Source organism: Chenopodium quinoa, unplaced genomic scaffold (genome assembly GCF_001683475.1).
Source record: "Chenopodium quinoa cultivar QQ74 unplaced genomic scaffold, ASM168347v1, whole genome shotgun sequence".
In the NCBI taxonomy this organism is placed as follows: domain Eukaryota; kingdom Viridiplantae; phylum Streptophyta; class Magnoliopsida; order Caryophyllales; family Amaranthaceae; genus Chenopodium; species Chenopodium quinoa.
The window spans coordinates 1928654-2000742 of record NW_018744790.1 but is presented as its reverse complement, the minus strand read 5'-3'; the positions used below and the strand labels follow the sequence as shown (position 1 = coordinate 2000742).

At 37.5% G+C, this 72089-nt stretch overlaps 6 protein-coding genes across 6 annotated transcripts; 3 read left to right on the top strand and 3 right to left on the bottom strand.

Annotated features, from left to right (window-relative positions):
• The first annotated feature begins 19922 nt into the window (after positions 1-19922).
• On the top strand, positions 19923-21274 carry LOC110703949. Its single transcript, XM_021881753.1, has 2 exons — positions 19923-20519; positions 20608-21274. Exons 1-2 carry the CDS (start codon positions 19961-19963, stop codon positions 20754-20756), a joined length of 708 nt encoding a protein of 235 aa, XP_021737445.1. The 5' UTR covers positions 19923-19960; the 3' UTR covers positions 20757-21274.
• Positions 21275-21319: 45 nt separating this feature from the next.
• LOC110703948 (protein MAIN-LIKE 1-like) lies at positions 21320-23340 on the bottom strand. Its single transcript, XM_021881750.1, has 3 exons — positions 22173-23340; positions 21667-22092; positions 21320-21583 (listed from the first exon to the last, which is right to left on the bottom strand). The coding sequence occupies exons 1-3, from the start codon at positions 22923-22925 to the stop codon at positions 21443-21445; spliced, it is 1320 nt and encodes a 439-aa protein (XP_021737442.1). The 5' UTR covers positions 22926-23340; the 3' UTR covers positions 21320-21442.
• Positions 23341-33069: 9729 nt separating this feature from the next.
• LOC110703874 lies at positions 33070-33870 on the bottom strand. The gene has a single exon (XM_021881653.1). It carries the CDS (start codon positions 33868-33870, stop codon positions 33070-33072), a length of 801 nt encoding a protein of 266 aa, XP_021737345.1.
• A 28-nt stretch (positions 33871-33898) lies between these two features.
• LOC110703873 lies at positions 33899-34669 on the bottom strand. The gene has a single exon (XM_021881652.1). It carries the CDS (start codon positions 34667-34669, stop codon positions 33899-33901), a length of 771 nt encoding a protein of 256 aa, XP_021737344.1.
• A 3487-nt stretch (positions 34670-38156) lies between these two features.
• LOC110703947 (glutamate-1-semialdehyde 2,1-aminomutase, chloroplastic-like) lies at positions 38157-42606 on the top strand. The gene is made up of 3 exons (XM_021881749.1): positions 38157-38567; positions 40857-41030; positions 41249-42606. The coding sequence occupies exons 1-3, from the start codon at positions 38376-38378 to the stop codon at positions 42314-42316; spliced, it is 1434 nt and encodes a 477-aa protein (XP_021737441.1). The 5' UTR covers positions 38157-38375; the 3' UTR covers positions 42317-42606.
• Positions 42607-53208: 10602 nt separating this feature from the next.
• On the top strand, positions 53209-56519 carry LOC110703872. Its single transcript, XM_021881651.1, has 3 exons — positions 53209-53522; positions 55470-55479; positions 56100-56519. The coding sequence occupies exons 1-3, from the start codon at positions 53209-53211 to the stop codon at positions 56517-56519; spliced, it is 744 nt and encodes a 247-aa protein (XP_021737343.1).
• Positions 56520-72089: the final 15570 nt, after the last annotated feature.

Sequence of the window (72089 nt, the reverse complement as noted above, 5' to 3'; positions counted from 1 at the left end):
GCCTTGAATTTTGGGATGTCGTTGGCATTGAACTTATGCGGAAGAAGATCTTTGTCCACCGAGACCCCTTGTGATGTAAGCTCTTGAAACTTGTAATCGCTAGACAACTTGCTTAGGCTCTCTTGCATGAGGTCCATCTGTTGTTGCTTCACGGGATCATCAACCTTGAGGGAGAGTAGCTTCAGTGTTTCAGTCATGGTAACCAATTGGTTCCTAAGCTCATTGACTTCTTCTTGAGTTGCCATTATCTTCTTAGCCTTCCTCTTTTGACGAATCGGTTTATCAAAAAGCGAGACTTGAATAAAGAGGTTGTCCTTGATTAATCGCCCTTCTCTCCTCGACCAAGTACTGTGGGAAAGGAATTTGGGGATACTCATTATTACTTATTAACTCAAACTTTATTCAACATGCAATGGATGGAGGAAGTGAAGAAATAGAATGTGAAGAAGATTTAGACGGAGGGATATGAAGAATTAGGAGTAGAATGTACCCCCTCAACTCAAATGACGGAAGAGACAGACTCATGCATGAACCTAAGACATGGCCATGGTGATGTATACTCAAAGTGTGTGCTAAGACTAGTGAGTGTAGATGGTGCGTTAAGACTCGTGTCATGACCATGTGGCTAGACTATGTGACCAAGACTCGATTAATGACTCGACAAGGTGTTATTGACAGCGAAAATTAACCGAATTAATTAGCAAACTGGTTAATTAGACATTAGGTGACGACTCGACAAATAATCCGAACTGTCGGCCAATCGACAAGACTGGCGTCACAATATGGTGATGGGCGCCAGACTTTTTAGTAAATGTCTGGCGCTACACACCATATAGTGGCGCTACAGCTCAGATTTTGCCACCAATATTGGAGCTTCGGTCAGGGACTGTTTTCGGTATTATTAGTCAACTGGGGTATGCCTAAAGTCGTACTAGGTCAATTCCGATTAAAAAGAAACTTTATTGACTCAAATTAATTAATTAATTAATTAATTAATTAGGAAAAGTTCTTTAAGTCATTAATTTCAGTCTCAACACATATCAACAAACGGTTAAGAGAAACATGGAATATATATGCACAACAAATAATGCACAATTAGTCAAGTAGGCACAATATGATGCAATGAGTTCGCAACCTAACCATGGCTCTAGTTCTCTAAAGTTCGGGATATGGTTTAGTCAAATAGGGTCCATGGTTAATTGTCCAGATGCACCGCGTAGAAGCCTAACCGTGAAGGGTTAACGCGTGTGGATAGGACACCGCGAGTTTTTAGAAAAAAACTCACTTCCATGGTTTGGTGAATTCAGCCTCTCAGATGTACCCTTTGTTGCCAGGAGCGTTCAATCGGGTAGATAGAGCATGAATTCCCAGAGGGTTATGTCTATATGTAGAACACATATGGGTTTCAGAAAAGTGAGAAAAAAGTCGATCAGGAAGTAGGATCGAGCAAACAATATGAAAAACTGGTCGAAATTAGAACGCATATTTCTGGCTCGGTATTGGGGGGAAATTGGCGCCAGCAAACAGAGACTGGCGCCAACTTTTAACTGTAGCGCCTGGCGCCAATATTGGCGTCTGGCGCTACGGCAAAAAGTGTGGCGCCAAGCTCTGGCCCCTGACGCTACTTCCCACATGCCTCAGCAGCTTTCTGTGCTCAATAAAATCATCCAGTTTCGCGCGGTGTTATTTCAGTCCTAGTTGTGAAATACATTTCTCAAATTTCCTACGTGTAAAATCCTATGTTTTTGACTCATTACGGATGGTATTTCCAATGAGAACCTTTTTATGCATATGACAATAATGTTAATCAAAATTAAGCACATGAAATACTTAGAACTTTTTGAGTCTCATCCACTCATTCTAAATCATTGCCGAAACAAATTCAGGAATTAAAATAGAAATCCTCCCCAGCGGAGTCGCCAAAAACTGTAGGGAATATTTTCAAGCCTTAAAAAATCCCACTAGCTTGAACCCCACTGTGATCATACACTAAAGTACGGTGGCGTCCAAAAGGGAAGAAGATAGAGCAAAAGAGTTGCCAACAAGTTTTTAAGGAACTTGTAAACCGTTCATAGGATGGTTACACCCCTTAAAGATCCAAGAGATCGTCAACTCCATAAGGTCATGAACCAAATAAGGGTTCGGGGATGAAGGTACAAATCCAACCTAAAAGAGATTGAACCTGCCCTAATAATAGGCCTCTACTTTATTTTGCTCGTATTCATGTGCGCTTTCTGATTAACATGCGATCAATAGGTTTAACCCTAAACCTGTTTAATCTATGTTGGTTGAATTTAATGCACAAATAAACTATTATTGGCGATCACTTGAATTATAATCACAATTAACCTAACAAGATTATTAATTATCTTATCAAGCGTGATTGCAAATACCAATTCCCTTTAACCAGCAATAAAAGGTGATCAAGCAATAACAATATATAATAATATGCATATCAAGCAACATAATAAATAATCAACATCAATCATAATCATAAATGTTAGAAAGAACATAGGAAGCATCATACTTTTAATCATGCTTAATATTAAATCCACCCTAGACATGATACTAGGAATCATCAAAATAACAATTTAAGCATGATATCTACATCATGAAATCAATTAAACCATTAATGTACTTACTTGGATGCCTCGTACCTCTTTCTAATTACAAAATACACACGTTAGTAACTTCAAGGAAAATAATAATCAAAACAATTAAATTAAATAATTGAAAGAGAGATTTGGGACCAAACCCTCAGAAATTAAAACCTTTCACGTCTAGGGCGAAGGCAACTTCGAATATGGCTAGGTGTTTCTAAATCTTGCGAATGCGGAATTTTGTATAAAAAACAAAGTATTTAAGAAAAGAAAGAATGAATGTCAATGAAAATTGATGAAAAGAGATGAATGAAAAGGATTATTTGACTGTAGATGAATGCTAATTGGTGAATGATGAAGATAGTTGATGAAGACTTAAGAATAAAGAGAATTGGTGAATGATAGATGTAGATGATGAATGAAAACGGAGTTTTTGATACGATATTTATAGAGAAAATCATCCTAAAAAGATAATTTATCAAAACAGAGCCTGAAGATCGAAAACCAACCTTGGCGCCAGCCCTGGCTCATTGGCGCCAGGACCAGTGGCTAGCGCCTGACGCCAATCCTGATTCCAGGCGCCAAGGCCTGGGGTTGGACGCCAAATTGAATTTCAACGCGTTTTCGAAATTCTGATAAAATTGCCGTACTGGAAGATAAAATAATATAATTTCAGTCGAAAAATGCTATTTGATCTTGATTAAAACTCTGAAGAATCCTAATTGAATTAAGAATGATAAGACCTTCTAGAATGTTCTAGAAGACCAAAACCATTCCTAATTTCATTAGGAGCGATAAATTATATTAGGCCCTCCCCTAGATCATTGGGCCGTACTTAAAGCTCAAACCAGGCCCAGTTTAGTAAATTGGCCATAAATTCCTCAATATTCATCGGAATTGGGCTTATAATATATCATTGGAAATGTCTTTGCAAGCCCCATCCAACTACACCACTATTGGACTCATATCATGGACCAACCAAACTGGATTGGCTGTTTTCTTAAAATAAAGTTTTCAAAAACAGAGAGAAGAGAAAAGAAAAGAAATAAAAACTTTCCGCAACACTAGATTTTCCACACTTTCGTTTCATTTGATTATGATTCGACGTGAAAGGTACTCATCACTGGGTTTGGTTTTGGGGAGACACAAATGGGTGTCTACACCTACTATATCAGATCACTTGTCAAGTGTCAAGCCCTGATTGGTCCAAAAAAAATTTCAAAAACAAAACTAAAAAACAAACAAATCAGAAAACACTATCAATCTCCCCTCCCCCAGCGTCCCACCGTCCCCTCCCCCAGCGTCCCACCCTCCCCTCCACCACCACTGCCCAGTCCGCCGCCGACCGCCGTTATTCCCACGTCAGTTGCAGATTTCCCATGCCTTTTTCCCCATCCCCAAAATACCCTCCACCCCCTCCCCCCCTCGCAACCACCAGTCCACCACAAAAAACCCGTTTTCCACTCCCGAAAACTCCTCCTCCGCCTCAAAACCCTAGCATCTAGGGCTTTCGATGGATCTGATTGGAGTTTTTGGGGAGATGAGGGAGGTGGTTTTAAAGGTTTTCGAGAGTTGGGGAAGGGGTTTTTTTGGGGGTTTCGAGTGGTGGTGGTGGGTTGACGGTAAAGGAGATTATGAGAATTGAGGGGAAATTTCAGGGTGGTGGTTCAAGGGGGAAGGACAGTTGGGGTTTCCTAGGAGTAGGGGCAACTGGACGGCGAGATGAGGGTTGTGGGTTGTGGATGGCGGGAGGAGGGTTGTGGGATTGTGGTGGCTGGGGTTTCGGTGGGTAATGGGGGACGGTTTCTGACTTTTTTTCATTGCTTTCACTTTTTTTTATTTTTTTGGCTAATTAGCTCTCGACACTTGGCACATTTTTTTTAAAAAAAAAGAAAAAAAAAAATAACCATTTCAACAGATACCGGTAATTGGAACTAAAGAAAAAAGAAGACCCCCTAAAGTTCGGATTATTCCAGTATAATCCAAAGTTGGAATTATTCTACAAAAATTGATGAAAGTTGGGATTATTTTTTCTAATTTTTCCTATCTTATATAATGTGTTGTTAAATATGAAGTGTAAAAATTCCAGTAGGTGTTGATATTATTCTTTAAAAATAATTTGTAATTAAGTTATTTTATCTGCTAAAAATTAGGAGTTAATGGATATTAGATTGTTAGTGGCTTAGTTGCATATTCATCTCCTCAAATAAAGTAGATTTTTAGGAGTATTAGAAATCAGTTTATTTGGTGGAATAAATCATGGCCCATGTTTATCCACTAAGTACTAGCATTATCTATTTTTTAGTTTAAGTTTGTTATTGTAGGGCTTATATAAGAGGCATCTATGTATTTCATGATTGAATGAAGTATCAGTATTATTTTCTATTAAAAAAAAGTATCAATATTAAATTATTTTCAATGTTTATTTATGTTCTCTTTTACTTCTTATTCCAACAGTAGGATGATTGAAAGTTATATAATTTTGATTTTGGAGGGTCTTTAAGGAGGTTGTGTCCATCGTAGGAGATCCTTCTCCTATATGCCCATGACCAATTAAAAGACTAGGACTTTACACCTTTTAGGGTGTGTTAGGATTTGAATTCCTGCCTGTTTGGGAGACCTTGAATTAGAGTTGATTCTATCCTTGCCTTTTTTGTAAGAATCTAGTAAGGAGTCGCCAATGAATTTCAGGAAAACTCATAAACCTCGTACATGGCTTTCTCCCAAGTAGAGTTCAAGGGATATTTAGCATGAATCATAAGTTTACCCCATGCCCAAATTGGTCTACTTATACAACAAATGAGTTCGGGAGTGAGGGTACTCAAATAACGTTTCTTTTAGGGAGGAATCACTATTCTAGCCCTAGTGCGGCATCTATTAGCTCTTCCTTTTTCACAATTTCATCACCAAACAATATATGCAACGTGGTACCTAAAACTAAGTTAGTTGATTTAATCTACAAGCATTAATCACAAAAAGATTACATTGCAACGAATACCGTTATTCTTACTTAATTCAAATTCGTGAAAAGAACAAGAAGTAAACAATATTTGCCTTGACTTAGGTTATAAAACAATCAATTAATTATTCAAAGTCTATTCTTGATTAACGTAAGAATGCTATGTGAATTAAATTAATTAAAAGTTTGTTTAAAGTGGTCAAACAACACTAAGGGCCTGTTCACTTCAGCTTAGTTCCGGTTTAGTTCAGTTTAGCTCCAATCACTTTAGTTCAGTTTAGTTCAATTTAGCTCCAATCGGTTCAGTTTAGCTCCAATCACTTTAGTTCAGTTTAGTTCAGTTCAGCTCCAATCAGTTCAGTTCAGTTCAGCTCAAATCCTAATTTCTTTTTCTCATAAAATATTCATTTCAGCTTAGTGTAGTTCAATTCAGTTTAATTCAGTTCAACTCTAATCAATTCAATTTAGTTAAGTTCAACTCCAATCAGTACAATTCAGTTCATTTTAGCTCAGTTCAGTAATTGTGAACATGCCCTAATTAATCAATTAAAGTTATTTAATCAATTAAAGTTATTTAAACAATAAAAGAAAAGTGACTTATCTAAGTGCTTAGGAAACTAACCGTTCTTCTTTTATGATAAATCTTCGTCTAATGCACTTATGGACTTTCTTTCTTCTTCGTACCTCCAAGGGCTTCAATAGATGGATTAGGGTTGAAGAGTATTTATGAATAAAGGAGAAAAGTAGTATGATAGTAAGAAAACTTGAGAGATTAGAGTTTTAAGAATGCAAGGGTTTTGAATTTTGATTTTTCCGTCCTCTCTATGGTTGAACAAAGACCCCTATTTATAAGCGTAGGAATCTAGATTCAAGGTTTTAGAGCCGCGGCGTTAGGTGGAACGCGCAACTCTCGGATTCGCGCTCAGTGCGATTTGCCTTATACAAAAACGCGATTTTAAAACTTCTATAACTTTTTATTGCAAAGTCGGATTAAGGCGTGTGAGATATCATTGAAAATCTTTGGCTATCTACTTTCCAATCAATGTCGCTAGAATTAGGTTAAAATCTGTTATGGATAAAAAGATATGGTTGTTGGAGTGCAAGAGTGTAGGGCCCAGTTTAGTATTTTGATGATAACTTCTTCGTTTTAACACGAAATAGGATCCATTGGATTCAATCATTGCATTAAACGTATTTGGCTCCATTGTTAATCAAGTTTAAATATGTATGAGCACGTTTAGTATTTTGTCTAATTTCCTTCACTCATAAAATATTCAATTCAATTAAGCTCCAATTATTTCAATTCAGCTCAATAAATCAGGACAGACCCTAATCACGGAGAAATGTAATAATGTTCCCCTAGGTTCATGTTTTCACAGTTTCATAATAAATTTGTGCTATATTGTATAATAAATTTTTCTGTAACTCGGTATGAGACATGCCTACTACCAGGTTTGTTCAATCAATTATTCAATTAGGATTATATAATTAATAAAGAAATTTTTATAGTTTCTCATTTTTATAATAGGATTAAAGGTAGGAGAGGGAGTGTTGTCATTCACTTTTCTATGGTTGATGAAGGAGTATGGTATCTAAAAATCATGGATTCATTTTACCGTAATTGATGGACTTGATATCAACGAGCAATTTGTTCTAACTCCGGTGATTAACGATGACAAGCTATTGATATTAACCAAATATTTTAAGAATTTCTCTTTATTGATGTTTATGATCAAAAGAGTGCCTTTGTTGAAGGGGTGGACGAAAAAATAAAGAATAAGTATGGCATTAGATAACTTTGTGTACTTTGTTAATTAGATCTATCTTTTCCTATTTTTTCTCATACTAAAATTATATCTTTAAAAAAAAGTGTATCTTTTTTATAAAAATAAATAAATAAATAAATAAAATATATGAAGTATATCCTTAGTTGGTTGTTAATATTGAATAGCTAGTGGAGTATTTCCTAATCCTTATAAATTGCTTCTTATATATACCCATCAAAATTACCATAAAACCTCTATTACAAACTAATCAAACACCATATTTTTAGTTTTACAAAGTTTTTCATCCATCAAAGCCAAACACCTAAGAAAAATCAATAGCATAAGCATGGTGGCACGGCAGGGACGCCTAGTTCGAATTTCAAGCAAGAGAAGAAAGATATTAAGAAAATTCTATAGTATAATCATGGTGGCACGAGGAAAGACATCAAAAAAATCACAAATATCACTAAACACAAAGTTACAACAAATGCCTGGCCTACTAAATTCTTGTAAATATTGCTAGTAAACTTCCCATTACCAAAATTTTACAATGTCGTCAAGCTTTGTCACTCAATAACAATAAACTTGACAATATTTTTTTTTACCCTATTTTTCCTAGTTTAGTTCAATCCCACATCAACAATAATTATAATTATTCATCCAAAAATACCACTTTCGTAGCTTATAATGGTGTAGACTATTATTCTTGTACCTTGATCGACTATAGTACTCCTGATCACGTAGTAACCGAGTTTTGTTTTTTCGATAACTCGGATTCTCTACGTCTAGATGATACTAGAACCACCATATTTAGAAAGGTTGTGTTTGTACTGATTTACTTGTTGATCAGTCATAATAATTCTAATCGGTTTACATATTCGCCTTCATTGTGGTTGATGAATCCAATGACGAGGCGTTGTTTGGTCCTTCATGAGTTGCCACTTGCACGAGAGGGGCAGGACATTGAATATGGGTTGGGTTATGGCTCCAAGACTGGACAATTAAAAGTGGTTAGGTTGTACCATCGACATAGACATGATAAAATTACAGCGGAAGTCATGATAGTTAGGGATGAAGGTGATTGTGTTTAGGAGGTTGTAAATAAGGAATGGTCTATTGGAGTAAAGTCGATACGAACCAAGGTTGTTGTATTGAATGGTGTGTTACATTGGCTAGCGTATGATAATTTGATACTAAAGTTTGATATCGACCAACAGAAGTTCGAGTTTATTCCTTCGCCTTACTAAAATTAAACAAGACCCGAAGAGGGTGATTGTTTCCCATCTAGGCATATTGGATGGGTTGCTTTGCGTCGGTTCAACTAACGACGACAAAGGTTTGGAGCTATGGGTGATGAAGGAGTATGGAATTGAAAGTCATGGACTCGTTTTACAGTCATCGATGGACTCGATATCAATGAGCAATTCATTCTAACTCCGGAAATTAAAGATGGGAAAATGATATTATTGACGACATTGTCGCGTAATCAAGGTACTAAGGATTTTTCTAAGGATTTCTTTGTTGATATTTATGATCAAAAGCTAAGAAATAGGGTCAAAAGGATGCCTTTATGTGAGGGGGTGGATGAAAAAGTAACAGCTGCAAGGATGACGGTAGATTATTTTGTGCCTAGTTTCCTCTGAAAGATCTTCAGATTAGAGTTATGCAATTTCAATTTTAATTGGTAATTTTAATCTTTCGTTTAACCAAATTGGTATTCAACCTTGTACAAATTATAATTTTCACTTATCTTTTTCTTGGTTATGTTATGTTAATAAGAAATTTTTTCAATAAATGGATTACTTTTTAATGACTATAATAAAATTGTGGTTGTTATAACTAAGTTCTTAAATGGACCTAGTTCACACTAATTTATTGTGGACCATTAGCTATCTTAAGAAAATAAAAATACTATGTTAAAATTACCATTACTATGTTCCAAAAGTCAGTTCAGCATGTATATAAATCTTAGGTCCACAATAATATTATTATGGACCAGGTCCACACAAAAATTTCTGCTATTTTCAATCTTAACCCTTTAAATATTATAGATCTATAATCCGTACATGTAGTTTTTTGACATAAAAATATAACTAAAAAAAATTGTACTGCGTTTATTTATTTCTTTTTATTTTTTTGGCAAAGGATACAAACTGACTATATTAATACTAAAGCAAATAAAATTAACAGCCGCTTTTCTAGCTATTTGGTGCGCTTATTGAACGCGCTGACGATCCGCCTTATGTATACTACACTGAAATGTTGAGCCAAGTTGCTTAATCTTACGAATAAGCCAAAGGTAAGCTATGTTACCCAGCCCATCCCTCCTGAGAATGGTAACAAGATTAATGAATCAGCGAAGACCGTAAGAGAATGAAAGCCACGATCAAAAGCTCATTGTAACCCATACATGCAAGACAATGCCTCTGCGTGAAAAGTCGAAGTACACACCCCAAAGTTACTTCCACCAATGATCCGATCATCCAACGAGTCTTCATTATCCAAGCACCAACCCATCCCTGCTTGTTAAGAGTCTTTGAATCAAGACCCATCGATTTGAATAGAAAGTAAAGCACTCCCATGGGTACCTAGTCCAAGGTGAGCTGTGTAGAACCCAGGCGGAGGAGAAGCAGCAGCATCACCCCTCACAACATTAGGGGGGATAAATAGGCGTCGGAGTTAACAAATATTGAATGTACTGCATTTAAGTTCTTACTAAAACATTGTTTTGTCACCATTTATGGTTTCTCTGCCTCTAATCTAAGAGAGATCTGCTTCACATCTCCATCAAATATGCATAGAGTCATATAAGTGTAGACACCTACTTTTGGCCTCTTGTCCCGAAAGGAAGTGCGATGATGTTATAAAAATTTGTTCTTCATACTAGATCAAAGTTGAAGTGTTTATGGACTATGAAAAGAATTATGAAGTAAGTTGAAACCCATATTTGAGACCAAGTTATCTTAGATCCTTGTCCGATTACTAATTAGTCCTAAAACATGTTCATACATGTTTAAACTTGATTAATAACGGACTCAAATGCGTCAAATGCAATGATTGGATCCAATAGAACCTACATTGTTGAAAAACGAGCCAAACAGATAAGCCAACCATCAAATTCACATGCAAGGCCTATACAAATGGATAGCCATTTCAAAGAGCTTTCCAACGGTATATTATAAGCCCAATTCCAAGCAAAAACGAAGAAGTTAGGATCAAAACACTAAATCGGGCCCTAAAACCGACACCCTTGCAGTCCAACGGCCATAAATTTTGATCCATAACATATTTTAACCTAATTCCAACGGCATTGAAAAGTAGAAATTCAGAGATTTCCAAGATATCTCACACTTCTTAATCCAACTTTGCAATCAAAAGTTATGGAAGTTTTACAACGCGTTTTTGTATAAGGCAAACCGCAAACCAGCGCAACTCAATCAGTTGGATATTCAGAGATTTCCGACTCATTGAGATGCGCACGGCACCCAGCGCGATTCAGAGAGTGTAGCGCGCCACTTGACGGCGCGGCTCTAAAACTCTAAACCTAGATCCCTATGCCTATAAATAGGGGTTTTCGTTCAGCATTATGATCTGAGGACCGGAAAAAATCAGAATTTAAACCCTATTATTCTCAAAACCCTAATATCTCAACTTCTCTTACTATCATACTACTTTTTCTTCTCTCTTCCCAAATACTTTCAACCCTAATTGAATCCATTGAAGTCCTTGGAGGTACAAAGAAGAAAGAAAGTCCATAAACACATTAAACGGAGATTTAACATAAAAAAAAAAAAAAGAACGATTAGTTTCCTGAGCACTTCCTTTCGGGATAAGAGGCCAAAAGTAGGTGTCTACAATAAGCATACAAATTGATTAGGTAATTAAGAATTAACAAAGGGAAATTGCATTTTCCCCCACCCAATTTTAACATTCATCATCATCCTACCTTTAAAATATATCACCCAAATTCCATCTTCCGATTAAGTATGTGTGAGGATTTGTGATGTATTTTCATAAAAAACAACAATCGCAAATAAAGGAAATGATGGAGCAAAGCAAGGTACAGAGTAATCAATCTATATCTATCTATCTATCTATCTATCTATCTATCTATCTATCTATCTATATATCTATATAACTAATACTAAAGTAGCAACCGCTAATGTCATGTTTTTTCAAAGTCTCATGAAAAAATTTTCTGCACAAATGCTATTTTTGTCTTTTTTTTTTTGAAACAAAATGGTAATAAATTTTAAATAGGTTATAGCTGTTATTAAGGTAATGAATTTAAAATAGATACCTAATTTTATTTTTTTAGCAAAATGTTATCAGTGCCTTATATAGATAATTTGTCCATCAAAATATACGGAGACACATCACAAGGACAATAGTTCTCCTAAACTTGTTCTACATCAAAAGGAATTAAAAGGGCAAGATTATGAGCAACAATATTACCTTTCCGCTTAATGTGGCACCAAAAAACAGAATTAAAAGAGCTACAAGAAAATAAAATATCATTCAAGATGGCATCCAAGTCGGTGAAGAAGATCGAGCCTTTGCCTAGACGGTTTATAAGCACTTGATTATCCGATTTAATGATGATGTTTGTCAGCCCGAAACGCTTAGCTAGCTTGACTGCCAGCTCTATCGCCTTCCCTTTTGCTACTATAGGAGGCCAGTAGGCTTTGGTGCGACGATTGGCTGCGAAAATGACATCTCCACTCGAGTCTCTTGCTACAACGCCAAGGCCTACCCATCCCTCATCTCTCACAAAATCGTCACAGTTAAGTTTGGTAACACCCACAGGGGGGGGGGGGGGGGTTTCCAAACTCAAGGGCTCTTGCTAGCAGGCTTCCTAGTTCCACCATAAATTTTGCTTGCATAGGAGATACAATCGGCAGCAAGTCGATGAACTCGGTCAATAATAACACCTCGGTCAATAATAGCAGGATGGTAAGTATCCTTCCCATTAAAAATCATGTCATTCCTTCTACACCAAATATACCATAACAAAATGGCCCCCCTACATGTCTTTTTCGAGTCCAGTTACCCCAAGATTCGATCAAACCAAGAAAAGACATACCTGAAGGCCACAAAGACATTTCAACGCAGTTACACTCAACCCATAGATCACGCACGGAAGGACAATCGAACAAGGCATGAGTTGTTGTTTCGGGGCAGCCTGAACACCAAGGGCAGCCCATCTCCACAGTCATGTGATGGTAGCTCTTATGTTGATATTAGGTTGTTGGAGTCTTTATAGGAGTTGTTAGCATAGTTGAGGTCAAATAAAGTGAACTTATGAACATTCTAAACTCAAAAAAATATGAATTTATTTTTTACAAAAATCCAAAGATAAATTACTGTGAAACCCGTGCATCACACGGGTGCTATCCTAGTATATAATATAATAACAACCGCTGATGTCATCATTGCCTACGTGTTAATTTTTTATTTAATTTTTTCCCTCCAAAATGCAAGGATGATGTCATTTTTTTTTCCTTTTTAAGCTACCCTATATAACATAGCTTTGAAAATATATTCCATTTGAATTTTTAAAATTTAAATTTTAGGTTTTCTACACATATTATGCTATTTAGTTATTTATGAGTTGCTAAAAATAGTTAATAATATAATTTAATTGAAATTTCTTAATTAAATATGAAAATTATGCACTTTCGAGAATTGTATATTCATATTTAATTAGAAATTAGTTAGGAAAAATGAGGAAGTTATTTTCTTTCATTATGTGTTAAAAGTCTATAATTCAATTCTTATTTTAAAATCGTGCATTGCATGGGGTTAATCTAGTAACATAATACTAAAATAGACATCAGGAATGACACGTGTCACTTCCTGGTGCAGTTTTTTCCTTCCAAAACCCCCTCTACCTCTTTAGCAAAATAAATCTTCTATTTTTGTAATATTTGTATAATACAATTATAATAATTATTATATTATTTTTATAATAATTATATATTATTCCTAATCTTATATATTATTTTTATAATAATTATATTCCTTTTTAGTGTGTGTTCTATTTATTTAAAATAGTTACAACAAATTTTGAGACCTTTTAATTAATGGAGAATAAATTATAATTTAGAGGCTTGATATATGGTGGAGATCAAGTATAAACTTAAGAAGCAAAAATACTACAATATTAACATTTAAATTACCATTATATTTTTTTTGAGTCAAAAATTACCATGATATAGTTGTAAAATCTTATGAAATAATAATAATTGAGTTAGTTTTCTGTTAAATGTTCCTGTAATAATTTTTGTTACTTATAATTTTTTTTTTCCTTTAAAAAATCAATTAAGTATTACTAAAGCAGGTCATGCTTACATCGATCAATATGGACATAGTCGATATCCTTAGAAAAATTATCGCCAATAAAATATATGATGTCAGCTTTATTTTTTTATTTTTTTAAGTTATTCTACTTAGCTTATTTATTGGAAGTGCTATAGTGTTTTTTTTTGGAACTAAATTAATTTATTATTAAAAAGTCATACAAGATCTACATTGTATACTTTATTGGGAATAACATACATCATTAATGTAACATAATGTATACTATTTATAAATATTTTCAACACGACTAATGAAATATAATTTTTTTTCTCAATTGTAGTTTTAAGGAAAAATGGAAATAAATAATCTCACCTTTACCCGGTCTGACAATAACAATCCCACCTTCGATTTATTCAAAAACAATCTCACCTTTGACACTCATATTCTTTTAACAATCCCTGACCGGTTTTGTTAGGTTGGTAACCTGTTGGAGGAGGTCACTTGACACTTGTCATTTTTTAACTGGACTTTATTTTACAAATTATATTATATTAAAAAAAATTAATAATAATAAAAAAAAAAACAGCCTCCATGCTTCAACTTCACTTTCAATTCCCTTCACTCTCCTCCCACCGGAGCTTATCTCCCACATGAATCCCCCTATTCTCCATCAGAGCTAACCATCCAACCTCACCAAATTCAATATTATGCTTATGTTGATTCCATAAAACCTACTAAATCACAAGCCAAGTTCCCTTGACATTTTCTCTCGCCTAATTTCTTCATTTTTCTACATTTCATCCAGATTCACCTTCAATTCTACTTTTCTGGAAAATATTTAGAAGTTGAGCTTAAATCATTGAATTAATTGATGTTTGAACTTAATTAGTTGAATTAATAGATTTTTGAACTTAATTTGTTAGATTAATTGAAGTATGAGTGTCAGAGCTGGGCAATGTTTCCGTGTTGACGCTGATGGTGGTGTCAATGGCAGCGAAACAACATAATAGTTAAAGCTCAAGCCAAGGTTGTTAAGGCGATATTTAGGGGTGGGTTTTTCAGGGCGAGGGCCAGGGGGATTTCTGGGTGGGCTCAATCGGTCAAGCCACCGCCGTTCGTGGGGCTAGGTTTGGGTTATGGGTGGTTGCTGGGGAAAAGAAAGAAGAGATGAGGATGGGGGTGTGACTGTTGGCGTAGAAGGGGAAAGTTGGGGTGGGCAGCGGTAGGGTGGTGTGAAGGTTGTGATGTGGTGGTGGCGGCTATGGATGGGGGTAAAAATGGAGGTCTAAGAAAATTCATTGAAGAAGAAAAGGGTTTAGGAAGAAAATTAGAAAGATTAACCTATTCAATAGGTAACCTGTAAAATAGTCTATTAAAAGAAGATCAATGACCAAAGTGGGTTTGTCTCATAATAATCAAAAGGTGGGATTGTTATTGTCCGGTCGGGTAAAGGTGGGATTATTTATTTCCATTTTTCCTTAATAATTATTGCCTCATTATTGTGTTTGTTAATAATTCCACATGAGTTGCTTCATTTTCATATTATATCACAAATTAATTAATGGAAAAAAGACTATTACTTCCGTGCATCGCACGGACACTAATCTATCAATAACATAATACTAAAATAAAAATCAGGAATGACACATATCACTTCTGGGTGTTGTTTTTTCCCTCCAAAACTCCCTCTTCCTTTTTAGCAAAACCAATCTTTTATTTTTGTAATATTTGTATTATACAATTATAATAATATATTATTCCTAATGTAAAAATAATATATTCCTTTTTAGTTTGTGTTCAATTTATTTAAAATAGTTACAACATATTTTTGAGACCTTTTAATTAATGGAGAATAAATTATAATTTAGAAGCTTGGAGATCAAGTATAAACTAACAGAGCCAAAAAAAAAACTACAATATTAGCATTAAAATTACCATTATATTTTTTTTAGGCAAAAATTACCATTATATAGTTGTAATATCATAATAAATAATAATAATTGAGTTAGTTTTCTGTTAAATGTTCCTGAAATAATTTTTGTAACTTGTAACTTTTTTTCCTTTAAAAAATCAATTAACTATTACTAAAGCAGATCTTGCTTACATCGATCGATTTGGACATAGTCGCTATCCTTAAAAAACTTATCGCCAATAAAATATATGATGTCAGCTTTATTTATTTTTTTAAGTTATTCTACTTAGCTTATTTATTGGAAGTGCTATAGTGTTTTTTTTTTTTGAACTAAATTGAATAACATACTTCATTAATGTATAATATTTATAAATACTTTCAACACGACTAATAAAAAATAACATTTTTTCTCAATGGTAGTTTTAATAATTATTGCCTCATTATTGCATTTGTTAATAATTCCACATGACTTGCTTCATTTTCATATTATATTACAAATTATGCCTTCAAAAATATATATAAATATATCACAAATTAATTAATGGAAAAAGACTATTATTACTGTGCATCGCACGGGCACTAATCTAGTTAAAGGATAAAAACTGAGTATTTTTTTCACTTTTTTTAATCAAATTATCTTTTTAAACTTCAAAGTCATCCCAATAAAAGGTTTGGATTAGTCAAAATCTAATGAATGGTTGAGTTTTAATCAAGTATAATGATTACAATTTTATTGTAGCCAATTGAAAACTATTCCTAAAAAATAATATGTACTATTTGTTTATCTTTTTTTGAAATATACGAGTACATAAATACATGTATTTTACGGAACGAATATTAAGGTCGCCTTTTATTTTCTCATAATCAAAAATCAATCACTAGTTGAATCAAGGCTAATGTTACTAACACATAAACCGCAAATGGCTTGAATAAACTTTGGGCCACTTGTTTCCGTGTGATTACTTGAACCTTTTGGTACTGAGATCGATGTTCACCTAGGCAATAGCAGCAATCCCGTAGAGTAGCTCTAACGTATGATCGAAGACTATTTATTTTGGGAGGGGAATGTCTCCCAAATGTTAATGTATTCCTCTAACAAAATATGAAGTGTATTATATTCATTGACATGAATAATTGAGTATGTATTCATAGCTCATGTGTCCAAATAATCCGAATCTTGGGGTTTCTTGTTTTTCTTTAATCTCTAACCAGTCAATGACCTATTATATTAGGTCACTTGACATGTGTCAAACTCAGATCGGTTAAAACAAAATTTAATTAAAAAAAAAAACAAAAACCTAAAAATCCCCAAACCACCATTCAACCTCCCCTTCCCCCACCGGACCTCCCTAACCACCAAATTGCCAGCCTACCGCCCCTTTCTCCCCGGCTAGCCTAGTGAAACACCCTCCGCCGTGTCTCCGTCTTCCTCCCTCCATGAAACACCCCTATTCCCCACAAAACTACAGAGTAAACCCCTCAACGATACCACTGATTTTTCGGCAGTGGGGAGGAGTTTTGGGGGGTTTTTGGGAGTGGTTGTGCTGGTGTATGTGGTTTGGTGGAAGAGTGGGACTTTTTGTAGAAAAAGAAGAACCTCTAAAGTTCGGATTATTCCAAAATATTCTAAAGTTGGGATTATATATTCTAGCAAAATTGATGAAAGTTGGGATTATTATTTCTAATTTTCCTAAAAAAAATAGAAGTAAAATAAAACTTTACGTAGTGTGTAGGATACAAAAGAATCTTTTGATATTATATTATATCAATAAAATACGATTTGTTTTTTAATCTCAATCTATTAGTGTATTTATCGTCTATAATTTCAGTTCAGTAAAAATAAGTTCAGTTAGTAAAAATAATATCAATTCAGCAAAAATGAGTTCAGTTTTGTAAAATCCATTAACTTTAAAGATATACTGTATAATAGAAAATCGGTAAAAATATTTTATGTTTAGTAAAATTAATTTCAAGAAAAATAATATAAGTTCAACAAAAATAGTTTCAATTTAGTAAAAATAATTTTAATTCAGTAAGATTAAGGTGAAGTGAACAGTGCTATTTGAATAATACTTTTAGGCTATTGTAAGACTTAAAATATATACAGCAACTAACCTCCTATTTTTAAGACTTGAAATTCTAAAGTCGATTCGGTGTTGGACCAATAAACAAGGGACTTGTTAAACATCGCCCGCGTTTTTCTACATAAAGCCCACATTTTTTAAAAATTTTGACATTATTGCCCTTGTTTTAATTTTTACCGAAAATAAAAATTTTCACTCACCAAAAATGTGGAGCAGGACTGGATCGCCGAGTGAAACCGAAGAGCCCTCAACGTCGGCTAGATGCACCGGAGAGACGCCGTTGACGCCGGAAAAGGAGGTACGAAGCCATCTAAAACCACGAATTGGCGGCTGGCGTCCTGCCGGGACGCCGTGAACGTAGTGGTGGCGCCTAGCCAGGACGCCGCCACCGTGGCGATGGCGCCTGGCCAGGACGCCGCCACCGTGGTATTGGCGTCTGGCCAAGACGCCGCCACCATGAAAGCGGCGTCCTGGCCAGGCGCCATCGCCACGGTGGCGGCGTCCTGGCTAGACGCCATCGCCACGGTGGCGGCGTCCTGGCTAGGCGCCATTGCATTTATTTATTTATTTTTTTTTTTAATTTAATTTAAAATTTGTTTTTTTTTTTTTTGTGTTAAAATTTTTTTTCGTTTTTTTTTTGTTTTATTTTGTTTTGTTTTTAATTGTTTTAAAATGTAATGTAAAATTTTGTGTTTGATTTTTGTGTTTTTGATCGCTATGTTTTTTATGTGTATGTTTTTTTTTTGTTTTTATTTTTTATTTAATCTAAAGTTTTGTTTATGTTTTTTATTTTTAAAATTTGTTTTTTTTTTTTTTGAATACTTTTTGTTTATGTTTTTTATTTCTTTGTTTGTTGTTTATATTTTATTATTGTTTTTGCTTTTGTGCTAATGTTGTGTCAAATGTATTAATTTAATCTAATCTTATGTGATTATATTTATATGTTATTGTTGCAGGATTATGGTGGAGACGGAAATGATTATAGTGGGATTTTTGTACACGATGGTCTGTTCGAAGATGCTCAACAAGCGGTTGATTGGGCGAAACATGTTGCAATTAGATCAGGTTTTTGTTTAGTAGTAGCAACTCATAAATCTCAACGGGATGGTAGAATGGATCGCATTTTGAGATGCGACCGTTATCGCAAAAGGGAGGAACGAGATTTCAGTCAATCGATTCGGTTTGATACAAAGCGGAAAGGTTGTGGGTGTCAGTTCAGAGTAAAGGTTCGACAACAGCAAAGGGGTGACGGTTGGGAAGTGAAGAGTTACGGTAAATGGGGGTATCACAACCATGAGATGATCGCATATGAAGTGGGTCATCGACAGTTAAGTGGCCTAAGTCCTGGTGCGAAACTAATTGTAAAAGAAATGAGTGATGCTCAAGTGAAGCCTGCTAAAATATTAGCATCTGTGTTGGAGAAATTTCCTGAAGACCAGCCAAACCGAAGACACATCTACAACGTCAGACATAAATTGAGGTTTGAACGGTCAGAGGGAAGGAACCCTATCCAGCAGCTTCTACACCAGGCACAAGCACGTGGTTACCTGTACTGGTTTGAATCTGATGAAGACACATCGGAGGTGACTCATTTGTTCCTTGTGCATCCTGATTGTGCTGATATGATTTCGTCTTGGCCATCTGTGATTCTGATCGATTCAACGTACAAGACAAACAAGTATAAGTTTCCACTGGTTGAGATGGTTGGGATGACTCCAACGAACCAAAACTTTTTGATTGGTTATGCAGTTATGAAGGATGAGACGGTTGCGAGTTACCGTTGGGTGTTGGAGAAGTTGAGAAATTACATCGGCCCAAGTGTTCAGCCATCGGCCATCGTCAGCGATTGTGAGGGAGGTCTCTTTGCCCCTATAGCGGAGCTGTTTCCGGAGTCGAGCCACTTACTGTGCACATGGCACATCAACAACTGCGTGAAAGTCAAAGCCTACAACCTTTTCAACAAGAACTTAGATTCAGCAGAGAGATTGGTAAATGGTAAGTGGCGGAAGATCCTGCAAGCTACTACGGAGGCAGAGTACGACCGAGCCTTGGATAACTTCAAGGATGCATACCAATGGTGCCCGGCAATCGTAGACTATGTGATGCAGCAGTGGGTGCCTCAGAGGGAAAAGTTTGTCAAATATTGGACAAACCAAGTTCTTCATTTTGGAAACACTACTACATGTAGAGTTGAGAGCGCTCATAGAGCTCTGAAGGACTGGATTGATTCTTCCACCTCTGCTTTGGATACACTGTTCGGGAGAATAAACAAGGCTATTGATACTCAGAGGAACGGCATCAAGAACTCTCTCGAGGACTCCAGACGGCGACATGGCACGATGTATAGCCATTTCATATTTAAGATTCTCCATGGTCGTGTGTCACACTACTGCTTGGGGTTGATTCTGAGCGAGCACACCAGGATGAGGGAGTTGGGTGATGAAGTGGCTATTCGGTGCGGATGTGCTTTATCGGTGACTCATGGACTACCTTGTGCATGCACCATTCACCGCGTAATTACGCAAGATAGGGCGTCGTTACATGTTGATCAGGTTCATCCATTCTGGCGGACGCTCGTTATCGGAGAGCATGCTGTTCCACAGACAGTCAACCGTGAACAGGAGGAGTTGGAGCAGTTTCGTTCGATGTTTGACCAAGTGTCCTCCAGCCACCCTTCAATCATTCATAGTGCTACCCACGTACTTCATGACATGTTCAACTCGTCGTGCTTGGATCATGAGGAACCTGAGGGGGTCGAGCGACCACGGGGCCGACAACCACGGCGGGAAAGGAGTGCGTTTGAGTATATTCGTGGTCGTGGTCGTGGTCGTGGCCGTGGTCGTACATCGTCATCAAGTGGTAGTCAAACTTCTTCGTCGGTGAATATGCCCGGCACCGGTACGGTACTTTAGTTTAATTTACTTTTTAGAGTGTTTGTTTAGTTTTCTGCTGACTTGTTAATTGTGTTTTTTGATGTGTGCAACAGGTAGAATGGACATTGAACATTTTCCATATAAAGACAGGATCCCTAACATCATGATGCCGTTCCTGGACGGGTGGAATGATGTGGTTGCAGATGGTAACTGCGGATTTCGGGTTGTGGCTGATGTGTTTCAGATGGGTGAAGACAACTAAGGTTTAGTGCGTCAGTTGATGTACAGTGAAATCGCCTCAAACCGAGTTGTTTATCGCCACGTGTACGGACAGGACTTGGATAGGTCTCTGCAGCGTATCCGGTGGGGAGGAGGACGTTGCGGTCAAAATCATTGGTTCGACGCGCCACTTGATCTCTTCGCCGTTGCAAACATCTACAAGTGTGCAGTGATGCATTTCGGCCTTGGTTTGCATGGTGGAGCTTACTATCCATGTACCACGGTTCTGCCTTGGTGTTCGCGTGAGACCGTCACCAGACCGGTAAGAGAGGTTGCTATTGGATTTCTGGGGCCGTCATACAGACATTTCATCCGACTGGACCTGTCACCCAATTTTCCGGTCCCACCGATCATACCAACGTGGTACACCATTCGTACAGCAAGCGTAGAGGGCTGGGATGCGTTATATCATGACCGGGTGCAGCAGTGGAACAATCTAGTTGCCTTTTCTATGTGACCTTCTATTGTTATTGCTATTTAGTTTTCCCATTTAAATGTGAACTTGTATTTAATTTTCGTATGCCCACTAATTACAACTTAAAATAAAAATTATAAAAACTAAAAATATAATGTCAAATTCTAAGAACTTAAAATAATAATTATAAGAATAGATAATGTTAACTTTTACAAACAACTAGGAAAATGTTATATAAATGCACTGCCGACATATCAATAATCTCTCTGTGACGCCCACTGCCACTGCTCAAGGGCCCGTTCCAGTTCATCAATAACAGCTCTGCCTGTTGCAGTCGTCATGTTGTCCCTCTCCTCAAAAAGTCTGTGTCCCAACTGCGTCATCTTTCCCATCCACTACACATAACAAAACACATAAAATTCAATAACGACGTATTATATGAAAAAAAACACAACTACAAATGTTTTATGAGACGTACCGCATCCACGGCAGTGGGCGGTGGCACATCATCATCATCGGCGTCGTCGTCGTGGTGGACGTCTCTGATCAACCTCGGGTGCGAGTGCCGGTTGTACCACTCCATGTAGTGCTGGTCACACATGGCAGCCACCCCAGTTGGCGGCCGCTGCAGCTGCTCAATCCATATGCGGGCAACCATTGGAAACTGCTCCCACGTGCCAATCATGCTTGCCGGCCATTGGACGACGTACTCCTTCGACGACGCAGATCGGACGGCCTTACTGGGCCATGCTGGTGGAGGAGGAACAACTTGGACATATCCAAGCTGGCGAAGACAGCGCTGCGGCATGTACGCCTCTACGATCTCACGATACTGAATCAGTCCCGTGTAGAGGGTCCTGGGTACCCTATTACTAGGGTTCTGGCCGAAAGGCATCCAGTTCACCTGCACATTTTTTAAAATTAGTAAGATTCATACAATAAAAACATCAAACTATAAAAGTAGAAATAATTTAAACACTTTACCTCTAATGGGGACATCCTGTCAAGCAATAACCGTATCGATCGCAGGCGGTCAATGGACTTCTTCTCGACACGCGGACTCCACGCACAGGCACGTGGCTGGCCATCCCCAATAGGAACCGGGTCGCGGTGTGGTCGAAACGCCGGGAAATACTCGTATATCCACGTCTGTAACAACGTCATACATCCAGTGATACCTGCCGCATCAGCCCGGCTCGAGAATCCTAACTGGCGATACATGTACGCTAATGTAGCCGACCCCCAAGAAAACTGGCCTACTCTGTCGGGCTCACACGCGTCAACTATGTCGCGTGGCCTGAGCTTGTTTCCGCTCTTATCCGGAAACAAGGTACACCCGAGAAGAAGAAAAACATATGCAGCCAGCTGTGTGTCCTGCGTCCTACGTGAAGTGGGGTGCAAACATCGCTGCAAAACTGCTGCGATCTTAACACCGCCGTGATCCCACACACCAAGTGCCGCTGTGTACAGCGCAGCCCTATCCACCGCCAACAGCTCCGCCAATAAATCTGCCTGATCCGCATCTGTGACAAGAGATGCTCGGTTTCCCTCTACGGGAATCCCAAGGATGGCCTCGACGTCATGCAACATGATCGTCATCTCACCAAACGGAAGGTGGAAAGAGTTCGTGTCCGGCTGCCATCGCTCAACGAAAGCCGTGATCAGCGTCGAGTCAATCCTCTCATGCATGGTGGCAGGAAGGTGGCTCACTCTAGTGCCCCTCAATCGGCCGACCATCTCGCTCTCCTCCGGCCAAGCCTCAGCCCAACTACACAAGAAGTTACAAGTCCTCTCCCGGGTTTGGCATTTCAAAATGCCGCTATCCAAAGCCCGCTCTTGGTCCTCCCAAATACGGGTAGCGATGTGTCCTAGAAAGCTAGGAATCACACTCCCGTCTATAGGTCCCCCAGCCACCTCGCCCCTCACCACCCAAGAATCATTAACGGCCCTCGACCGTTTTCTGCTAACCGCAGACACAGTGGACGCAGATGATGTGCCAGATCTACTAACAAATCTACCATCTCTACCCTTACGCACGTCTACCCTACGCGTCTCATACACATCATCAAGCCTCTGACTGAATGGACCGTAATCATCATATGGTCCACTCTGATCGTCCACATCCTCATCTGCATCCTCCTCCTCCTCCTCCTCATCACCGTCATCATCTTCATCATCCTCAGAATAGTGCACCCGTTCTCTACGAGCCGAGGCCGAAATACCACGGGATCTAACGTGTCTGGGCCCCGAGCTCTCCATTGAGTTGATCGTACTTCTCATAATGTCCATACTCTTCCCAGCCCCAGAACGAAAATACGATGCCTAACACAAAATAACAAAACATGTAATATGCAATATAAACATGTAATATACACATAAAAAAAGTAATTAAAATAAATAAATAAAACAATATACATATGATGGAAAATAAATTAAAAACATTACAAAATATTAACAACCTAAAAATAAAAAAATTAATAACCTAATAAATAAATAAATAAAAAATTGGAAAAATTGGAAAAAAAATTACCCAAAAAAAACAAATTGGAAAAAACAAAGTAAAAAAAAAAATTAAAAAATAAAACGGAAAAACAAAAACAAAAAAAAAGCAAAAAAAAAAATTTGAAAAAATAATTCAAAAAAAAATAAAAGAAAATGAAAAAAAAAAAAATTAGGGTTCCGGCGCCTGTCCCAGACGCCAGAGCCGCGGTGATGGCGCCTGGGCAGGACGCCGGTACTACGGTGGTGGCGTCTGACGTGGACGCCGCCACCGTGGTACCGGCGCCCTGCCCAGGCGCCATCACCGTGGCAATGGCGTCTGGGACAGGCGCCGGAGCCGTGGTGTCGGCGTCTGGGCCAAACGCCGCCGCCCAAACACCGCCGTCCAGCCACCAGTCGCCGCCGGGCCACCACCTTTTCCGGTTTTTTATTTTTTTTTTTTAAATAAAAAAATTTACAAAAAAAAAAAACATACCTTTCCTCCTCCAAACCCCCTTGCTCCGGCCACCGGTGCCGCCACTTCCTTGCCTTGCCGCCTCGACATTTTGAAAAAATATTTTCGAGAGAGAAAGTGAGACTACAAAGTTAAGAGAAGATGAGAGTGTGTTTTTTACTAGAGTAGAGAAAATATAATTTTAGTTCGAGGGCAAAAGAGTCATTTCACTTTTAATTTGTGGGCTTTATGTGGAGATTTGCGGGCGATGTTTAGCAGTTCACATAAAAACCCTATTTAGATATATTAATATACAGCAGGACAATATTACATATTAATTAATTTTGTTTTTTCCTTTTTTCAATGGATTAGAGAGGGGTAATTTAATTAAATAATAAGACAAACATTTTTTTAAAAAAAATCGGATGTATGATAAAATATTGTAAATTCGCTTCAAAATTACCTCAAAATGAACAAAAGTTACCCTATAATGAATGAAAGTTACCCAATATATATAAGTTATCCTGACATACTACCTCCGTTAACTATTATTTGCAACAAAGGGGTATTATTTGTGAAATATAAAATATTCCTTTGTTGCAAATAATAGTTAACGGAGGTTGTAAATAAAATTTATTGAAACTTTATGGATAAAAGTTTCCCTAAATTTAACAAAAGTAACCTAGATGTACAGTAATATTATTGTACATTTGATGTATACAAAAGTTTTTGAAATAATATTCATTCGTCACTTACATTCACCCCTTAAAAGATCTAAATTCTCAGTACAAGTATTAAATATTCCTAAACTAATGGCTTCGCTTCTAATTGCTTCTGAACAATTTTAGATGTCTTTGCATCGTTCTTGACGAAACTTCATTGATGTACAGTCGCAAAAGTGATAAAATTTGATTGGTCATCAAGATCGGCATATTTGTCGGACGAATAGTGCAAGTTTCTCTTAAGGCTAGACATGCTTGCTAACCACTTCCCTTCATGATGATGGCGTTTTTCATTCCACAACTCATTCTTCTTGATCACATCCCCATACTTGTCAAAAATAGGTTGATAATTCTGAACTCTTATTAGATGGGCTAAGGCCAAAAGAACCATCCAAGGTGGTTGAATTTGATCAAGACTCCCAGGTTATACTTCTCATAAAAGGTTAAGGCCAAAGTAACAATTCCAGTCATGAACTCACTAACTTTAACTCCATCATCTTTCAAGTAATGCAAGTTATAATAATTCTTTCTCATATCATCAGTCCTTTCCATCTGTTTCACATTCACATGTAAAACAATCAATTCAATGTTAAATCACATAAACAATTCAATTCAAAATTCATTTGCAATAAGCAATCCATAACTCAATTAATCAAGTATAATTCAAGATCACCCAACTGTAGGTAATAACTCAAAAATTTTGGACCTAAGTATGTAGACATGCAGTACAGACAATAAATGGGAACAAATAAGAATATTGCATATTTATACAAAAATATATACATATAGAAACAACCCAATAAGTAAGACTACTCAAAAATAAAATAAAAAAATATTGGGATACTAATATTATAGGCAACAAGATATTACAAAGTATTTTATTGAATTAATAAGTTTGACATATTTAGATTCTCAAAGATTATGGGTATCGAGAAGATAATTTGTCTTGAAAGTGTTTTTTTTACTGGACAATAACAGGACCCTTAAAATATATCTTTTAAAAAAATATCATATCTTTCTCTTTTTATTTTTTTTGAAAAACAAGTAATTTTTTTTGAAGGAACGAGAAAACAAATAATTATACTACGTAATACTCTGTATATTGTAAAGTTAAATTAGGCAAAGTATTATTATGCTTCATTCATTATGCAAGGATATATTACCAAGTGGTTGTTGGTGTAGTGATGATTGGGACTACACTAGGTAGGGAGGACCCATGTTCGATCCCATACAACAACAATTGGAATATAACTTAACCACCCAAAACTAATTCCCAAATCCGAATTAGCCCAAAAGGTGAACCGGATGAAACACAAAAAAAAATTATGCAAGGTCATAATTACACAATGCTAGGAATCAAACAGAATCCCAAAAGATAGAATTAATGCCTAACTTAAACTCTATCAAATCACACAAATATAGACATATATTCTATGATATCAAATATATATCTTTTCTAATATATATCCTTATTCCTTAGTGTAGTCGGTTGTTCAACTTGAGTCGCAAGTATTTCCTAATCCTTTTGCTTTTTTTTTTTTTTTTTTTTTTTTAATTTCGTCAAACAGCTTCTTATAAATTACCCATCAAAATCCAAAACCATAAAACCTCGATTAAAAGATGCTTCAAAAAAAAAAAAAAAAACCTCGATTAAAAGATAAAAACCAAATAAACAAACACCATATATATTATTATTGTCCCAAAGTTTTTCTCCATCAAAGCCAAACACTAAGAAAAATCAATAATATAAGCATGGTGGCACGAGTAGTACGAGTCTCAAGTAAGAGAAGAAAAATATTAAGGAAAATCTATAGTATAAGCATGGTGACACGAGTAGTTCGCATTTCAAGCAAGGGAAGAAAAACATCAAAAAAATCACAAATATCACTAAACACAAAGTTACAATAATTGCCTACTGAAATTCTTGTAAAGATTGCTAGTAAACTTCACATTACCAAAATTTTACTATGTCGTCAAGCTTTGTCACACAATAACCATAAACTTAACAATATTTTGTTGACCCTATTTTCCCTACTTTAGTCCAATCCCACATCAACAATAATTATAATAATAACTCATCCAAAAATACATCTTTCTTAGCTTATAGTGGTGTATCAAATTCTTACACCTTGATTGACTATAGTCTTGATGATCACCTAATAACCGAGTTTCCTTTCAATAACTTAGATTTTGGAGAAATTGTGGCTTCTTGCAATGATTTAGTACTGTTTTTGGTTCAAGATTCTTGTCGTCCTCTTTCGTTAGGTACGTTGCAGTTGGTGAATCCGATCACAAGGTATTGTTTGGTTTTTCCTGAAGAAATGTATACATTTCCACGGCCGGACCCTGACTATGGGCTGGGTTACGATTCCAAGACTGGACTATTAATAGTGGTTAGGTTGTATCATCAACGAGGTAGTGCTAAAATTACGGCGGAAGTCATGACAGTGAGGGATGAAGGTGATTGTGCTTGGAAGGTTGTTATGGATACGGAATGGACTATAAGATTTACTTCGATACGAAGCAACGCTGTTGTATTGAATGGTACGTTACATTGGCTAGTAGACAATGATAATTTGATACTAAGGTTTGATATCGACGAAGAGAAGTTCTATTTTATCCCTTTGCCTTGCACTAGTAATACTCCTAGTGAAATAAACCCGAAAGCGGAGATGATGGCCGCGTCACATCTCGGTGTATTGGATGGATTGCTTTGTGAGGGTGTTGCCTGAGTTCAAGGATCGGTAACAAAGGCGTGGTGATGTGGGTGATGGAGGAGTATGTCGTCGTAAATTCATGGACTTGTTTTACATTCATTGATGGACTTGATATTAATGAGGACTTCGTTCTAACTCCGGAGATTAAAGATGGAAAGATTAAAGATGGCAAGATGATATTACTGACGACATTGTCCCATAGTCTATGTGTTACGGATTTCTTTATTGATGTTTATAATCATTAGGTAAGAAAGAGGGACAAAAGAGTGCCTTTGTCGGAGGGGGTGGGCGAAACAAGAGCATGGATGACAGTAGATTATTTTGTGCCTAGTTTCTTGTGAAAGATCTTTAGATTGGAGTTATGTAATTGCATTTTTTAGTTGGTAATTCTATAATAATGTATGCACATAAAGGATTAATACCTTCTCTTATACTCGTATAATTGAAGTTCTTTTTTATGTTTTAAATCAAGAAACTAAGGGCATATTCACTTCATCTTAATTTCATTTCATTTTAGTTCAGATCTAATCAATTCAATTCAGTTTAGCTTCTAATTTCCTCTCTCATAAAATATTAATTTCCTTCTCTAATAAAATTTTCATTTCAACTCAATTCAGCTCCAATCGGTTCAGTTCAGTTTAGCTTTTAATTTCCTTCCCTTATAAAATATTCATTTCAACTCAATTTAGTTCAACTCCAATCAGTTAAGAGTAGCTCAATTCAGTAAATGTGAACAAACCTGTAGGGAATATTTCAAGCGTTAATCCCCTAACTTGAACTCCACTGTGATCATACACTAAAGTACGGTGGCGTCCAAAGGGAAAGAAGATAGAGTAAAAGAGTCGCCAACAAGTTTTTTAGGAACTTGTAAACCGTTCACGAGGTGAAGGTTACACCCCTTAACGATCCAAGAGATCGTCAACTCCATAAGGTCTTGAACCAAATAGGGTTCGGGGATGAAGGTTCAAATCCAACCTAAAAGAGATTGAACCTGCCCTAATAATAGGCCTCTACTTTATTCTGATCGTATTCATGTGCGCTTTCTGACTAACATGCAAGTAATAGGATTAACCTTAAACCTGTTTAATCTATGTTGGTTGAATATTAATGCACAAATAAATCTATTATTGGCGATCACTTGAATTATAATCAAATTAACCCTAAACAAGATTATTAAATATCTTATTAAGCGTGATTACAAGTATAAATTCCCTTTAAACATGCATAAAATGTGTGATCAAGCAATAACAATAAATAACAAGCAACACAATAATAACCATCATAAAAATAATAATTATAATCATAAATCATAAAAATAATCATGATAATCATGTTAAAGCATAATATTAGCAAGATCCTAGGCATGATACTAACAAGATTAATAACAAACCCTAACATGTCACTAAGCAATAAAAATCAAATCTTTAACCCTAACATGATACTAACAATCATAAATATTAGGAAGAACATAAAAGGCATCATAACGATCATATTTAGTATTAAAGTTACCCTAGATATGATACTAGGAATATCATAATAACACCATAAACATGATTTCTACATCATAACATCAATAAAAATCATTAAATTACTTACTTTGATGCCTCGTACCTCTTTCTAATAACAAAATACACACATTAGTAACTTCAATGAAAATAATAAGCAATAATTAAATTAGATAATTGAAAGAGAGATTTGGGACCAAACCCTCGGAAATTAAACCTTTCACATCTAGGGCGAAGGCAACTTCGAATATGGCTAAGTGTATCTAAGTCTTGCGAATGCGGAATTTTGTATTAGAGAAAAGGCTAGTTTAGAAAAGAGAGAGAGAGAGTAATCAAGAAAATCTTGATGAGAGTTGGTGAAAATAGAGAGAATCGATGATTGTAGGTGATTGTGGATGAATGAAAATTGGTTATTCGAAAACGGAGTTTTTAGCACATTATTTATAATGAAAATCAGCCAAAAAGATAAAATATCAAAATAGAGTTCTGGCGCACATAAAACGATGTTGGCGCCAACGCTGGCAATTGGCGCCAGACACCAACATTAGCGCCAGGCGCTACAGCTGGCGTTTGGCGCTGATTCAGAAATTCACACGTTTTCTTAAAATCAGATAGAAATTGCCGTACAGGAGGATAAAATCGTATCTTCCTCAAAAACGTTCTTTGATTTTAATTAAAACTCTGAAAAAGTCAACAAAAGTCAATTTATCAATGCTAATTGAATTAGGAATGAAAAGAACCTTCTAGAAGAATCTAGAAGACTAAAACCATTCCTAATTGTATTAGCAATAATAAATCTATATTAGGACCTCCCATAGATCATTGGGCCGCATATAAGGCTCAAACCGGGCCTAGTTTGGTATTTTGGCCATAACTTCCTCAATATTCATCGGAATTGGGCTTATAATATATCGTTGGAAAGCTCTTGTCAAGCCCCATCCAACTACACTACTATTGAACCCATATCATTGACCAACCAAACTGGATTGGCTGTTTTCTTAAAATAAGTTTTCAAAAACAAAGAGAAGAGAAAAAAAATTAAAACTATCCGCAACACTAAACTTTCCACATTTTCACTTCATTCGATTATGATTCGACGTGAAAGACACTCATCACTGGGTTTGGTTTTGGGGAGACACAAATGGGTGTCTACAGAAGCCCCCACTTTGACTGAGTTTTGAGAAACGCAAGTTTCGAAAACAAAAGTCAAAGTATCGATAGGGACGGAGAATGATTTAGAACGTTCTGCGATTCTAAACCACTCTTGTAACACCAATACCTGCAAAATAGCGTTAGTTAAACAAATAAAAGAGTTCAGAAACGCGTATCTTGCACCGTCGAGCACACGTCTCTGAAAGTTACCGATTCGTTGCCGCATTGCTGTTTTGATGACCTCCTGCCAAGAGAATGTCATCCCGCTTGAAAATTGCTTCCAAACTTAGGGGGTACAAATCGGGGCAAGGCCACATCTACTGCATCATTATGCAAGATACGCCCTAAAGCTAAGGGGGGATTTGAACCAACTGGAATATTTTGTTCTGATTTACTCCTTGATTGGCTAGCCAATATGCCGCTTGGTTTGCTTCACGATATATGTGCTTCACTACGATTTCCCAATCTTGTTTTTTGATCAGATTTTTGCAATGGACAATATCATGAATACACTCTCCATTGTAATTATCATTATTAAGGATGTGGACTACCGCTTTATTGTCTAGTTGCATCTGTAGCTTCTTGACACCTAACTTTTGAGCTAATTCAAGACCATACTCTGCAGCCAACACCTCTGCTTTAAAGGCATTACAATTGCCAAGCTTAAGGGAGTATGCATAAGCAATTTTCCCTAAGGTAACCCTGATGATGCCTCCTCCTCCAGCTGGACCCGGTGCACCCTTGGTTGCCCTATCTGAGTTCAACGCAAGCCATCTAGGTGGCAAAGCAACCCACTTAATGAATGCTTCCCTTTTAGAACAACTTGGGAGTTATCAGTATTGTTATCCCCCATAACCCTCCACACTTCTTCAAAGCGCTTTAGCAAGAATTACTTAACATCAACTGGAATTTCATTTGATTTATCAAATTCTACGGTGCATTTCCATCTCCAAATCCACCAAATCACAATAGCAAAGTATGTAGGCCAAATTTTAGGAGATAAATTGTTATTGTGTTGTAGCTTTATTTTTTGAATTATTCATTGCTTCAGTGTGCCAGTTCGGAAATTTGATGCATTTGCAAGTCCTCCTACTTGACGCCATACTTCCCTAGCTGCCTTATAATCTCTCAGAACATGGAGTGTATTTTCCTCCATGTTATTACATAGCTTACAGCAAGGATCATCCGTTAATGCTCGCTTAAACCTATTTGCATTAGTCATTACCTTATCATGGAGCACCAAACAAAGGAATACTCTTATTCTTTGTTGCACTCTAAGGCGCCAGACTAGCTCCCACGACCCATCTTCTTGAGTCTCATCATCATTACGAATAAGTTGAAAAGCAGACTTTATGGAGAACCTCCCTTTCGAGCCATTCTGCCAATAAAACAGATCACTCTGCTCTGGATTTTTAATAATGCTATGTGATTCGATCTCCTTCAATATATCTGGAGGTAAGATGTCAGCAAAAGCAGCCCACTTCCATCCTAGCTGCTCGTCCCACATTTTGGCTACTGTAGCCCCTTCAATATCCAAGGGGATGATACCAATAGCCAGCTCTCTAAGCGGCTGAGAACACACCCACCTATGGTCCCAAAAAAGGGTGGTTTTACCATCACTCATTACAACTCGAGCGCCTCTTGAAATGATGTGAGTGTTTTCTATAATGCCATTCCAAACATTTGACATATTCTATTTTGGCTCGAACATATTAACGTCACATCTACCTTTGCAATATTTGCTTCTTAGTACACAAGCCCAAAGAGCGTGAGGTTCTGTGAGAATTCTCTACCCTAGCTTTGTCAAAAAGGCTGAATTTGTTTCCCTTGAAGATTGAATTCCCAAGCCTCCCATATCCCTCGGTTTGTGCAAGTTTTCCCAAGAAATTAAGTGGATTTTTCGTTTCTCTTCATCACTACCCCAAATAAAGCGCCTTATTCTCTTATCGATATCATCACATATGGTTCTTGGTACCCTTGCGGTTTGCATTGCGTAAGATGCCATTGTTGATTTGGCTAGAGTAATCCTTCTAGTTAAAGACACATATGTCGACTTCCACCCTGCCAAAGGCCTATCTATATTTTCACATAAATAGCCAAAAGTGTCTTTGGTCACTCTTCCTGTTAATGTTGGCATACCCAGATAGCTACCAAGGTCTTCTGTTTGTTCAATTCCCATAAAATTTGTGATGAGTTGGCGCTGAGTTGCATCATTATTACCCAAAATATACACCCTCGATTTTGGATAGCTTACTCTCTGACCTGAAGATGAACAAAAACAATCCAAACATTGCTTGATATACCCCGCTTGTTCAATGTTAGCCTCGGAAAACAAGATGATATTGTCTGCAAAAGCTAGGTTCGAAAGTTGGGGACCATTTTTGCTAGCCCGTATGGGCTTCCATTGATTGAGGATAAATGACTCCTCAATTATTTGGTTTAATCGTTCCATACAAAGTACGAAAATATAGGGTGATAAAGGATTACCTTGTCTAATTCCCTGTTTAGGGGAGAAAGCTTGAGTAGGCTCTCTGTTCCATAGCACACGCATTGACGAGGTGGTTATGCACTCCATAATAACATCAACAAGAAGGATAGGAAATAGAATCTCCATTAGAGTACCTCAAATAAATTTCCATCTCAACCTATCGTATGCCTTTTCAAAGTCTATTTTTGTAGCCATAAAACCTTTTTCACCTTGCGAATTCCTCATAGTATGGATCACCTCTTGTACAATAACTATACTATCCGTTATTTGTCGGCCCGGAACAAAACATGTTTGTTTGCTTGAGGTAAGATGAGGCATCATTGGCTTGATACGGTTGACTATAGCTTTTGTAATGATTTTATAAGCTACATTACATAAGCTAATGGTTCAAAATTAGAAGCTACCTCTGGATTGTCCACTTTCGAAATTAGCACAAGGGCAGTATCATTTAAGCTTTGTGGCATTCCTTTTCCATTAAGCACATCAAAGACAAGCTTGTACACATTCTGAGATACTAGGTCCCAATTCTTTTGGTAGAATAAAACTTGGAAACCATCTGGAACCGGTGCTTTTAGAGCACCCATTTCCTTCATTACCCTATCTATTTCACATTGAAGAAAAGGCCTCGTCAGATTATTCCTGTCACGAGTTGTAAATTCTGGGAAAATATCACGAGGAAGATCCTCATGGGGCTGCTCATCTTCACTTTCGAACAAGGTTGTAAAATAGTTGACAATGTTATTTTGAACCTCGGCTTTGTCAGTTAGCCATTGGCCATCAGGCTCTTCTTTAATGGCCAAAATTTTGTTTCGCCATCTACGAGCTATAGTGCTAAGTTGAAATAAGGTGGTATTATGGTCTCCATCCTTATTCCACTCCACTCTTGATTTTTGATACCATAACAATTCCTCTAGGGCAAGTACCTCATCAAGCTCCACACTTAATTTCGACTCAAGTTTTATTAAATCCCTCGCTTTTTGAAGCGCAAGAGCACGTTGTACACCTGCAATACGTGCTAGGAGATTGTGTTTCTTCTTAAAAATGTTATGGAAATTCGTTTTATTCCATTCTTGTAGATCAGCAGCAAGTTGGTTAAGGTGAGGCATAAGAGGAGCCTCTTTATCCCACTTACTCTCGACAAAGTCCCTAAAGTTATCGTGAGTCATCCAAGCCGCTTGAATCCTAAAGGGCCTATTAATTTTTGATAAAGGAGCAAACCCGTTTGGAGCAATAATTATCGGATAGTGATCTGATTGGATTGCGAGAAAGTGTTTCATCGAAGCATTGGGGAACCTTAGACTCCATTCTCCATTGCAAAGAGCGGGCACGGTCGAGTCTTGAACTCTGCCAAGTGTCAACCGAGTTCCCTCTAGACCAAGTATGTGATGCACCACTAAATTCAATTTCCAATAAGCCAACATCTTCCACCCATTCATTAAATCGAGCAGCTCTTCTAGAGGTTTCAACACAATAAGAGCTTCTTTCCCATCGAAACCTCGTATCATTAAAATCCTCTGCTAACATCCAAGGAACATTGTGATTTGCAGCATAGTCTTTGAGCTCTCTCCATAGTTCTTGTCTTTTCGAGGGGTCTGGGCTGCCATATACTGCTGTAAAGTACCATGGAACACCATCCACTCTTTTTATTTCTATAGTAATAAATTGGTTGTGTTTATGTATTGGTTCGACAGTGACTAATTCCCTTCTCCAATACACCCATATGCCACTACTAAAGCCCTGAGCATCGACTCTAGTATGACCATTGTATCTTATAATATTAGCAATTCTCTCCGCTTGAGCTCCTCCTATATGTGTTTCCACGAGAGCTATCACATTCGGCTTATTTACTCTAATTATTTCCTTCAAAGCAAACATAAACTCCCTACTTCCTGCCCCTTGTACATTCCATATCATACAAGACATAAGCAGTGTGTTGGATGCCAAATTTGCTAGGTTTGCATTCATTGTATCAATAGAATATGAAGGATTACTTAAATAAGCTTCTTCAATTAATCAAATAATTCGATTAATTTCTACTTGAATTTGGAGGTACACCACTAACACTGGCGGCTCCGGAATTGATTCTATCCACGTCTCCATTCGAACCTCCTTCACATGAGTCAAGGGGGTTGGCTATGGTCAGGTAAGGATGATCCATCGGTTATCCCACAAAATGTGTTTTCTTCGAAGGGATTGAGAGAGTTTATTACCTCCCTGCTGAACAAATCCATAGCTGCTTAAGGGCACCACTTCCTCTATATCCTCTGTTTCTATAACTATTGTATCTTCTTTACTTGTCTTCTGTTCAGTTGCTTTTGTAGAGTTGGCTTCACCGAAAGTCAAATTTTCTTTTCTAGGATGTAAATTTGGAATTTTGCTGGATGTCGAGAAGATTGTGGGTAATTCGTTTTCAATGGGCTTCAAAGGGGTAATTTTTTGGTTAAAATTTTTTTGGGAAATATTTTTATTAGAGAAGTTTCCTTTTTTATTTTTTTGGAGCATTTGAATTTCCAGCTTTGTTGCTTCCCAATTGGAAATTAATATCTTTTTGTTTATTTTGAGAATTATCTCCAAGATTAACAGCTGTACCAAATAAATTATCTTTGCTTAAACCTTGCGAAGATAATGTTTTCATATCTTTAGTATGCATATCTTCTAAGGCCAAATCTTCTTGTTGCTTATCTTGCACTACACCTTCCTCATTTAATGCCTCAAATCTTGACCCCGAAGATGTTGGCATATTTTGTTTTGAATTTTGATTTGGCGCCCTACTTTTATTCTGATTTTGTGTATGCGTACCTCCACCATCTTTGGCGTTTTCCAGTGGGGGCTTGTCTATCCTTGGATTCCGTTTCCGGACTGGTTTTTTAACCAACATCCACGAACCAAAATCACTATCTTCCTCAGGTCTTGGATGTTTCTCAATAACTCCTTCAGCACCCACACCATGCTGGTTTGCAATCTCGTTATTAACTTGATCCACAATCATGTCTTGACTCGAGTGGGATGAGGCACACCATTCTTCAACATGCCCTAACATACCACACTTATTGCAAATTAATTTGATCCCTTCATATTGGATCCTCAAAATTTTTCCTTTAAGCCAGAACTTCGACAACGGGGGCTTTGACAAATCAATCTCTACACTTAATCTTGTAAACTGTCCTCTTTCAGCATATGCAGTAGATTTATCCACCCTAATTACTTTTCCAAGTTTCTCTCCTATTTTCTTAAGAAAATCCTTATCGATTTATTCCACTGATGATAAGTTTGAAATACGAACCCAAGCTGTCAACACTTTAATCGAAGCTTCCTCAGGGATAAAATTTGGTGTCCATTTACGGATGGTAAGATATTTATCATCTATCAACCAAGGTCCTTGAGTCAGAACATAATTATAGTCTTCTTGATTATTAAGTCTAGCAATAAAATACTTACATCCTATGTTTGTGAGGGACATTTCACCTTTCAATTGCCATTTCCTCTTTAGCCTTTTCATTAATCCCATGTAGCCCAAACTTAGCTTCCATCAAACATTCGAATGATTAGAGTGTTTCTCCAAGGTCGGCGTATTGCTCTCTTCTCTTCCTTTGTAAGCAGAATGACAGGGCACCTATCATTATCTACCACATCTTCCGGGGGGATATCATCATCAGAAACATCATTCTCATCATTCTCATCATTATCAAAAACCTGGCCGCTGTCCTTTGCCATTGGTTCTAGATGGGTATCTCGAATGAGATCTCTGAAGGACCTTTGGGGCTGACCTTCCCTATGCAAAATAGGGACAAAGGTCTGATTGTTCAACACCACTGGTCTCCCACCTTGAATATTGGAGTTCAAAGGTGCAACCTCCATCCAGGGTTCTCATTCTTGTCATTTCTATTAAAAAATTTCATGTGTAATCTTTCGTTTTGGTTTTTTACTGGACCTAGCCACCCTCGTCAGCGACCTCCGGTGGGATTGGCGGTGGAAGGGACGATTGTTGCGCATGTTCCATTTTGAGAGTGTATTTTGTAACAAATTGCTATAATGTCTATTGTCTTAAAAAAAACTCTTAGTTGGGGTAATTGCGGTAAACCATAGATATTTTTCCTCATTGAAATTTGATTTTTATTTAAGAGCAATTTTATAAATAAAGTATAAATAATTTTTTATCAGGTAAATTTTATTTTTATTTTTTATTTCGGGGTTAACTTTACATCATTTTAAATAAACCTAAAAGTGTGCTGACTTGTTCACAAACTTAAAGGTGATGATTTATACTACATGCTACTCATGACCAAGTGCTACTAATCTATTCGATAAAGAAATAGAGGATGACAAGTGTTAGTTAAGCAAACCCCAATACTCTCCTCTTACTACCTAGGAGTGAGCATAACAGGATACCCTAATAAAATTTTCGGAATCAGAATTGAAATATTTACAGCAGGTTCCTCAAAATGAGTATCAGACCTACAAGTTCTAGTTTTGATTCAGGGTACAATGTCTTTTAATATATTTCATACTTTTTTGCAAAATCATTTTGAAAAAAAAAAAAATTAAGGGTTCATTAATTTATACTCCCTCCGTCCCTAATATTTTGCCCCATTGCTGTTATTTGGGTCAAATTTTTAAAACTTTGACCATCAATTGTCATTGATCAATAAGAACTAATATAGTCATGTGTGATCTTGATGTGTTCGTCTCGTTGTATATTTTATTAATATCAAGTTTTATAACTTTTACGTGAAGGAAAATAGAGTTATATTCGTTTTAAAACACGACTTGGAGACCGTGAAAAGTCAAATGAGACAAAAATAAAGGGACAGAGGGAGTAACTATTATAACTTGCAATACAACAAACCAAAATTAGTTGTTTGGCAAATTTAATACTCGGAGAAATTGGAGAAAGTGATAAAATATGGAGGTAGTGAGTAGGTGGAACAATAAAAAATTGTAAAAAGCAAAAGTAGTAGATAGAATTGAAGGAGAGAGAATATGAAATTAATAAAATAGAATTTATGTTGGTTTACTAGTTAAGAAAAATGAATTAGATATTATAAAAACTTTCCAAATAAGGAAATTGAGCACATATTTTAAAACGACTAAAAATAAAAAGTTGAGCAATTATTTAAATCGGAGAGAATACATATATTTATTTATTTTTATTTGTTAAAAATTGGTGTTGGGTTGATGCATGATTTAGGATTAAGTTATAGAGTAAGTTACAAGGTACCCTACATGTTCCGATTTCAAAAAATTGAAAACCTGAACCGAAACCTATTGTAACAAGTTCTCTATTTTACTACGCGAAATCGGAACCTCTTGTACAAGTTTCAATTCTGATTGTATCTTGATTTTTTTTGGTTCTCACCCCTATCACTATCCATAAGGCCTATTCAAACAAGAAAATTATAATTGCAACTATTTACAAAAAAGAAGTGAAAAATATACTCACTTCGTTTCGGCCTAAACAAAAATCAACCCAACATTTCAATAAAAAAGAAAGCCCAATTTACAAAATCACCAAACTTTATTGAAGCTTCGTCGTATTCATCTTGTATCTTTTTGGTGAAGAAAGTGGCTCATCTCCTTCCTCTTATCTTGACTTCCTGCAATCGAGAGGAGAGAGAAAGCAAGCAATTTTGAGGAGAGAGAAAGCAAGCAATTTGAAAGCTAAAAGGCAGCCATGGCAGGTGTTGCAGGAGGAGTAGGTATCACATGGCCATCAAAGCTTTCCGCCATTAAACCATCTTCTTCCAAATCTAAGCACCCTTTTCGCTCCCATTCTACTCTTGTTGTTAAAATGACTGTTTCTGTTGATGAGAAGAAAAAGACTTACACCCTTCAAAAATCTGAAGAAGCGTTTGCTAAAGCCAAGGTTTTGATTACTCATCATTTCTCTTTAATTGTGATTTTTTTTTTTTTTTTTTTTTTTTTTTTTTTTTTTTTTTTGTTGATTGTTTATGATTTTGAGAATTGGGTTCGTTCTCCATTTTGACTTTAATTGTCGATTTTGCGTGCTATGTAATTTGAGATTTGGGAATGTTTTGCGATCTTTGTTACTTTTTGGTTCAGGTAACTGACTCATCTTTTTGGCATTATTTTTAACTAAGGCCTTTTTGGTTGACATTATAAAATGGGGGAATTGAGAATTCATGGGAATTGGTAAGGTGGGTAGTTGTTTGGTTGACACAAAAAAGCAAAAATGAGGAAGTGAGAATTCATGGGAATTTCAACTTCCCACAAAACAAGGCCTAAAATGTACTCATAGTAATGCATAGAATATATCAAAGTTCCAAAGCAAAAGGATGATGAATTTGGGTATAACCCAAAACACCTATACAAAGAAACTACACAGTAAGGCTTTCAAGCCATTCTCTATTTTTTACATTTAGCTTTTGGCCTCCTAGAGCTAACATTCTATGTTTTATGTCACATTGGGACTGTACAATGTTGGGGATGTTCATGATTTTACTCTCCCAATATGCTATGTTCCTGACCCTCCAAATTTGATACATGACTGCCAGAATGCAGCAAGTATTTACCAAGTTTCTCTGGATGCTATTTTTTTATCCTGCTGCAAGCTTTAACAATGGTATCCAGCTGGATGCTTTGTGGCCCAAAACCAATCTAAGCTCTGATATGCTGCCATATACTGCTGCTGTAATTACATTGAAATAATTATATGACTATGTGACTCATCAAAATCTACACCTAGTATACACTTCTTCTTATCCTGTTGCAGTTGAATATGCTACATGTCTCTGGTCTTCAATCTATGCTGAATGACTAGCCAAGCAATGAACTGATGTTTAGGTTGCGCTGTCTTTACCCAGATTACCCTATCCCATCTGCATCTGTGATTCCTGGCTGAGAGAATCTCATAATACTTCCCAATCTTCTCTGTTCCATTTCTGTTACTATTACATAATTTATCCCCTAGAAAATGGAATGGTTGTTGGGTTGGTGGTGGTATTAAGACTCTAGCATGAACCTATATATGATAAAATTAAACTCTTCGGTCTTATGTATATGCAAAGAAGGTAATAAGAGCAGAGCCTGCCCCCTGTACTTGGTTAATTAGTGATGCATCTTTGGGTATGAACCTTTGTATTCTTATTTGTAGAGTCATGATTGTCAATTGCTAGGATTTGAGGCTTTGATTCGATAGTACTGTATATTGTATTTCTTTTTGATGTTTTAAGGTGGGCCCCATTTATTCGTTTCTTCGTGAAAAGGATTCTTCAATTTTGTTGGGAATGTTAGATGAGATATCTAGATAGGTGGGATCAAGGATGCTTTTGTAATGATTGTTTACTGTAGTATGCTTTGGATGAAATCCTCATTACAACCTCATTTGTTAGCAAATATGACAAGGGCGCTTTGCACCTTTTGCCTTTTATGTTGTCATCTTAACATTGTGAACCGCTGGAACAGGGTGGTGTCTATTATAATGTGGTATCTTTTTCCATATCACTCTTGTTATCTGCTATAAAAATAATTATGATGAAGCATTAAGCATTTGGTGGCTAACTTTTTGGAGTAAGCATTGCTGGAAGAAATCTGTTAAACAATAAACACTAATGGGGCACACTTCAAATTTTCAAGTATCCTTTGAATGGGATATGATTAGCTGATGGGATATGCTAACTGATGTTTCTTAGAATTTTCAAGTACCCAATTATAGTCCCTGAAAAACTTCGACTAGAACAGAAGTAGCTGTGTACCAAAATATCCATTGATTGGAACAGAAATTAACCGAGCCCATAGTCTGGGTGTACTGCACTGCTAGATGTTACCATTTAAATTGATTCTTGGAGGATTTAAGGAATTATTTGCTAGAGGAAAGAAATTTTTGTGTTGATTACCTTAGCCAACAAACCTCAAGCCCTTTCGGTTTATTAGAAACTCTAAGAGAGTAGATTCTACTTCCTGCAGATTTTATGGACTTCACCTTGGATCTGATTTTTTTTTTTTTTTTTTTTATTATTGAATATTGTGCTGAATGAGGTGTTGAGACTGGCTGTTTAGTGGACTTCGTTATTTAGTGTCTTTTGTTTATATGTTATTTTTATCGCTATTTAGCTTGGCAAATTTTCAATAGTCATACAACACCTGATTACAAGTTATCCTTCTGATTTTAAAGATGGTTTCATATGAATTGCAGGAGTTGATGCCTGGAGGTGTAAATTCCCCTGTCCGTGCCTTCAAGTCAGTTGGTGGACAGCCTATAGTGGTAGACTCTGTCAAGGGTTCTCACATGTGGGATATAGATGGCAATGAGTATATTGACTATGTTGGCTCATGGGGACCAGCTATTATTGGTCATGCTGACGATGAGGTTTCATTTTTTCTCCCGAATACAACTTCTGATATATCATCCTCTGAAAACTGAGCATTTGGTTTTACTTAATGTTATTTGTATTATAAATTGTAATGCTATTTGTTACAGGGTACCAATTTTTGGTCCCAACATCAGCTAGTGTTAATGCATAGGTTAACATAACCAGATAGTTATGCTTGTATGGTTGTACCTAATTATCATTGATCTCCTAACAGGTACTTGCAGCCCTGGCGGAAACTATGAAGAAAGGGACAAGTTTTGGTGCTCCTTGTCTTCTTGAGAATACTCTGGCTGAGTTGGTGATATCAGCTGTTCCGAGCATTGAAATGGTCCGATTTGTAAACTCAGGTACGGAAGCATGTATGGGTGTTCTCCGTCTGGCCCGTGCGTTCACTGGCAGACAGAAGATTATCAAGTTTGAGGGTTGCTACCATGGCCATGCAGACCCATTTCTTGTGAAGGCAGGAAGTGGTGTTGCTACTCTAGGGCTTCCAGACTCTCCAGGTGTACCAAAGTCTTCCACCTCAGACACCCTAACTTCTCCATATAATGACATCGAAACTGTGAAAAGTCTCTTTGAGGCTAACAAAGGAGAAATTGCTGCCATAATCCTAGAACCTGTTGTCGGAAACTCAGGTTTTATTCCTCCAAACCCTGGCTTCCTTGAAGCCCTCCGGGAAATCACCAAAGAAAATGGAACTCTCTTGATCTTCGATGAAGTTATGACTGGATTCCGTTTATCTTATGGTGGTGCACAAGAGTACTTCAAGATTACGCCTGATCTTACAACACTGGGGAAAGTCATAGGTGGTGGTCTTCCTGTTGGTGCTTATGGAGGGAGAAGGGATATTATGGAGATGGTTGCACCTGCTGGACCAATGTATCAGGCTGGTACTCTCAGTGGAAACCCATTGGCAATGACTGCTGGGATACATACACTCAAACGATTGATGCAACCAGGAAGCTATGAATACTTGGACAAGATTACTGGTGAACTTACGCAAGGACTCCTTGATGCTGGGAAGAAGGCTGGGCATGCAATGTGTGGTGGATATATCAGGGGAATGTTTGGGTTTTTCTTCACTGATGGGCCTGTATACAGCTTTGAGGATGCAAAGAAAAGTGACACTGCAAAGTTTGGCCGTTTCTACAGGGGAATGTTAGAGGAAGGAGTCTACTTTGCCCCTTCACAGTTTGAAGCTGGATTTACTAGCTTGGCTCATACTACTGAAGATATTCAACAAACAATAGCAGCAGCTGAGAAGGTTTTCCGAGAGATATAGGACGCTGAATCTTTACCTCGTGGTCTTCAGTTTTGTAGCTTTGTTTAGTTGATAACCTGTTTCAGACATTGCTTCTAATAAATGTGGTTGTATTTTCTATTATCCTGTTGTCTCTCTTGTAAGTTGTATTTTCTAGTGTATCTTCTTAATATTTGTAATCAATAGTTAAGTTTATTTGCCAATGTTCTCTTGAATCCTTATCATTGAAGGAAGTCATGTATGTAACTAATTGAAAAGAGAAAATAGTTGTTTAATCTAAAAACTTTATAGAGATGAGAAGTTGGGTTTTACAGAGGTTTCCCCTTCTTAGCCGTCTTATTCCTCTTCCTTTCTTAAGTTCCCTGGTGTGTGCCTTTAATGGTCTCTGCTGATTATCAATGCGGAAATCACTGCACAAATTCATCTGAGGAGTGTGATCCAGGATGTTGCTTTATACATACTGTTATTATCAGGACATGTATTGACACTTCATTTGGTTTATGCTAAATGAGATGAAACTTTCTTCTATTTTTTTATTTTTTTTTTCTACTTCTTGCTTTTTGTCAATGACCATACAGAATAATTTATTTTGGTTTATGTAGCCGACCCTACTTATGGGATTAAGCCTATAATTGATTGATTGTACTTAGGGGTGTAAATGAATCAAGTCGGTCAATAAACTACTCGGATTCGAGTTCGGTTAAAGCTCGTTCATGTCCGTTTATTTGATAAATGAGTCAAGCTTGAACAAATTTTGAAGCTCATTTAATAAATGAGCTTGAACACTGGTGTGCCTCAGTCGTATGCAACCAAAAATATCACAACTAAGCTAACTGCAAATAAACGTAGTTAGGGAAGTCGAGTTCGAATCCACAGGGAAAAAGGGACTAATAACTGGAAACCTAAGTGGAAATACTCTAGGACGGTAGTAACCTAAGTAACGAGGGGGGTTTTCACGAGCAATGATGATAAATGAACTAAGTAAGAACAACGAACGTAATGAATAGGTAATCAATGAGAAGAACGGTCTTGGTTATGCGAAATCCACTAATGAACATACAAATTGATCATAGAAGTCTCCTCAATCAAGCTCTATTGAACACCTTGTTGTAGAATTCCTAGATTCTAAATTCTCATAAATAGTTAGAAATAGCAAAGCGCTCCTTTCTAACCCTTTCCAATGCACAATTCAAGACAAGCGCTCTAAATTATCCACAAGAAGAAAATAAACGGAGAAATCAACAAGGATTGAATAAATTAACACAAGCGGTCTAATTTCTTCAATAATATTATTCCCTCTTCAAGTTATCAACCAAAAGCATGCATCAATAACCTAAAGTTGCTACTTTGGAAAGATTAATTAGATGCAAGCGAATCCAATAATTCTAACCTAGCAATTGATTAAAGCAAATCATGAAATTAATTCAAGGAACAATATATATTCAATAGATATTAAGAGAAGAAAGATCTCACAATTCGTAGCCAAAAGCTTCAATCTTTAACCAAGAATCCGGAAGATTAAGCTTCCATGGATTCTAATTCCAAAACAAAGAATTCTGAAAATTCCAAGAAAACCCTAGAAAGCTTTTTTCTCAAAACTTAATTCTCCTTCTTTTTTTTTCAAACTTAATTAAAACTAAGCTATTTATATGTTTCTATATTTTAATAACATAACACAATAATAATAATAAAATAATATCCAAAACACGAGCCAAAACAAAGCCAAATTGCTGAAAATTAACCAAAACAGCCCGAATTTCTGCCAGAGCCGCTGCCAGCTGCTCTGGACCCGCTGGCAGCTGCTCTGGCAGCCCCTCACTCTGGTATACCCGCTGCCAGCGGCTCTGGCCAGCTGCCAGCGGCCCTGGCAGCGGTTCCTGCTGTTTTTTGCCTTCTTTCCTTGCTTCTTCTTCTTGCTTTGCTTCACCTTTTCCTCAAGCTTTCTTCCTTGCTCTTTCATGCTCCATCACAACTCTCAAATCACGAGCCAAGGTCCATCCTTCTTACATAACTCTTCATTGGTTCCCGAGCTCACTCACTCACTTATACTCATAAATCCCGCCTTTTGCACATAAGTGAGATCACAGCCCAAAACTCACAAAAGCTAACAAAAGTACATATAAAGCATCAAAACACACCCTAAAATGCTTCTCTCAACCCATGATAAGAAGGCTTATCAAATTCCCCCATGCTTGAACCTTTACTCGCCCTCGAGTAAACTTAGAGAATAAAACACATCCTCCTCACTAAGGTTCAAAACAGAAGATGGTGGAATCAAACTAGCTCTACGCACTCAAACTCAACAAAACATCCTAGTACTTATCAACCAATCACAATCACACTCCCCCATACTTCACACTTTAAATCTCCCTTTTTTCTTATTTATCAATTCATCCCCAAAATCAACTTGGAACGATAAACGCATAGCCATGAGTATGAATATTCTCAACCGCCTAAAGAAATGAAATTTTTGATAAAATTGGGCAAACAAAAACTCAACTTAACCAAAAATCTCATAAAAACACTTCCACATTCAAGAGTGAAAACAAACAACTCATGCTCTCAAATTCCTAAGATGATCAACAAATTCCCCCAAAATCTCAACTATCTCCCAAAATCACCAAGATGAAACCTACCCCGACACCTCCTTATATCTCCTCCCCTTATGACACCGACTCCGGCAAATAGATGCGAAATTTCCTTGAAAAATCAAATTCATGAACATTTCTCTCTTTTTTCTCTCATTTTGCCTAGGAGCCCTTTCGGGTTTTCATCCTAGCCTCTCATCTTTTTCCAAATCTCACTTTCTCACCCACTCATTAGCCACTTTTTTGCTTAGGTCGCCCTTTCGGGTTTTCAACCTAACCGGGCCCCCATTTTTGCCTAAGCCGCCTTTTCAGGTTTTCGACTTAGCGGGTTTCTTTTTCTTTTTTTCTTTCTTTCTTTTTTTTTTTTTACTTTTTTCTGTTTTTTTTTCAAGCTTGCTTCATTGAACCACAATTAAGATAGTTATACAAAACATGAAATCAAAATAACTATACAAAATTCAAAGAATATATGCAAGAATGTCTTCCCCCCCCTACTTGAATGAAGCATTGTCCTCGATGCAAGAACAACTACAATGAAACCAAAAGTAAGGGAAAAGGAAGAGAATCGTTACCATCTCAATGAGAGGGACCTCCAGAGCCAGAAGAGCCGGCATCGCCCCGAGAAGCACGCCTCTCGGAACGACGCAAAGCACGGGATGCCAAATGATCCATGAACGCCTCAGTTGGAGGCTCATACTGCGGATACTGAGTGGTGTAAAACCGACTCATGCTTCTTTGATATGCAAGCAGCTCCTGCATCCCATCGCACACCTCCTCTAGTCTATCATCCACATCAGCCCTCCATCGAGGCCAATCATCGTGCTGCACTCCAGCAGCATCCTCACCCCCTTCCTCATCAACAAACTCTCCGCCCATATGAACATCGGGATTCTCCTCTCCCATGTTCTCAACTATGATTTCAGCATCTCCCAAATAAGGAGCAACATCCGGGTCGGGCGGAAGGAAAAAGTCTGCAGCAGTAGGGCCAAAAGGTAATGCTCGTCCCTCGGGACGAGGAAGTCTCAAATAGTTCAAACCCTGCGGTCCGTATCGCCAGAAATAACTACCGGCGACGGGGGAACGCGATAATAAACCGATCTTGACCAGAGTCATGATGTTATATGTCAAGTATGTCGAGTCTACTGGCACAAGATCCTCAGGGGGTGGAACATTCAAATAACAGGCTAGCAAAGAGACCATGCCACCCATACTAATATGGCCACTGGAGTTGGACTTCACCTTTACACAACTATCAACAAAAATCTCCACCCAATTGGGCGTACCGACACCTTCAGGGGTCATCGCCCACAAATACGACAATGTGACTTTGGGGACCTTAGTGGCCTCCCCTTGGCATAGAATAGTGGACGATATAAACCTATGCACCAGTCTAAGGCATGGGTGGGTGATTTTGAAGCTATGATCACCATGAGGGTCAACTTCACAACCAGTTATAGCCCTCCAAAATGTTCGGGACGAGTACGTGCTATAATCACCCCAACGGTTCACCAATGGGGGTGCATCCCAACCAAATGCCATACGCAAATCATCATAAGACATCACATAATTCCTATTGTTCAAATTAAAGGATATTTGTTCACGTCCTTTAGTAAGCGTTGAAAGGAATTCATATGTATACCTGACATAGGTGGGAGCGCATTTGGTCATGAAATTCTCGAGACCCACGTTCCTTAGCAAGAGCCGCACTCCTTCCTCCATCTCTAGCTCTTGTAAAGCTTCTAAGTCAAAGAACTTGGTGCATTGCACCGTTCGTCGGGGTTGTTGAAGCTTAGTCCATACGCCCTTCTCCTTGGAATTCAACCGCACACCCATGAAACCATCCCCTTGAGGCAATGGAGGTGCCTCCCCTTGACTTGAAGAAGCCCCTTGCTTCTTGCCCCTTGAGGGTCTTGATGGAGATGATGCTTTAGACCTCTTGTTGTCTCTACCCATGGCTATAAAAAGGAATATGTTCACTTGCACCTTCACCTTCACCTTCAATGAAAATAAATTAAGCTTGCAATTCCACACAACCAACTCAATTTCACAATTGAAATCAAGAAAAATGGTAAACCTTAGGTGAAATTGTGATGGGAATTGAGAATTTGATGAAAGATGAAGATTTGGGAAAGGGAAATTGGTAAGGAATTTGGTATAATTGGAGTAGGGGAATGAATGAGTAGAGAGAAGGAGAAGAAAAGGAGTAAGGGTTTATGTGAATTGGGGGATAATGAAGTTGGAGTTGGAAAAGGGGAAATAAGGGGAAAAAAAAAATCGGGGAGAGCTGTAGGGGCCGCTGGTAGCGGCTTGAGGCCCGCTGCCAGCGGCTCTGGCAGTTTTTTTTTTTTTTTTTTTTTTTTTTTTTTTTTTTTTTTTTTTTTTTTTTTTTTTTTTTTAGCATTAACAAAACGTAGAGGGGGGCCCGCTGGCAGCGGCTCAGGAGCAGCTACCAGCGGCTGGGACAGAAACAAAGGGGTTTGGGCTGCAAGAAGACCCGCTGGTAGCGGCTGCAGAGCAGCTGCCAGCGGCTTCTGCAGGGAAGGCCCCTTTGTTTCTGTTTTGCTCAGTTTTTGCTGCGTTTCGCGCATAAAAATTGCTCCCAAGGCCTCCACCTACACAAAAACAATAAAAACACTCTTCACATCACACGAAAAAAATAAAAACTAAACTACGAAAAGTAATGGGGAAGAGTTTTCGATCGGGTTGCCTCCCGATTAGCGCCTTTGTTTTACGTCGTTGGCTCGACGCGGATCATCCCACTTCGCTACTCCATTGATGGCTCGTAGAGATCGATGCACTCCACGTTCTCGGTTTTGAAACCCTCGAAGTAGGGTTTGAGCCTTTGGCCATTGACTTTGAAAATCTTATCGGTCTCGAGGCTTTGAATTTCAACTGCTCCATGCGGATATACATTCGCCACTTGAAAAGGGCCCTCCCAACGGGACCGAAGTTTTCCCGGAAATAATCTAAGTCGGGATTGATATAGGAGTACTTTGTCACCGACTTTAAACTTCTTCCTAGCAATCATCTTGTCATTCCACAACCTATTCTTTGCTTTGTGGTATAAATGGGACAATTTCTTGCCCGGTATAGGTGGAAGCTTGGAATGTTCATTCAATTCCCCCACCTTCACCTGCACATTAGTAGGCATAGAGAAATCCAAGAAATCACCAGATACAACATTAGTTATAGGTGTGAGGAACTCATCCCCACGATGATTGTTAGGAACATCATGCACCATTGGATCGACAACATTAAGAGAACATAAAGAATGAGTGTTGACAGGATACTTTATGGAATCATAAATGTTATACCCAATTGCTTTCCCATCAACCTCCATAGTCAAGGAACCGGTAGACACATCGATTTTTGTTTTAGCAGTCTTCAGGAAAGGTCTTCCTAACAAGATGGGGACTGCTTGTTTGTCATGTTCCATGTCAAGCACATAAAAGTCAGCAGGAAAAATCAAACCATCAACCTTAACCAACACATCTTCCACCACCCCCTTAGGATACACATTAGACCTATCCGCTAACTGAATCACTACCCCAGTTCCATGTAAAGGTCCAAGTTTTAAAGATTTAAACAGGGAATATGGAATAACATTAATTGATGCACCCAAATCCAACATAGCTCTATGAAAAGTGGTGTCCCCTATTGTAACTGGAACAGTAAACATACCAGGATCACTACATTTTTCAGGAAGTTTCTTTTGGAAAACTGCAGAAACATGAGCACTCACTTTCACTTTTTCCTTCCCTCCTAACCTGTGCTTCCTCTTTATAGTACACAGTTCTTTCAAAAACTTAGCAAAACGAGGAATACTTTTAATCACATTCAAGAGGGGAATATTTACCTCACATTTGCTAAAAGTCTCATAAATATCCTTGTCTTTCTCATACCTTCGAGTATCTTGCAAGGCTTCAGGGAAAGGTGGTGTGGGTTCATAAGAGGGAAAAGTTGGTGGATTCGCCACAGCTTCATGTTCTACTTCTTGCTCTTCAGTTCCAATCAAGTCTTTAGCCCTCTTAGTTGCAACTGCAGTTTCTTGCAACTCTTTGCCATTTCTCAATGTTATTGCATTGACCTGTTGCTTAGGATTCAGCTCCGTTTGAGATGGAAGCTTTCCAGAGTCCTTAGCTTCAAGTCGGCTCACTGCACTTGAAATTTGGCTCACTTGACTTTCCAAATTCTGAATACTGGATTTGGTTTCTTGCTGGAATTGCACCATGTTTTGCTGCATAGTAGAAACATTAGAAGTTAGTGATCTAATCATTTCTTCAGTTGACATATTACTCGAATTTGAGCTTTGGCCTTGAGGTTTGGCTAATGGTGCCCTATATTGCTGATATTGCTGCTGGCCTTGAGCATTTTGCTGTTGTTGTTGGTTCCCCTGGGAATTCCCATATCTCAAATTTGGATGATCCCTCCATCCTGGATTGTATGTATTCGAATATGGATCATATCTTCTCTGAGGACCTTGCCCTTGGAAACCCATTGCATTGGCCTGCTCATTCTGTTCCTCTTGTAATTGAGGACATGCATCAGTGGGATGTCCTGTGGAGGTGCATAAACCACAAGCATTCAGTTGCTGTGGATTCCTTGAGTTCACCATGAACTCACGCATCATAGAAGTCAAATCAGCTACTTGACTCTCTAACTCAGTTGTATTTGAATTTGCTGCATTCACCCGGCGCGTGGGAGTTCTCTGACTGAACTGCCTAGAATTCTCTGCTAGCTCTGCAATCAGCCTAGTTGCATCTCCTGGAGTCTTATTCACTAGCCCTCCACCACTTGCTGCATTCACCATCCTCAAATCATCATCTGTTAGACCTCCATAGAAGTATAGGATGAGGTCTTGATCGGAATACCCATGGTACGGACAACTAGCACACAATCTCTTGAATCTCTCCCAATACTCATACAAGGACTCATCCTCCTTCTGATCCACATTGCTGATAGCTTTCTTAAGGCTTGCAGAAATAGTGGCTGGGTAATACTTCTCTAAGAAACACTTCTTCAAACCTGCCCAATTTGTTATGCTCCCTGGGGGAAGATAGTAAAACCAATCCTTCGCTGCATCTTTGAGAGAAAAAGGAAATGCTCTCAACTGAATTTGCTCATCAGTCATCCCAATCGGTTTCATGCTAGTACATACCACATGAAATTCTGCCAGATGTTTATTTGGATCTTCACCCTTCATGCCATGGAATGCCGGCAATAGATGAATTAGACCGGATTTGATCTCAACATTAGTACCTTCCTCCAACTGCTGGTATGCAATGCACAACGGTTGTTGGTTCAAGTTGGGAGCTGTGAGTTCCCTTAGAGTTCGATTGTCAGCCATCTCCTCTTCTTCTTGAATATTGAAGGAGTACGTTGATTCACTGGGGGTTGTTCTTGCCTCTTTTCGCAACCTGGAAATATTCCTTTCAATTTCTGGATCAAACTGCAAAACTTCTTTGTTAGCAGAACGGGTACTTATCATACCCTAGCGAACAAACAAAGAAAAATAGCTAAGAACAGTCCTAAAATAAATTCTACTAAGATAAACAATTAAAAAGTAACGCCTTAATTCCCCGGCAACGGCGCCAAAATTTGGTGTGCCTCAGTCGTATGCAACCAAAAATATCACAACTAAGCTAACTGCAAATAAACGTAGTTAGGGAAGTCGAGTTCGAATCCACAGGGAAAAAGGGACTAATAACTGGAAACCTAAGTGGAAATACCCTAGGACGGTAGTAACCTAAGTAACGAGGGGGGTTTTCACGAGCAATGATGATAAATGAACTAAGTAAGAACAACGAACGTAATGAATAGGTAATCAATGAGAAGAACGGTCTTGGTTATGCGAAATCCACTAATGAACATACAAATTGATCATAGAAGTCTCCTCAATCAAGCTCTATTGAACACCTTGTTGTAGAATTCCTAGATTCTAAATTCTCATAAATAGTTAGAAATAGCAAAGCGCTCCTTTCTAACCCTTTCCAATGCACAATTCAAGACAAGCGCTCTAAATTATCCACAAGAAGAAAATAAACGGAGAAATCAACAAGGATTGAATAAATTAACACAAGCGGTCTAATTTCTTCAATAATATTATTCCCTCTTCAAGTTATCAACCAAAAGCATGCATCAATAACCTAAAGTTGCTACTTTGGAAAGATTAATTAGATGCAAGCGAATCCAATAATTCTAACCTAGCAATTGATTAAAGCAAATCATGAAATTAATTCAAGGAACAATATATATTCAATAGATATTAAGAGAAGAAAGATCTCACAATTCGTAGCCAAAAGCTTCAATCTTTAACCAAGAATCCGGAAGATTAAGCTTCCATGGATTCTAATTCCAAAACAAAGAATTCTGAAAATTCCAAGAAAACCCTAGAAAGCTTTTTTCTCAAAACTTAATTCTCCTTCTTTTTTTTTCAAACTTAATTAAAACTAAGCTATTTATATGTTTCTATATTTTAATAACATAACACAATAATAATAATAAAATAATATCCAAAACACGAGCCAAAACAAAGCCAAATTGCTGAAAATTAACCAAAACAGCCCGAATTTCTGCCAGAGCCGCTGCCAGCTGCTCTGGACCCGCTGGCAGCTGCTCTGGCAGCCCCTCACTCTGGTATACCCGCTGCCAGCGGCTCTGGCCAGCTGCCAGCGGCCCTGGCAGCGGTTCCTGCTGTTTTTTGCCTTCTTTCCTTGCTTCTTCTTCTTGCTTTGCTTCACCTTTTCCTCAAGCTTTCTTCCTTGCTCTTCCATGCTCCATCACAACTCTCAAATCACGAGCCAAGGTCCATCCTTCTTACATAACTCTTCATTGGTTCCCGAGCTCACTCACTCACTTATACTCATAAATCCCGCCTTTTGCACATAAGTGAGATCACAGCCCAAAACTCACAAAAGCTAACAAAAGTACATATAAAGCATCAAAACACACCCTAAAATGCTTCTCTCAACCCATGATAAGAAGGCTTATCAAACACGAACATAGATATGCTCGTTCACATAAGTTCATGAACAACTCGTGTATTTATGTTTGCAAGCTACGCGTTTATTCATATTCATGAATTATTGATTTATTCACAACTGTTAATTTTATTCTTAAGTTTTTTTTTATTATTAACATTTAATTCTTAGGTTTATTGTTTATTATTAAAATTTAATTAATATGTTAATTTTGAGATTTTCAAATGTCAAAAGTACAAGGCTCGTTTATTAGAGAAATTCATTTATCACTAAGTTCGTTTATCAACTCGTTTAATAAAGAAGCCATTTACAAACTGTTTGTGAATATGTAGTGTATTAAATGAGCTGAGTTTGAACAGATTTTTGAACTTGCTTGAAACCTCGGGATCATGCTCAGACTCGCCTGAGTTACATAAATTTGAACATAAACAAGGTAGTACTCGGCTCGGTACATTTAAACCCCTCCTAACTGTACTTCTAACTTTTGGTTCTTCCTTGAGATAGCTTAGGGAAACCATTAGCTGCTTTTAGTCACTTTACGTATTTCCTATTATTAGGAGACCTTCAACAATCTTGTATCTTTCCTTTTTAAAAAAGTGTATTGACATTTTGTTTGGTTTTATGCTACTGAGATATTGTCAAGTAAAAACTTAATTATGATTTATGATCTAATTTTGTATTTGAACATTTCCTTTTTTTTTAAGGACACCAATCTCCAACCAGTCTTTCTTATTTATTTGATTATTATTTACTACTTAGCCATGTTGTTAGACCCATGTACGTTTGATCCTCCTCTTGCAATATACTCCCTCCGTTATGATTTAGTCGCAACAAAGGGGTGAATTGCGGACCTAGGCAAAACTTTTAAGTGGGTGGATTAAAGGTGAATTGCAAACCAGTCTTTCTTATTTATTTGATTATTATTTACTACTTTGCATCTTTTTTGTATCCCTCCAAACATTTCAACAAAATTTGAAAACATTTCAAACTTAATTCAAAATTTTCCCAATAACCCTATTTTACAAACAAACAATAGCAGCAGCTGAGAAAACCTGTTTCATTACATTAACTTTGTCCAAAATTCTAAGGGTCGGGAGGGGGAGGAAAATCAACTTCCATTGTTAAATTACAGACCAGAAATTAAAGTGCCATTGTTTGCAAATTACACAAAAACTATCTTCAACTGAAATTAGTCCTAATTTCTAATTGCTGAGTTAGTGGCAGCATTAGTTATTTGTACAGAATCAGGCTCCATTGAAAGCTCCAAAAAAAAAGTAAGACACCTCCACTTCATCACCTACCATCTCATCTGGAAAAAAAAAAAAAAAAAAAAAAAAAGGGACTCATGGAAGAGGAGTTTGATGAATTTTTCAACATCAACCAACTGCTCATGGAGCAGAACACAGACATGCAAGAGGATTCCAACAGTTCAAATTCAATGTCAGACTCAACTGAATCAACAAATCAGCAACAAACTGAATCAATAGAGACAAGGGACTCAGAGTTAGAGGCAGATGAGGAACAACATGTACCAAACAATGCAAGGCAAAGCAGAGCGTTGAACATCCAAGAAAAAAGGCAGATAGTTAATGATATCATGCTCAATGTGGAAGGGGACTCACTTCCAAGAGGAGTTCTGTCCATTGGCAAGAAAACATGGTGTACACAGATCCACCATGTAATATCTCGTATTTTTATACGTATTTTTAATTAAAATAAGTATTTTGAGAAGTATTTAATTAAATTGAATTATTTTATTTAAAGTATTTTAATTATTTATCTTAAATAATTTTGGAAACATTTATAAAAGGAAAGTTTATTTAATTAATATAATTAAGTTGGGGTTTAATTTAAGGAAAATTTTATGTTAGTAAAGTTTTATTAGGGATGGGATTAGGAAAATTAAAAGAAAAAAATTAGGGAAAAAGGGTTTGTAGAGAAGAGGTATAAATATCCCACATATGAGGCAAATCAACTTTGCCCAGAGTGGAGAAAACCCAAGGTAAACTTCTCTCTCCTTTCTCCTTATTTTCTTTCTACTTTTTTCCCCTTCCCCTTTTCTTTTTTTCGGCTGCCCTCTTCACCACCACTGCCGACCACCGATAGCAGTTGGCCGCCCGCCGCCAACAGGCAGCCACCGGCGCTGGCAGCCGGCGTGGTGGTTGTCGCTGCTTTCTCTCTCCCCCTTTTTCTAACATATATAAAATTAAATAATAAAAAAAATTAAATCTTTATTGTTAAAAACTAATCTATGCCTAAATCTAATTGTTAATTATGAGTTTTGGGATTTGATTTTGATGTCTGTTTATAAGTATTAAGCCCCAATTTTTGAAACCCTGGGTTCTTGATTTGTAAATTATTGAACGGTCATGATATATAATGGTTTAGACCTTTGATTAAAGTGTTTTAAGGCTTAATTACAACAAGTTGTAATTAAAATATAGTGCTAGAATTTTTAGTAGAGCATTTAAAATCAAGTTTCTTTAAGGAATTTTAATTATTCATTAATTGAGATTAAATTATGATGTTTTAAATATAATTTCAACTTATTTTAATTAAATTATGAGGGGTTTTATAATAGTATATATTGCTGGAAATTTGTGTAGAGTGGATTCTATAATTTTAAATTGTAGGAGACTTTGAAGTGAGTGATTTTTATTAGTCGTGGCGATTCTAAGATCGTATACAAGGTACGTTAGTTCGCATACTTAGTATAATTATATTAATATAATAGCATGCTAAATGTTTAATTGATTACAAGTAGTATCATGCTGGGTTTGGATTGGAAATTGTGATTTGAATGTTATTGGTGATTAGTTTATGAAGCATGATTTATTTGTGATGGATTATTGAACGGAAATTAATAGTTTGGAATATTATTAGTGAACCATATATTTATTTATGGCATGTTAGAGAGCATGTTTAATTTGGTTTGAAATATTGAAAAGGAATTTTATTATGGTTCATATAATTTTTATTGATGCTATGAGCATGAGGAAAGATCTATATAAGTGCATGTACACGAGGAATAAATTATATGTTGGTGCCTTAGTGAACTTAAGGTGTTTTTAACACCGAGGAATAGGATTTGTGGCGTTTTATGCATTTAAGGTATCATTGGTACCAAGGTAAAATTAAAAAGGATTCAACATTAAATATTATGTGGTCACTATTATTCAAGAATTTAATTGGTATGTTTGATTGTTTGAATAATTATTGTTGATTGGATGATTATAGTTTGAGAGTCATCACCAAGTTTAATAATCTGTAAATAACGTAAAGTGAAAGAGATTACGCACCAAAACTCTTGGAACGTATATACCTTGAGTATAAACATATGGGGGGGGGAAGTTATGTGACTTTATATTTAATCATAACTTCTATTGGAGTACATGATGCTGTAAATTCCTTTTATTATTATTATGCACAAGAATTCTGCCACTTACGAGTGGTTATTGATGCTGGAATGGTTAGTTCTCGTGTCAGTAACCTCAATTTATTTGGGGGAGGTTGAGTGGGAAACCTGTTCGATGCATAGTCAACATTAAATAAATTATGTAGTGTATAGTGAGGACTTTTATTGAATGTTGTATGCTTGAAAAACAGGTGCAACGAGGTAAGTTGTGTGTTGATAGGAAATTTTATGTTAGTGTGTAAAATACGCTTATGTACTCAGCTTTGTTGATTGTGTGTTTTGTCTGTTTGTTGGCCTTATTTTTATCTTGGCCCTATGATGACCCATTTTTAATGGAGAGCAGTGGAAACAAGTAGAGATAAGATTTTCAGGTGATGAAGCATATTCATAAATGGGCATGAGTGAAGAGCAAATCATGCTGGTTTCTAAGTATATGAATGTGTTATTGTTTTATTTATTTATGACTTATTTATTTATATGTGACTAACGGAAAGGGTTTTGAGTTCAGTTTTGTTTTAATAAGGGCCTACAATGGTTCCAAGTTGTAGGTTCATTTTATTTTATTTCGTTTGACTTTGGTTTGAATTTACTTTCGTTGTTTGACTTTCAATGTTGACTTGGTTTGAAATGTTTTGAAATTAGTCTTCCGATGTGTGTGTTTGATAGTTGCCTTAACCGTTATCATGGTGGTGGTAATGTCTTAGATATTCCTATTTAAAGTTTTAAACAGGGCAAAATAGGTATTTTAAAGGAAAGGAATTTCTAGGGTGTTACACACAACAACAAGATGGTTTCAAGAAATTAAAAAACACATTCAACAGGGGGATGTTGTGGATGTCAGGAGCAAAAAATTAGGCAAGATAGGTAGAAAGCCTAAGGAATACTCTGATGAGTGGCTTATGTCTGTGCCTCTGTACAAGAGAACCACAAACAGAAGTTATGGTGCAGCTCTTAATGTCCATCATGTCATCATACACAGGTTAAAGAAAAAGGGAAGACTTAGGTCTGTCACAGTAACCAATCACTCAACATTAAGTGATAATTACAAGTTAGCAAGGCTAAAATGGGTGCTTCAGCACATTAATCCTGTTCCAAGTGAGGGAGACCCAACATTTGGGGATATGCAATACTACATCCACATTGATGAGAAGTGGTTCTATCTGAACCCAAAGACAAGGACCTTTTATCTAACACCAAACGAAGAGGTACCAGTGGCGGATCCAGGATTTTCGAACTTATGAGTCACCATCAATAATTGATCACTTGTTTCAATCCAAAAATTATATAAAAAAAATTATATTTCGCCAAAATGATTTCAATCCAAAAATAGGATATAAAAATACATACTATAAAACTATTACATTAAACTAACTTTATGATTTTTTTACTTAAAAACAAGAATTATTAAAAAAAAAGTTAGTTAACTATAGACACCCATTTGTGTCTGAAAGGAATGGTGTCCTTCGAACAAGTGTACTATTCCGTTAGTGGGTTCAGAATTATTAGAAAGCTAATATATTCAGTGAGGTCAAGTGATCGAAATGCCTGGGTGGAGGCTGCTTCCGATCAGTAATATTAATGAATAATTAATATTACAACTTAATCTTGACTGAACCCTTCGGGTCACACCCAAGCATTCAACAAACCGAACTGATGAATTAATTCGGAAGGAATTAATGAGTCGACCAAGTAATATTTATTTAGACGTCGGAAATTCGAGCTTAGAGCGTCGAAACCGAGCATCGAAAGTCGAGTCGAAAAATAGTGAAAGACGAGACGAGAAATAGTAATAAATCAACAAAAGACAAAAATACCCCTAGCATTGGAATGCCCATGCAAACCGAGTGCTAAGGGCGTATGGCCTAGCATGGTGGCTAGCATGTGCACCAAGCCGAGCCTAGGCCGGCTGGTGCGTGCTAGCGCACCCATGCTAGCATCGTAAGGCTAGGCGCTGCCTAGTGCGTGCTAGCATGCTAGGCACAGCCTTGTGCGCGCAATGGCTAGCAAGTCATGCCGCAACAAGCTGCAGGAGCTAGCACGCTAGGCGCGCCAGCTCGCCACAGCATGGCTAGGCCATTGCTTGCTGCCTAGCAGCGCTAGCCAAGGCACAAGGCCAGCAGCAGCCCGCACAAGCATGCTGGGCTTGCTGGCTAGCAGCGCCTGGCAGCCCGCATGCGAGTGCTGGGCCTGCTGGGCTTGCTGGGCGTTGCTGCCACTTGTTGGTATCACATGGCAACCCACCTTGGCTGCCTTGGTGCCCAAGGGTGGGTGCCATGTGGCTTGTGGTCCTTGAGTGTGTGTGGAGTGAGGTAGCCGGTTATGGGAGAGGGAGTGGGGAGCAAGTTTGGTCCCCCCCTTCTCCAAGTGGTCCTCACCTAACCACTCACATGAGCTTGCCACTTGTTGATTTATTACTAGCTTGATTATTAATTTTATTTTAGCTTTAAAATAAAATGGAAAATTCATACTATCCCACATTGATGGGAGAGTAAATGATACTCCCATCATTTCCTATAAATACCCAAGTATAGGCATTGGGAATGATGCTTGAGTAAGAGTTGGAAAAGGCATCACAATTAGTGAAAACCTTTGAACTCAATATAATTACTCGGGTTTTATTGGTCGGGTCTTGCTAACCCCAAGACATTGGACCTAGTCGGTTTTGTTGGTGCGGGTGGACTTCGTTGGAGGTCTCCGTCTGAGCGGGACTTGAAGCTTTCAAGTAAGAGCTCATTTTGGAGCGAAGCTCGCGTCAAAGGTAATTAGCTTATCTTAATCTTGTGATTAATTTAATTATGTTTATGGTTTTATTTATTGCGAGTGCGGTCTTGTTTTTGGGTTTGTTTCCGCGGTGAGTCGGACTCACCAAACCCCAACAGCGGTATCGGAGCCTCGCTCGTTTATTTTTAAAATCATAATATTTTCAAAGTGGTTTTATGGCTTAATTTTTTCTGGTTTTAAGTTGCTAATTAGATTAGTAACTCGTTTTTCCAATTTTTACCTCGTATTATAGCTGTCTTCAGCTCCCGAACCCAGATTTCGACCTAAAAATAGTAACTTTTGGGTGGAAAAGGCGTTCTGGAAATGGTTTTACCCTTTCAGGACTAGGTTTTTAGCCAAAAAACGACCAGAAATGCATTTTTCGAGGGATTTTTCATTTTGACGAAAAATTTTAGTCTTTCTAACCTTGAAAATTAATTGCATATTTATGGTGGTTATGTATTTGGTTCTTTCCTTTATTTATATGCAATTTTAGACCACTTTAAGCATGATTACTTGGTAGTAATTGGTGCTTGAAAGTTTGATTTTATTTTTTCACATAATTGCAAATTAATTGCATTAAGTGTGAAATTGTTGTTCTTTGTTGCTTCCAAGTACTAAAGATTCAATCTTTATTTATGATAAGTGATTGAAACTTTGAGTTACTAAATTCCATGAATTTTGGTTAAACTTTGTTGATTTAATCATTTTTAGTTGATTGGAATCATAAAGTTTAAAACTTGTGATCGAAATTGGTTTATCTTCATATTGGAAGATATAATTTTTTCATGGAGTTACAATTATTAAAGTTGGGGTCTTTATTGAACTTATGTTCATTTTTCCAACTCCCTTTTATTTTGTCAAAATCTCAAGATTAATTTAAAGTGATTAAATGAATAGTGAGAATTGCCCTAATTTATTTTATTACACCAAGTTAAACCAATTTTATTAAAGAATGGTTTTTGGAAATAAATTTGGTTAATTGCATTTGGATGAATTATTTAAGTTGGACTTGTTATTTTTCATTTTTCCTCAAAATTGATTCTAAAATTAATTTAGAATTGATTTATAATGTCACACAAAAAAATCGATAATTTTCGAAGCATTAGCACGCAACACGAGGCTTAAGAGCCCCAAGCTAGCTCTCGGCCAGCTGGGCTGCTCACGCAACCCATATGTGGCTGCCGAGGCTGCTGGGCACTTCGTTCTTAGGTGCTTGGTGTTGTGCGTGTGTGTGTGCGAGGAAGGGCGTGGGCTGCTGCTCGCTGCAAGCAGCAGCATGGCGCAGCAGCAGCATAATACTGTGCGCGCTGTGCGTGCTGCTACGCTTGGCTGGGCTGGGCGTAGCGCATGCGAGCACAAGCAGCCCACATGCATGCTTGGTGTTGCGGGGGTGCACATGGGCATACTACGTGCTTGTTGTACGGTACGTACAATCCCATAATTGGCACAATAACCCCGGGTTATTAAGGCGATGCTATTTTAAAGTTCGCCCTCCTCTGTTCGAAATTATTACAGGTCCCAATTGATTGAACAACTGGATCATTGGAGTTATCGTGTTATTAGTCTAGGATTTATCTTGCTTAATATGTAAATAAGGGTATTTTTTTTGGACTCCAAGTCTTAGTGCTAGGCACTTAGACATTTTGGAATTCGTATTTTGCTTAAATTGTCGTTTTAATTATTTTAATTATTTTGTTTATTTAATTAAAAATTTTGGAGGCCAGGCCTCGAGTTTTGAGCGACATTTGCAAAATTAATTTTGGCAAATATTTGGGTTCACCGACTTAATTAATTGGATTAGTTAAGTTGGATGCGGAATTTAGTGGGAGCGTCTCTAAGTTATTACCATAACCGGTTAAAACAACTTTGACTAGTTTAATTAGGCGTGTTAATTGGATTAACCACCTAGATTAGTTACTAGTTCTCGCGCGTTTTATGCATTGTTACTTGTTTATCGTTTAAAATGCATGGGCCATTCATAGATAGTGAATGGATGAATGGAATGTAAATTCTCTCGCAGGTTTTATGAAATGGCAACTAGTGGGGGCCGATTAGGATAGAAAATACGGACTATGATCCGTGATGAATTTTTGTAAATCTAAATACGGTCTGCGAACCGTTGAGTATTTTTGTACCTTAATATTTAGATTAGTCCTAATCGTAGATACTAGCAATTGTAATATTTTGGTCAAGTCTTGAAGACGGGGTTCTTAGAAGACAAAGCCATGAAGTTGCAAATGAAGACCTTTTGAAGACTTGAAGATCTCAAGGGGTCATGCTAGTTGCCAAATGCATCTCTATTTATGTTTTCGATATATATATTTATGTATATATATATATATATGAATTATATGTTAGATGCATGTTTAGGATTTCGAATGTTGAGATGATTAATTAAGTTCACTTAAATCAACCAACATAGAAACCCTAGGTCCCTAAAATATTGAGTAAAACTTGCCATTCCAAAACACACTTACCAACCGAACGAGGGTAGTGGTGGGCTACGCCAAAGCGAGGCATCACTACTTCTCCAAGGAACGTAAGGCATACCGGGTATGCAAGGTGGTTTTGGTTATACTCAACGATATGAGTGATGGAGTCCTACCATGTCGTGGAAAAGTGAATAAATTGTTTAGAGAGCATTGGATGCGATGATTTATTCAACCAAGAGTAGCTTGGAGCCATTAGCAAAGCGTTGCTTACCTTAGGAGATTGAGTGTTAAGACAAGCCAAAGCATGCTTAACCACTCTTTGTTTCTTTGGATCTTGGAATCGACTTATTCTCACCTAAAATGGGGACAATCTTTAATGTGTGAATAAGACGTTTTAAATAAGTTTGATTAAAATGCATGAATTCAATCTTATTTAAGTATAATGAATGGTTTTTTATTTCAAATTCTTTCAATTGTAGAATCATGTCTTCAACTAATGTCAACGACCTTATGCTCCCGGAATTGCCCGAAAAGTTGCCAATTTCTCTAAACTTGGTAAACTTTAAGGAATGGGAAGAGGAACTCCGAAAGACCCTCCGAAATTGCTACCTAGAGCACATTCTGGACACTCAAATCCCGAGTTTCTACTCAAAGGGGATTATGAGTGATGAGGCACATGAGGTATGGAGTGTGGATTGTAAAAGAGTTTCCAGACTCATGGCAAACTCCATTCCGGTACAATGGAAGGGGAAGTTCTCCAACTATTTTCCGGACATGATGCTCAAAGCTCTAGAAGATGTAGTCAATTTGAGAGTCACCAAAAGTACAAGAGGCAACTATGATGGACTTGTGGAAGATGTGACTAGGTCACTCTTGAACATGAGGATCAAGCCACCGCAAGATGGGTGTCTCACGAAAGAGAGACAAGAAGTATGGGCTAAGGTCTATAATGCAAGACTTAGACCCGGGATGCCACTTCAAGCTCATGTGCTCAACATGACAAGGCTATTCACCCATCTGGAGCTAATTGGCAAACCAGTGGACGATGAGCAAGCGGCTCTCATGCTGCTAAGCTCACTCCATTCAGGGTATGTTGCATTAAAGATGCGACTTATGGCCAAGCGGAACAAACTGTCCTTGATGGAAGTTGTTCAAGAGCTCCAGAAAACCTATTCTTGCAAGAAGGCTAAGGTTGCTCTGAGACCAAAGAAGAAGGAGTTCAAGAACAAAGCTAAGATGCGCTGCTTCTATTGTAGTAGACTTGGACACTACAAAAGAGAATGTAGCATGTATCTAGAAGATGAGGCGAAAAGAAAAGTAACCTCAATCTCAGGTATCATCTTTACACTTGAACATAAGCCATTTATAAGGTATTAGATACCAAAATTGGCTCACTATATGCTCCTGTTTCAAGAACAAAGTGAGCGGTGCTTTTCAAGTGGGTATGAGTACACAAGTGGAAGAAGAAGATAATCTTTCAAAGAAAGCTTGTAATATCATATTTTGTCTAGATTTAAAACTTGTTTAGTTTTATCTACCATATTTTGATCTTGTGGCGTTGGACGTCATTTTGAACTTGATCACAAGACATATCATCTTGTTTATATTTATGGAATGACACGTTTGTGTCTTTGGACAAATTGTTTATAATGATACCAAAAGAGCTAAGACCATAGAGTCAAATCAGACTTACTTGTGGCATTGTCGTCTTGGCCACATCAACATCAAACGCATCAAGAAACTTCTACAAGAAGGTGTTCTTGACTCTTTCGATTTAGAATCGTTTGAGAATTGCGAGGGATGTCTATTAGGCAAGATGATTAAACAGCCATTCTCCAAGTTGGGAGAAAGGGCAAGTGACTTATTGGGTCTTATACATACCGATGTATGTGGACCAATGAGCTCAACCACAAGAAATGGACATCGATATTTCATCACTTTCACAGATGACTATAGTAGATATGGCTATGTCTACCTCATGTCGCATAAATCTGAATCATTTGAAAAGTTCAAAGAATTTTAGAGTGAAGTTGAAAATCAGCTTGGCAAGAAAATCAAAGCCCTTCGATCGGATCGAGGTGGTGAATACTTGAGCCAAGAATTCGATGACCATCTGAAAGAAAAGGGTATACTTTCAGAATTGACACCTCCAGGAACTCCTCAATGGAATGGAGTATCCGAAAGGAGAAATCGGACCTTGTTAGACATGGTACGATCAACAATGGGTCTTAGTGATCTTCCTATCTCTTTCTGGGGACACGCACTTCTAACTGCGGCACTAACACTGAACCGTGCTCCATCAAAAGCTGTAGAAAAGACTCCATATGAATTATGGACGAAGAAACCTCCCAGGTTATCTTTTCTAAAGATATGGGGATGCGAAGCATATGTCAAGAAATTGATTTCTGACAAACTTCATCCCAAATCTGACAAGGTTTACTTTGTGGGCTACCCAAAAGAAACCAAAGGGTATTACTTGTACAACAAATCGGAGAACAAAGTGTTTGTTGCTCGCGATGGTGTCTTTTTGGAGAAGGAGCACCTTTCCAAAATGACAAGTGGGAGGAAAATCGAACTCGACGAAGTTTGTGAGGATGAGCAACAAAATCATAATGACAGTCATAGTGCTCAAACAGCATTTGTTGACACAGGTCAAAATGATCAAAATGTGCAAAGTCGAACCGACAATGCAAATGCTCAATCCATTACCCTACGTAGGTCTCAGAAGCCGAGATCTCAACCTGATAGATATCTTGGTTTAGTATTAACCGAGAATCAGGATATCCTGATTATGGATGGAGATGAACCGACAACCTACAAGCAAGCGATGGCAAGCACCGACTCTGCTAAATGGCAAGAGGCCATGAGATCTGAAATGGATTCCATGTTTGAAAATCAAGTCTGGGACTTGGTTGACTTACCCGAAGGTTATACACCTATTGGATGTAAGTGGACTTTTAAGATGAAAACCGATAAAGATGGAAATGTATTCATTTACAAAGCTAGATTGGTGGCAAAAGGTTACAGACAAGTTCATGGTATTGATTACGATGAAACCTTTTCACCAGTCGCAATGCTTAAATCCGTTCGGATCCTCCTAGCGATTGCTGCATATTACAATTATGAAATATGGCAGATGGACGTCAAAACCGCCTTCCTTAATGGTTATTTGGAAGAAACTGTGTATATGACACATCCTGAAGGTTTTGTCGACCAAAACAATGCTAGGAAAGTTTGTAAGCTTAAGAAGTCCATTTATGGATTAAAGCAAGCAAGCAGAAGTTGGAATCTGCGATTCGATGAAGCCATCAGTAAGTTTGGTTTTATCAAGAATCCAGATGAATCTTGTGTTTACAAGAAGGTTAGTGGGAGTGACATTGCCTTCCTAGTCTTATATGTCGATGACATATTGCTCATTGGAAACAACATTCCGTTGTTAGAGTCTGTAAAGGCCTGGCTTGGAAAGTGCTTCTCAATGAAAGACTTGGGAGAGGCTCAGTACATACTAGGCATCAAGATCTATAGGGATAGATCGAAAAGGATGATTGGATTGAGTTAGAGTACTTATATTGATAAGGTACTTGCTTGATTTGGCATGGAGGAGGCCAAGAGAGGTCACCTGCCAATGTCACATGGCATAACCCTAAGCAAGAAGTAGTGTCCACAGACACTTGATGAGCGGGTAAGAATGAATCAGATTCCATATGCTTCGCTTATTGGATCGATCATGTATGCCATGATATGTACTAGGCCAGATGTATCGTATGCCTTGAGTGCTACGAGCCGTTACCAATCAGACCCAGGAGAGGCGCATTGGACTGCGGCCAAAAGTATCCTAAAGTACCTGAAAAGGAACAAGGATAAATTCCTGGTGTATGGTGGTGCAGAGGATTTAGTTGTGTAAGGTTATACTGACGCAAGCTTCCAGACAGACAGAGACGATTTCAAATCGCAACCTAGATATGTGTTCTGTCTAAATGGAGTGGTGTTTAGTTGGAAGAGCGCAAAGCAGAGTACAACTGCAGATTCTACAACTGAAGCCGGATACTCAGCAGCTGCTGAAGCAGCTAAGGAGGCTGTTTGGATTCGTAAGTTCGTTGGTGAACTTGATGTTGTACCCTCTATAAAGGGTCCAATAGCCCTCTATTGTGACAACAATGGAGCTATTGCTCAGGCCAGAGAGCCTAGGGAACATCAGAAGGTCAAACATGTCAAGCGGCGATTTCACATGATTCGAGAATGAAAATCAGAGGGTGAAATCAGAATTTGCAAAGTTGGAACGGATGACAATGTAGCCGATCCACTTACTAAACCTTTGCCTCAAGTGAAGCACAACAAACACGTTGAGGCAATGGGAATCAAGCATGTAGGAGACTGGCTTTGATTTCCTTGTTTAGTGATTTAGTTAATTTTGAGAAAAATTAATGTAAGACGCTAAGGAAAACCATTCAAGTTTTGGGGTAATATAAAATTTCATGCAATATTTTATTACTCCATTATGCTATTTAATTGTGGTTTAGGATTAAATAATGAGTCCATTCGATTATGAGAATATTCAAAATAGGGTATCAAGACCAGTCTTGGTAAGGAAACACCTATTAAGTGAACATTGAATATTATAATCGAAAATTATCCCTAATCAAGGTCATTTAAACGATGGACGATTAATGACCGATTGAGATTAGTGTGTAGTTTGATTTATAGCACCGTTTCATGTGCTACAAGGACATGATTGTCATAAATCATTTGCACATGTATTGGTTTAGAACCATACTGGATCGACCTATAAGAATACTTTAAGAAATTAAAAATTTGTCATAAGTTTACTTCTCATTATGGCTATCGAAACCTATTTCCTCGACCATGAGTATTGTGAGTTCTCTTTTTTGAGTACTAGTTCGCTTTGATGTTGTCAAACGTCTGCCGTAATAGGGGATTATAACGACAACACTCGGGCGACTAGGTCCTCTCAGTAAGAGGAGCTACATTACAAGACTGGGAATGTCCCCCTACTAAAATAGGGAAGATGTCTTTGTTGTATACAAGGCCTCTCGTAGAGCGAGACTGTAAAATGCATGGCCGTGCTCGGATGGATTTTAGAAATCATCGGTTTATTGACAGTCGGACTCGGAATCGGGAAACACTTCTGGACGTAATAAGGATGACAAAATAAATCTTACCTTATAGTTCATGAAGAGACATTAAGTGACATAGGAAAAAGGTTGTACACAAAATGCGCACTTGTCCGGAAGGACAAGTGGGAGATTGAAAGGAATTGTGTCCTTCGTACAAGTGTACTATTCCGTTAGTGGGTTCAGAATTATTAGAAAGCTAATATATTCAGTGAGGTCAAGTGATCGGAATGCCTGGGTGGAGGCCGCTTCCGATCAGTAATATTAATGAATAATTAATATTACAGCTTAATCTTGACTGAACCCTTCGGGTCACACCCAAGAATTCAACAAACCAAACTGACGAATTAATTCGGAAGGAATTAATGAGTCGACCGAGTAATATTTATTTAGACGTCGGAAATTCGAGCTTGGAGCGTCAAAACCGAGCGTCGGAAGTCGAGTCGAAAAATAGTGAAAGACGAGACGAGAAATAGTAATAAAACAACAAAAGACCAAAATACCCCTAGCATCGGAATTCCCATGCAAACCGAGTGTTAAGGGAATATGGCCTAGCTTGGTGGCTAGCATGCGCACCAAGCCGAGCCTAGGCTGGCTGGTGCGTGCTAGCGCACCCATGCTAGCATCAACAAGGCTAGGCGCTGCCTAGTGCGTGCTAGCATGCTAGGCACAGCCTTGTGCGCGCAATGGCTAGCAAGCCATGCCGCAACAAGCTGCAGCAGCTAGCACGCTAGGCGTGCCAGCTCGCCACAGCTAGCAGCAGCATGGCTAGGCCATTGCTTGCTGCCTAGCAGCGCTAGCCAAGGCACAAGGCCAGCAGCAACCCGCATAAGCATGCTGGGCTTGCTGGCCAGCAGCGCCTGGCAGCCCGCATGCGAGTGCTGGGCCTGCTGGGCTTGCTGGGTGTGGCTGCCACAGACAGCAGCACATGGCAGCCCACCTTGGCTGCCTTGGTGCCCAAGGGTGGGTGCCATGTGGCTTGTGGTCCTTGAGTGTGTGTGGAGTGAGGTGGCCGGTTATGGGAGAGGGAGTGGGGAGCAAGTTTGGTCCCCCCCTTCTCCAAGTGGTCCTCACCTAACCACTCACATGAGCTTGCCACTTGTTGATTTATTACTAGCTTGATTATTAATTTTATTTTAGCTTTAAAATAAAATGGAAAATTCATACTATCCCACATTGATGGGAGAGTTAATGATACTCCCATCATTTCCTATAAATACCCAAGTATGGGCATTGGGAATGATGCTTGAGTAAGAGTTGTAAAAGGCATCACAATTAGTGAAAACCTTTGAACTCAATATGATTACTCGGGTTTTATTTGTCGGGTCTTGCTAACCCCAAGACATTGGACCTAGTCAGTTTTGTTGGTGCGGGTGGATTTCGTTGGAGGTCTCCGTGTGAGCGGGACTTGAAGCTTTCAAGTAAGAGCTCATTTTGGAGCGAAGCTCGCGCCAAAGGTAATTAGCTTATCTTAATCTTGTGATTAGTTTAATTATGTTTATGGTTTTATTTATTGCGAGTGCGGTCTTGTTTTTGGGTTTGTTTCCGCGGTGAGTCGGACTCACCAAACCCCAACAGTGTCTTCACAAAACCAAACCCAGTGATGAATACCTTTCATGTAATTTGGTTATCGAACAAGGTGAAAGTGTGAAAAGTCTAGTGATGAGGATGTTTTTATTAAAAGATCTTTTCATTCTGTTTTTGAAAATATTTCTTTTCTTACCCTATTTATGAAAAACGTGCATTCCAGTTTGGTATGGTCTATGATATGGGTTCGTTAATAGTGTAGTTGGATGGGGCTTGAAAAGACCTTTTCAACGATATATTATAAGCCCAATTCCGATGAATAATAAGGAAGTTATGGCCAAAATACTAAGCTAGGCCCGATTTGGTTTTTACATGCGGCCCAATGATCTAGAGGAGGGTCTATTATTAAATCATTCCTAAATATATTAGGATTGATTATAGTTTTCTAGAATACTCTAGAAGGTTCTCTTAAATCCTAATGGAGTTAGGATTGATAATTATGTTTCAAAGAGTTTGAAACAGGTCCGTTTCTGAGATTTCGGTGGCATGGGGCAAAAACTTAAATCGGGGCCCTAATTCACGTAAACTATATAAAATTTTTAAAAATTGGGTATGCAAAATGAAAATGCATATTTTATTATGGTTAATAATCTAGTAAACATCAAATTTCATAAAACATTAAAATTACATTCCCGTAACTCTCGTTGAAGTAATTACACCAGCCGAACCATTCAAACTAAGTATTCAACCAATTAAGAAAAATATAATTTAATACAAAGAAGAGATCTTGATGAATAAAGTCGTGTATGCACCGTTCAAAAAAAAAAAGTAGGGCATGCAAGAAGAATTATATGTAATTAGATAAATTTCCGTTGAAAATTGAAGAGTAAAAGGACCGTTTATTATAGTTTTCATCTTCAATTGAATCGCGAAAGAGAAGAAATTTAACTAACTTAAAATTGTAATGAGATACATTTTGAAAAATAAAATTACCAAAAACAGGGGTCAATTAAAAGTTATGACATTTTTTTTGTTAACTAAATTCACTTAGGAAAGTGAATAATTTGGGCAAAAAATTAGAGAAGAAATACGTTGACCAAATATGCCATTTCATATTTTGGAACTTTACACTACTATTGTAGTGTTGTACAATACACACTTGTTGCTTTCTTTCTTTTTTTTTTTTTCAAATGTATATATAAGTAATACTATTTAGTATGAAGTACTACTTTCGCTTCATATTTTTTGCAACTTTGGGTATTTTTTGTGATATAAAATATTACAAAGTTGCAAAAAAAATATGAAACGGAGGTAGTATTTTTTTTGGGGCCTTGTATTATATTGAAGCTGGCCTTTTTAACAAGGGGCCCAGGGCAACCGCCCCAACTGCCCTCCCTTTGCTACGGCCCTGGTTTGAAATTGAATAAAACTACTCCTTTTGAGAATCCTTGTTTTGTATGAGATGGAATATGTTCTGATATTATTTTTTGCCTCATAATCTTTATCCAAATTTTATATGGTTGGATAGATCTTGAAATTATCTTTCCAATGATATATTATAATATTAATTCCGAGCTATAACGAAAAAGATATAAATGGAATATGAAACTCTATCCAAAACTGACACCCTTCCACAATTTCGGCTATTTCTTTTTATTTACAAAAGATTTAAATCAAATTTCAATTGTGTTTAAAAGTAGAATTCAAGATCTTTCCAAAGACATATTATATGTCTTATTTGGACTTCTGGATCAAAAGATATGATAAAAACAAAATCTGCAAAATTTGTCTGCAGCGCCGCACCACATGCTATCGCCCGACAACAGGTCTGTCGCTGCGGCGACACGTCTGTCGTCTGGCGACAGGCTCTGTCATTTGGCGACTTGAGCGTGTGTGGTGACAGCGTCGTGTTTTATTTTTTTTCAAAGCTCCGATTCTTTTTTATCATGATCCGGCTGATTTTCGTTATAAATAGCCTCCTAAAACCTCCGTTTTCAATCACCAACTCTCATCAAGAAAATCTTGATACTCTTTCTCTTTTTCTGAACCAACCCTTTTCAAACAAAATTCCTCTTTCACAAGATCTAGACACACCTAGCATAATTCGAAGTTGCCTTCTCCCTAGACGTGAAAGGTTTGATATTTTTGATGGTTTGCTCCCTAATCTTTATTTCAATTATTTAATTTAATTCTTTTCTTTAATTATTTCCCTTGAAGTTACTAACGTGTGTATGTTTTTTTTAGAAAGAGGTACAAGGCATCCAAGTAAGTGCTTTAATTGTTTTATTGATATTATGATATAGAGATCATGCTTAGATTGTTATTTTGATTCCTAGTATCATGTTAGGATGCTTTTCTTAGTATGATGTTTTGGGTGACAACAATAAGTTCCTTATATTAATTATGATTTCTATGATGCTTCTTATTTTCTTTCCTAATATTCATGTTAGTTTCATGTTAGGGCTAAAGCTTTGATATTTGATGTTTAGTGACATGCTAGGGTTTGTTATTAATCTTGTTAGTACCATGCCTAGGATCTTGCTATTATTATGCTTTATTGTTAACATGAACATGATTATTTTAATTATGCTTTATTATTATTTTGAATATTATTATTATGTTGCTTGATTTTTATTGTTATTGCTTGATCACGCCTTTAATGCATGTTGAAAGGGAATTGGTACTTGTAATTACGCTTAATAAGATAGTTAATAATCTTGTTTAGGGTTAATTATGATTATAATTCAAGTGATCGCCAATAATAGTTTTTTTTGTGCATTAATATTCAACCAACATATATAAACAGGTTTAGGGTAACCTAATGTTTGCATGTTTATCAAAAAGCGCACATGAATACGAGAAGAATAAAGTAGAGGCCTATTATTAGGGCAGGTTCTTTCTCTTTTAGATTGGATTTGTACCTTCATCCCCGAACACCAGTCATGGTTCCGGACCTATTGGAGTTAACGATCTCCTAGATTGTTAGGGGTGTAACCTTCACCCTGTGAACGGTTTACAAGTTCCTAAAAGTTGTTGGCGATTCTTTTGCTCTAGCTTCCTTCCCTTTAGACGCCACCATGCTTAAGTGTATGATCACAGTGAGGTTCAAGTTTGAGGTAATGCTTGAAATATTCCCTATAATAACTTAAGAGACCGGTTATTAAATATAACATGTCTCTTTACGCAAAAAAAAAATATTCTAATTCAATGGCTGACAAAAAGAGACATGTTATCTAGATAACAGGTTTCTAATGATGTGGTGGAAATAGCAGCAACAAAGAGACCACCTACCTGATATTTTAATAGGCTCTCTCTTTGATATTTAAAAAACTGACATTGGGCTAATCTCAAATAGAAGCAACAGAGATACCGCCTATCTGTAATAGGCGGTCTCTTAGATTTTTTTTTTTTTTTTTTGTTGGTGAGTCACGTGACTCACTATGCACCTTAATAGATCCGCCCCTGAGAGGTACCATACAGAGCACAACAATCAAAGAGGTTCAAGTTAAAGGCAATGTTTATGGGGATGATAGGGAAGCCACTGTATGCAGAGGATGGGACTCTACTTCACTCTGGGAAGTATGGCCTTTTCCCTTTTGTGAAGTATGAAAGGGCAAAGAAAAAAGCAAGAACAGAGAGGCAAGGATAATGGAAACCAAAGCCATTCAAAGTGTGAACAGAGAAGCTATTAGAGACAGGATTTTGAACAAAATCATTCCTACTATACATGCTTAATGGCCACAAGAGTTATCAAAGAACATTGTCATACAATGGGACAATGCAAGGCCACATCAAGTTCCTACTGATGATGAATTTCTTGCACCAACACAAGCTAATGGTTTCAACATTCAATTTGTATTCCAACCTGCCCAATCCCCTGATTTGAATGTGTTGGATCTTGGTTAATTTAAGGTCATACAGTCCATCCAATATCAACCCTTCCCCAAGAATTTGGATGAACTGATTCAGAAGGTGGCAGAGGCTTTTGAGATTTTTTATCCAACCCTGAACAGGTACACATGGATCACCCTCCAATCATGCATGATAAAAGTACTCCAAAAGCAGGGTGGGAATAACTTCAACCCACCACACATGGCAAAGGTACGACAAGCTAGGGAAGGGACTTTGGAAGACATACTCAAGGTAAGTAGGGAACTCATTGCTGACACTGTCAACTACATCAACACACTTTTTGTTCCTACTACAGGCCCTCAACCAAAGGCCTAAGAGATGGAAGTGGATGTAGACTAAAATGATGCAAGTACACAACCTTTTGAAGATGAAGAAGCAAGACACAATTTTTTAGCATTGAAGATTGATAGAAGATGCTTTTGAAGTTCATGGACTGCCACACATAACCATTAAAACTAAAACTAGTTTTTTGTTTGTTTTTGTAATGGTTAGGTGTCTTTTGGTAAATATCTTAGGTAGTTTAGTTAGGCAGTCATGACAAACAAGTGTATATGGGCTAGGGATTTTGTAAAGATCATAACTTTTTGAGAATTGAAACGAAACCATTAACACCAACATGGGTAGTGTAATCAAGACATCTAAACATTGACAATAATCCATCAGATGGGTGTTTATATCAACATATACCCCATCCTAATAAGTGTAGATACCCATTTGTGTCTCCCCAAAACCAAACCCAGTGATGAGTACCTATCACGTCGAATCATGATCGAATGAAGTGAAAGTGTGGAAGGTTTGGTGTTGCAGTTAGTTTTTATTTCTTTTCTTTCTCTTTGTTTTTGAAAACCTATTTTGACAAAACAGCCAATCCAGTTCAGTTTGGTCCATGGTAAGGGTCCAATAATAGTGTAGTTGGGTCAGGTTCGAAAAGAGCTTTCCAACGATGTATTATAAGCCCAATTCCGATGAATAATTAGGAAGTTATGGCCAAATTACTAAACTGGGCCCGTTTTGATATTTATATGCGGCCCAATGATCTAGAGGA

Bases quoted from the DNA above. Each gene is read 5' to 3' on its own strand.
- LOC110703949 (XM_021881753.1), top strand. From the start codon at position 19,961: ATGTATAGCCATTTCATATTTAAGATTCTCCATGGTCGTGTGTCACAC. The intron at 20,520-20,607 runs GTACGGTACTTT...TGTGTGCAACAG, and splicing joins GGTGAATATGCCCGGCACCG to GTAGAATGGACATTGAACAT.
- LOC110703948 (XM_021881750.1), bottom strand. From the start codon at position 22,925: ATGGTCGGCCGATTGAGGGGCACTAGAGTGAGCCACCTTCCTGCCACC. The intron at 22,093-22,172 runs GTAAAGTGTTTA...AAAAATGTGCAG, and splicing joins ACAGGATGTCCCCATTAGAG to GTGAACTGGATGCCTTTCGG. The intron at 21,584-21,666 runs GTACGTCTCATA...TGTTATGTGTAG, and splicing joins CGCCCACTGCCGTGGATGCG to TGGATGGGAAAGATGACGCA.
- LOC110703874 (XM_021881653.1), bottom strand. From the start codon at position 33,870: ATGACTCACGATAACTTTAGGGACTTTGTCGAGAGTAAGTGGGATAAA.
- LOC110703873 (XM_021881652.1), bottom strand. From the start codon at position 34,669: ATGAATGCAAACCTAGCAAATTTGGCATCCAACACACTGCTTATGTCT.
- LOC110703947 (XM_021881749.1), top strand. From the start codon at position 38,376: ATGGCAGGTGTTGCAGGAGGAGTAGGTATCACATGGCCATCAAAGCTT. The intron at 38,568-40,856 runs GTTTTGATTACT...TATGAATTGCAG, and splicing joins AAGCGTTTGCTAAAGCCAAG to GAGTTGATGCCTGGAGGTGT. The intron at 41,031-41,248 runs GTTTCATTTTTT...ATCTCCTAACAG, and splicing joins TTGGTCATGCTGACGATGAG to GTACTTGCAGCCCTGGCGGA.
- LOC110703872 (XM_021881651.1), top strand. From the start codon at position 53,209: ATGGAAGAGGAGTTTGATGAATTTTTCAACATCAACCAACTGCTCATG.